Here is a 72,089-nt window from a genome sequence, read left to right on the forward strand (position 1 = left end):
GCGGATACCAAAACCATCGCACTATATAAGATGCAATAATAAATGTAAGAAAATGATACAAGTATCTATCTAAAGAGACAAGTAAGAATATTTTTCCTTTCAGAAAGAAGATAAGAACAAGAGGCTCACCACGGTGGTGTCGGTGATGAGATCAGCGCGGGTGATCGACGTCGGTGAAGACGGGGACGGGGCATGACGGACCGCTAAATCTAGACAAATCTCGAGGAAAATGGAGCTTGGAGGTCGAGCTTCGAGAGGAGAAAGTTTAAGTAGTGTGGCTCGGGCATTCCATCGAACACCTCATGTGCATAGGAGGTGAGCTAGAGCACCACAAACCCCTCCCCTCGCCGGCCAGAGAAAAACAGAGCACTAGAGTGCTCTGCTCGCGGACGAGGGTATATATAGGCACCTCATTGGTCCCGGTTTGTGGCATGAACCGGGACTAAAGGGCAGCCTTTGGTCCCGGTTCAGGCCACCAACCGGGACCAATGGTGGTGGGCCAGGAGCCAGGCCCATTGGTCCCGGTTCGTCCCACCAACCGGGACCAAAAGTTCCAGACGAACCGGGACCAATGGCCCACTTGGCCCGGCCGGCCCCCTGGGCTCACGAACCGGGACCAATGCCCACATTAGTCCCGGTTCTACACTGAACCGGGACTAATGGGCTGAGTCGGCCTGGACCATAGCCATGTTTTCTACTAGTGTTTGTGCGATACCGGATGTAGCCTTTTGTTGTGGCAGTGGTTGGTTCCAGCATCTGTCACCACTGGTTGAATCTTTTCGCCGCATCGGTTGTAGCTTTCTAGAACGCCGGTCACAACATCAGGGGTGTCCCCGTTGTGCTCTCAGCTCGACGTCCACCTCGAGCTCGTGTGCCATGGCCGCCCTGCCTGTGAGCTCGCAGGTGATGCCTCCCCTGTCATAGTAGCGCCGGTGCTTGGCCCCCGACGAGCGCGGCCATGGCTTACGAGATGCAGTTGAGAGAGGGGAAAATCGAGGGAAGGACACTAGCTCGGGGGCAGAGGAGGGGGTGGGTCAGCTTCGGGGATGCTCGCCGGAGAAGAAAGGGGGTGCTCGCTGGAGGAGATCGCAGGTTTGGACTTCCATGGCAGCCGGGGAGATGGGGAAAAAAGAACTAGAAAAGGGAAGGAGAAGGACGCGGGGATAGGGGAAAGGATAACGTGGTGGGCCCTTATGGTTTGATTCGGTGTAGCGCTGCATGCGTGGACGAGACCGGCCGAAGCGTTCGGCCGGCGCGCCGAATGCAAGCGTTTCCCTTATTACGTTTCTCAACTACAACTTTTTTTACACCATCCTTCTTCTCTTTTTTCGAGGGAACTACTCCTTCCGATACGTCATAACAGAGATGGGCCCACGATCTCCAATGTGCCACTTTGCACATTGTTTTTTGTCGCTCAATTTTTTCCATTTAGAATAACGCTAATTATTATTTTTTGGACAAAGTACAAAAACAGATGCCCACGTACACGCACATACACTCGTTCTTATGAAAACACACACACTACGTACCCCTATGAGCACCTCCATGATACCGAGTCGACACAACATATTGAGATTGACGATTTCACGCAGGCACCTTCGATGTCGATATAAACGTTCCCTCCCATTAAATGAACATCGTCGGAAAATCTGAAATAAATCTCTCACCTTGGTTGCTGAGAGATTTTGTACAATCATGGGACACCAAGGAACTAAGAATAATGGACTTGTTATAGGTGTGGTGGACATATAGAAAAACTACAGAACTAAAAGAGGAAGAAAAATCAATTATGAAATAAGTCGCGTACGAGTTATCGCTCTATATGATCATAGGACATGCATGCAATGCAGGTAAGATCTCTCGAACATAGTCACTACCGACGCATAAGCATAGCTTAGCTTCTCCTGATGCCAGTCCACCATCTGAACCAGTCATGTTCTGCTTCCTTTACCAGCTCCGGCGACGGCTTGATGTCCTAGTCGAGGCCCTTATCTACGCGACGGAGGTATTGGTGCTTGAACATGGCGGCGTTGCCGGCGAAGCACTTGCGCAGCGCCGCCGTGGCCTTAATGCATGCCTTAGCGTTGACAATGCGGTCAGCAGCGTCACCTCGCTCCTGCATGAACGCCTTGGGTGGACTGCGTTGGTACTCTCTCATCGCCGTGGCGAAGTCCTCGCCGCACCCGCCATCGACCACGTGATGCACAACGACCCTCTAGTCGCTCATGACGCTGGACGCCGCCACTGCCTGCGTTATGATGACATCCGCTGAATCTTTGGCTATTGCTTCGACTATTGTACGCCAGATCCCCATAGCGCTAGTGATGGTTGACGAGGAGATCGAGAGATCGACTAATGGGCCGTGTTGCTATATTATAGTTTGGCTTATGCATTGTCACTAATGATGCTTAAGCATAGCTTAGCTTCTCCTCGTGCCAGTCCACCACCTGAACCCATCACGGCCTTCTTCCTTTACCATCTCCGGCGATGGCTTGGTGTCCTGGTCGAGGCCCTTGTCCATGCGACGCAGGTACAGGTACTTGAACATGGCGGGGTTGTCGGCGAAGCACTTGCGCAGTGCCGCCGTGGCCTTGATGCAGTACTTGGCGTCCACAACACGGTTGGCAGTCTCTCATCGCTCATGCATGAACGCCTTGGGAGGACGGGGGTGGCACTCTCCCATCGCGGCCGTGAAGTCCTCGCCGCACCCGCCACTGATCATATGATGCACGATGACCCTATCTGGTCGCTCATGACAACGGATGTCGACACTGCCTGCGGTACAATGACATCTGCCGTTTTCGGTATGATGACATCCACTGAATCTTTTGCTATTGCTTTGACTATCGTACGCCAGATCCCCATGGCGGTAATAAGGGTTGACGAGGAGATCGATAGATCGGTCGATGGGCCTAGTTGTTGCTAAGTCCACTTTCATGATTTAGCACCTAAACACTTCCATGAATTGGTCAACTTCTTTTATGTAAGTGGTTTGCCTAGGTTCATGTGTTTGGCATTGGTTCTTCTTGAGGTCACCAAAGTCTCTCTCTCCTCCTTAATTACTACGCCATGTCATTTTTTTTTGCCTATGTAGCACGAAACTGCTCTATGAACGATGAATGCATCCACGACAGTGGCACGATGGGCAAAATACAGCCGTTGATATGCGCTCGATGATATGCATCAACGACTTCATAGGCGATGTCGTACATGAATCGTCCGCATGGCGTCGTGTGCATAGCAGCCTCCTATATGGCATACTTAGCATCTGTCCACTGTGGAGCACTAGGGAGTAGGGAGGGGTATAGTTATATGCATGCGAAAAGTAAAGCTCCGCCGTTTAAACGACCAAATCTGGAGTACTGGTCACGCATGCATGCATGCAAGAATAAGATCGCGCATCACTAGTCGTGCGTAGCAACGGGGAACCTTGTCTGACATAGTGGTATGTTTTTTTTTTGCGACAATATAGCGATATGTTTGCTGAGAGATTATGTACTATCATGGAAGCAGAAGGAGCTAAGGACAATTAATTAATTAGTTATAGATGTCGTGGACATGTAGAAAAGTACCAGAACTAAAAGAGAAAGAAAATTCAATCCTGAAATAAGTTGTGCTTACTATATACTAGTATTATAGTAACCGCTCTAATCTACTATCTATATAGTATCTGCGAACATTTATTTATGCATCTAAGATCTCAAATATGCACGGCATAGCTTAGCTTCTCCTCATGCCAGTCCACCACCTGAACCCGTCACGTTCTTCTTCCTTTACCAGCTCCGGCGACGGCTTGGTGTCCTGGTCGAGGCCCTTGTCGATGCGACGGAGGTACTGGTGCTTGAACATTGCGGCGTTGCCGGCGAAGCACTTGCGCAGCGTCGCCGTGGCCTTGATGCATGCCTTAGCGTCGACAATGCGGTCAGCAGCGTGGCCTCGCTCCTGCATGAACGCCTTGGGTGGATTGGGGTGGCACTCTTCCATCGCCGTGGTGAAGTCCTCGCCGCACCCGCCATTGATCACGTGATGCACGACGACCCTCTGGTCGCTCATGACGCTGGACGCCGCCACTGCCTGCGGTACGATGACATCCGCTGCCTTCGGTATGATGACATCCGCTGAATCTTTGGTTATCGCTTCGACTATCGTACGCCAGATCCCCATGGCGCTAGTAAGGGTTGACGAGGAGATCGATAGACCGATCGATGGGCCGTGTTGCTATAAATATAGTTTGGCTACTGTACCATGGATGGAGTACGCTTCTTGATTTTCCAAAATCTCAACCAGACGTATCAGCTTGGATCGCACATGCATGTGGTACGTACTAATAGTACGTGTCAATCTTCACACCGTACGTTACTTGCCTTTTCTTTCGGGTCAAGTATAAACTAAAAAAAACTTGCCTTTTTTTTTAGAATAACTTGCCTTTTCTTTTTGATCTACTCTTTTTTTTCAGAAAATTCTTTTTGATCTACTCGTATAACCTTCAGAGGTACTTGTCATATTCCCACAAAAAAAACGAGGTACATGTCGTAACAGGTATAGATTTATCAACTGATCTAATTGTTGGTAATCTTCTACTTATCTTCCCTATGAATCTAGCAGTGGGGCCCGGAAAAATCCAATTAAATGATGCCATGTCATCCTGTGCGTAGCCTGCGTATAAATCTACCGCAAGTGTAACATTGCTCCCCAAGTAATGTACATAAACTCCACGCAAAAAAAAAGTAATGTACATAAACTAGCGGGTTGACCCGCGCATTTGTGCGGCTAGATTTCCTATGTGTTTTAAATCTAAATTAGCATTGAGATGTTGCTATAGGATGTTATGTAGACTTGCAAAATTATATAAATGTTTTGAGAATGCACAGAATACACAAAAACTCATTGGTCAAAAACAATTGTAGCCAATATTTATATCATGAGGCAATATTAGTCATCTCGTTTAAATTTGTTTATCCCGTGTGATGAGTTGTTAGCAACGGATTTCATATCCAAGAACAGAAAACATATCATTGTAGTAAGCTCATGTCATTCCAATCTATATAATGTTGTCTGTCTTTAATCTTTTTTACAAAAAACAACCCAACAAAATGTAATATCTAACATAATATTGTGTGGGTGCACCTGCTAAATTTTGGCATATGTATGTATCCGATACAGATAGGCTGTAATGATGAAAAGTTGACAAATCTTGGCATGTTTTATCTACTTTTATCCTGGCATGTATCCTCTTGTATGTTTACTTTATTTTCCTCAAATTTGGATTAGCTGCTTTGATCACCTATATTGGAGACATAGTTCCACTATAAGAAATAAGTGTAAAGTTTGCAGAATGTATCTCTTCACTCCAGCAATTACTTTTTCCTTGCTTGTCATCGATATATATATCCAATCTATTTGTGTAATGCCGTGGTGTAGTATATATGGAGTAATGGACAACAACCCATCATATTATCGGTAGCTAAATTCAAATTAATTTCATGCTATAATCATCCAGCTTAGCTTGATAATTCTTGTTTGAAAAGACCATTGATTGTCAAGTACATGTGAAATTGGTAATCAAACTTGCTAACCGGGAGAAGAACGACAGCATACACTGAAGTACTGAATTTTCTAGCAGCAATCTCAAGCCCTATGCCAGAGAAATCTCTCTTTTGCGTCTCTTCGTTTGCACATACTTTGGCTGATGTGCTTGCTACTGAATGTCTTACCTGTCCGAGATGCTATGATGGATCCTGCCAGTGTGAAGGACACACTACCAAGTCGTGGAGCAGCGAGGCTGCCGGCTCCCATGCTCGTGGCAACATCGCCGCCTCGCAAGTGTGCAGCCCCGTGGCATGCGGAAGCCCTTCAGTAATTAGTATTTTTGTTAGATATACTCAGGTCTCAGGACTATTTTAACTGACTGTGCAACGCTCAGTTGGATTCAATGTTGACCTGAATATGTAAGTGTGTCCAACTGTTCAGAAAATGAAATGTTACAGTTATTCAAAAGAAGTACATGCCATATATGTTGGTCAATCAAAAACTTATTGAATTGGAAACTTACCACAGTTTGCTCATAATTGGGGAGTTCCTCCTTTTGTTCAAGATTTTCCTGTCGAGTTTCTCCTGTATGTGCTATAATGCTCATGTATTAGTAGCTCAAATGAACATCATCTTGTTTGAAACAGAATCAATTGTATTTGCAATACATGGTACACCAGGAGTTAATTGTACAACTCCACCAAATATTTTCTTTGGTACTGCAAATAAGATTAAACTTGATATATAAATCCAGTCGGAGTAGAGGTAGCTATGCCAATGTCGTGCTGCAAAATAAAATGACAAAAACTATTAATATAATAATCAAGGACCCAAAAGGTTTCGGGTTATGCATGTGCTGTCCAACTCCAAATTCTAGCTGTTGGGGAACGTAGTAATTTCAAAAAAATTCCTACGCACACGCAAGATCATGGTGATGCATAGCAACGAGGGGAGAGTGTGATCTACATACCCGGTAGATCGACAACGGAAGCGTTTGGTTGATGTAGTCGTACGTCTTCACGGCCCGACCGATCAAGCACCGATACTACGGCACCTCCGAGTTTTAGCACACTTCAGCTCGATGACAATCCCCGGACTCCGATCCAGCAAAGTGTCGGGGAAGAGTTCCGTCAGCACGACGGCGTGGTGACGATCTTGATGTACTACTACTGCAGGGCTTCGCCTAAGCACCGCTACAATATTATCGAGGTCTATAGTGGCTGGGGGCGCCGCACACGGCTAAGAGTAAGATCACGTGGATCAACTTGTGTGTCTCTGGGGTGCCCCTGCCTCCGTATATAAAGGACTAAAGGGGGGGGGGTGCGGCCGGCCTAGGAGAGGCGCGCCAGGAGAGTCCTACTCCCTCTGGGAGTAGGATTCCCCCCCCCCCCCCAATCCTAGTTGGAATAGGATTCGCGGAGGGGGGAAAAGAGAGAGAGGGGCCGACCCCCTCTCCTTGTCCTATTCGGACCAAGGGAGGGGAGGGGCGCGCGGCCCATGTTGGGCTGCCTCTTCTCTTTTCCACTGTGGCCCATACAGCTCCCGGGGGGTTCCGGTAACCTCCCGGTACTCCGGTAAAATCCCGATTTCACCCGGAACACTTCCGATATCCAAACATAGGCTTCCAATATATCAATCTTTATGTCTCGACCATTTTGAGACTCCTCGTCATGTCCGTAATCACATCCGGGACTCCGAACAACCTTCGGTACATCAAAATGCATAAACTCATAATATAACTGTCATCGTAACCTTAAGCGTGCGGACCCTACGGGTTCGAGAACAATGTAGACATGACCGAGACATGTCTCCGGTCAATAACCAACAGCGGGACCTGGATGCCCATATTGGCTCCTACATATTCTACGAAGATCTTTATCGGTCAGACCGCATAACAACATACGTTGTTCCCTTTGTCATCGGTATGTTACTTGCCCGAGATTCGATCGTCGGTATTCCAATACCTAGTTTAATCTCGTTACCGGCAAGTCTCTTTACTCGTTCTGCAATACATCATCCCGCAACTAACTCATTAGTTGCAATGCTTGCAAGGCTTAAGTGATGCGCATTACCGAGAGGGCCCAGAGATACCTCTCCGACAATCGGAGTGACAAATCCTAATCTCGAAATACGCCAACCCAACATGTACCTTTGGAGACACCTGTAGAGCTCCTTTATAATCACCCAGTTATGTTGTGACGTTTGGTAGCACACAAAGTGTTTCTCCGGCAAACAGGAGTTGCATAATCTCATAGTCATAGGAACATGTATAAGTCATGAAGAAAGCAATAGCAACATACTAAACGATCGGGTGCTAAGCTAATGGAATGGGTCATGTCAATCAGATCATTCACTTAATGATGTGATCCCGTTAATCAAATAACAACTCATTGTTCATGGTTAGGAAACATAACCATCTTTGATTAACGAGCTAGTCAAGTAGAGGCATACTAGTGATACTTTTGTTTGTCTATGTATTCACACATATATTATGTTTCCGGTTAATACAATTCTAGCATGAATAATAAACATTTATCATGATATAAGGAAATAAATAATAACTTTATTATTGCCTCTAGGGCATATTTCCTTCAGTCTCCCACTTGCACTAGAGCCAATAATCTAGATTACACAGTAATGATTCTAACACCCATGGAGCCTTGGTGCTGATCATGTTTTGCTCGTGGAAGAGGCTTAGTCAACGGGTCCGCAACATTCAGATCCGTATGTATCTTGCAAATCTCTATGTCTCCCACCTGGACTAGATCCCGGATGGAATTGAAGCGTCTCTTGATGTGCTTGGTTCTCTTGTGAAATCTGGATTCCTTTGCCAAGGCAATTGCACCAATATTGTCACAAAAGATTTTCATTGGACCCGATGCATTAGGTATGACACCTAGATCGAATATGAACTCCTTCATCCAGACTCCTTCATTTGCTGCTTCCGAAGCAGCTATGTACTCCGCTTCACATGTAGATCCCGCTACAATGCTTTGTTTAGAACTGCACCAACTGACAGCTCCACCGTTTAATGTAAACACGTATCCGGTTTGCGATTTAGAATCGTCTGGATCAGTGTCAAAGCTTGCATCAACGTAACCTTTTACGATGAGCTCTTTGTCACCTCCATATACGAGAAACATATCCTTAGTCCTTTTCAGGTACTTCAGGATGTTCTTGACCGCTGTCCAGTGATCCACTCCTGGATTACTTTGGTACCTCCCTGCTAGACTTATAGCAAGGCACACATCAGGTCTGGTACACAGCATTGCATACATGATAGAGCCTATGGCTGAAGCATAGGGAACATCTTTTATATTCTCTCTATCTTCTGCAGTGGTCGGGCATTGAGTCTTACTCAACTTCACACCTTGTAACACAGGCAAGAACCCTTTTCTTTGCTTGATCCATTTTGAACTTCTTCAAAACTTTGTCAAGGTATGTGCTTTGTGAAAGTCCAATTAAGCGTCTTGATCTATCTCTATAGATCTTAATGCCTAATATGTAAGAAGTTTCACCGAGGTCTTTCATTGAAAAACTCTTATTCAAGTATCCCTTTATGCTATCCAAAAATTCTATATCATTCCCAATTAGTAATATGTCATCTACATATAATATCAGAAATGCTATAGAACTCCCACTCACTTTCTTGTAAATATAGGCTTCTCCAAAAGTCTGTATAAAACCAAATGCTTTGATCACACTATCAAAACGTTTATTCCAACTCCGAGAGGCTTGCACCAGTCCATAAATGGATCGCTGGAGCTTTGCACACTTTGTTAGCTCCCTTTGGATCGACAAAACCTTCTGGTTGCATCATATACAACTCTTCTTCCAGAAATCCATTCAGGAATGCATTTTTGACATCCATCTGCCAAATTTCATAATCATAAAATGCGGCAATTGCTAACATGATTCGGACAGACTTAAGCATCGCTACGGGTGAGAAGGTCTCATCATAGTCAATCCCTTGAACTTGTCGAAAACCTTTTGCGACAAGTCGAGCTTTGTAGACAGTAATATTACCGTCAGCGTCAGTCTTCTTCTTGAAGATCCATTTATTCTCAATTGCTTGCCGATCATCGGGCAAGTCAACCAAAGTCCATACTTTGTTCTCATACATGGTATCCCATCTCAGATTTCATGGCTTCAAGCTACTTTGCGGAATCTGGGCTCACCATCGCTTCTTCATAGCTCGTAGGTTCATCATGATCTAGTATCATGACTTCCAGAACGGGATTACCGTACCACTCTGGCGCAGATCTTACTCTGGTTGATCTACGAGGTTCAGTAGTATCTTGTTCTGAAGTTTCATGATCATCATCATTAGCTTCCTCACTAACTGGTGTAGGTGTCACAGAAACAGTTTTCTGTGATGTACTACTTTCCAGTAAGGGAGCAGGTACAGTTACCTCGTCAAGTTCTACTTTCCTCCCACTCACTTTTTCGAGAGAAACTCCTTCTCTAGAAAGTTTCTGAATTTAGCAACAAAAGTCTTGCCTTCGGATCTGTGATAAAAGGTGTATCCAATAGTCTCCTTTGGATATCCTATGAAGACACATTTCTCCGATTTGAGTTCGAGCTTATCAGGTTGAAACTTTTTCACATAAGCATCACAGCCCCAAACTTTCAGAAACGACAACTTTGGTTTCTTGCCAAACCATAGTTCATAAGGCGTCGTCTCAACGGATTTTGATGGTGCCCTATTTAACGTGAATGCGGCCGTCTCTAGAGCGTATCCCCAAAACGATAGCGGTAAATCAGTAAGAGACATCATAGATCACACCATATCTAGTAAAGTACGATTACGACGTTCGGACACACCATTACGCTGTGGTGTTTTGGGTGGCGTGAGTTGCGAAACTATTCCACAATTTTTCAAATGTACACCAAACTCGTAACTCAAACATTCTCCTCCACGATCAGATCGTAGAAACTTTATTTTCTTGTTACGATGATTTTCAACTTCACTCTGAAATTCTTTGAACTTTTCAAACGTTTCAGACTTATGTTTCATTAAGTAGATATACCCATATCTGCTTAAGTCATCTGTGAAGGTGAGAAAATAACGATATCCGCTACGAGCCTCAATATTCGTCGGACCACATCCATCTGTATGTATGATTTCCAATAAATCTGTTGCTCTCTCCATAGTACCGGAGAACAGTGTTTTGGTCATCTTGCCTATGAGGCACGGTTCGCAAGTACCAAGTGATTCATAATCAAGTGGTTCCAAAAGTCCATCAGTATGGAGTTTCTTCATGCGCTTTACACCGATATGACCTAAACGGCAGTGCCATAAATATGTTGCACTATCATTATCAACTCTGCATCTTTTGGCTTCAACATTATGAATATGTGTGTTACTACTATCGAGATTCAACAAGAATAGACCACTCTTCAAGGGTGCATGACCATAAAAGATATTACTCATATAAATAGAATAAGGGTGCATGACCATAAAAGATATTACTCATATAAATAGAACAACCATTATTCTTAGATTTAAATGAATAACCGTCTCGCATCAAACAAGATCCAGATATAATGTTTATGCTTAACGCTGGCACCAAATAACAATTATTTAGGTCTAATATTAATCCCGAAGGTAGATGTAGAGGTAGCGTGCCGACTGCGATCACATCGACTTTGGAACCGTTCCACGCGCATCGTCACCTCGTCCTTAGCCAATCTTCGCTTAATCCGTAGTCCCTGTTTCGAGTTGCAAATATTAGCAACAGAACCAGTATCAAATACCCAGGTGCTACTGCGAGCATTAGTAAGGTACACATCAATAACATGTATATCACATATACCTTTGTTCACCTTGCCATCCTTTTTATCCGCCAAATACTTGGGGCAGTTCCGCTTCCAGTGACCAGTCTGCTTGCAGTAGAAGCACTCAGTTTCAGGCTTAGGTCCAGGTTTGGGTTTCTTCTCTTGAGTAGCAACTTGCTTGCTGTTCTTTTTGAAGTTTCCCTTCTTCTTCCCTTTGCCCTTTTTTCTTGAAACTAGTGGTCTTGTTGACCATCAACACTTGATGCTCCTTCTTGATTTCTACCTCCGCAGCTTTCAGCATTGCGAAGAGCTCGGGAATAGTCTTATTCATCCCTTGCATATTATAGTTCATAACGAAGCTCTTGTAGCTTGGTGGCAGTGATTGGAGAATTCTGTCAATGACGCAATCATCTGGAAGATAAACTCCCAATTGAATCAAGTGATTATTATACCCAGACATTTTGAGTATATGCTCACTAACAGAATTGTTCTCCTCCATCTTACAGCTATAGAACTTATTGGAGACTTCATATCTCTCAATCCGGGCATTTGCTTGAAATATTAACTTCAACTCATAGAACATCTCATATGCTCCATGACGTTCAAAACGTCGTTGAAGTCCCGATTCTAAGCCGTAAAGCATGGCACACTGAACTATTGAGTAGTCATCAGCTTTGCTCTGCCAGACGTTCATAACATCCGGCGTTGCTCCAGCAGCAGGCCTGGCACCCAGCGGTGCTTCCAGGACGTAATTCTTCTGTGCAGCAATGAGGATAATCCTCAAGTTACGGACTCAGTCCGTGTAATTGCTACCATCATCTTTCAACTTTGCTTTCTCAAGGAACGCATTAAAATTCAACGGAACAACAGCACGAGCCATCTATCACAATCAAGCATAAACAAGCAAGATACTTATCAGGTACTAAGTTTCATGATAAATTTAAGTTCAGTTAATTTACTTAAAGAACTCCCACTTAGATAGACATCCCTCTAATCCTCTAAGTGATTACGTGATCCAAATCAACTAAACCATGTCCGATCATCACGTGAGATGGAGTAGTTTCATTGGTGAACATCACTATGTTGATCATATCTACTATATGATTCACGCTCGACCTTTCGGTCTCTGTGTTCCGAGGCCATATCTGTATATGCTTGGCTCGTCAAGTATAACCTGAGTATTCCGCGTGTGCAACTGTTTTGCACCCGTTGTATTTGAACGTAGAGCCTATCACACCCGATCATCACGTGGTGTCTCAGCACGAAGAACTTTTGCAACGGTGCATACTCAGGGAGAACACTTCTTGATAATTAGTGAGAGATCATCTTATAATGCTACCGTCAATCAAAGCAAGATAAGATGCATAAAAGATAAACATCACATGCAATCAATATAAGTGATATGATATGGCCATCATCATCTTGTGCTTGTGATCTCCATCTCCGAAGCACCGTCGTGATCACCATCGTCACCGGCGTGACACCTTGATCTCCATCGTAGCATCGTTGTCGTCTCGCCAAGCTTGTGCTTCCACGACTATCGCTACCGCTTAGTGATAAAGTAAAGCATTACATCGCGATTGCATTGCATACAATAAAGCGACAACCATATGGCTCCTGCCAGTTGCCGATAACTCGGTTACAAAACATGATCATCTCATACAATAAAATTCAGCATCATCTCTTGACCATATCACATCACAACATGCCCTGCAAAAACAAGTTAGACGTCCTCTACTTTGTTGTTGCAAGTTTTACGTGGCTGCTACGGGCTTAAGCAAGAACTAATCTTACCTACGCATCAAAACCACAACGGTAGTTTCTCAAGTTGGTGCTGTTTTAACCTTCGCAAGGACCGGGCGTAGCCACACTTGGTTCAACTAAAGTTGGAGAAACTGTCATCCGCAAGCCACCTCTGTGCAAAGCACGTCGGGAGAACCGGTCTCGCGTAAGCGTATGCGTAATGTCGGTCTGGGCCGCTTCATCCAACAATACCGCCGAACCAAAGTATGACATGCTGGTAAGCAGTATGACTTATATCGCCCACAACTCACTTGTGTTCTACTCGTGCATATAACATCAACATATAAAACCTAGGCTCGGATGCCACTGTTGGGGAACGTAGTAATTTCAAAAAATTTCCTACGCACACGCAAGATCATGGTGATGCATAGCAACGAGGGGAGAGTGTGATCTACATACCCGGTAGATCGACAACGGAAGCGTTTGGTTGATGTAGTCGTACGTCTTCACGGCCCGACCGATCAAGCACCGAAACTACGGCACCTCCGAGTTTTAGCACACGTTCAGCTCGATGACGATCCCCGGACTCCGATCCAGCAAAGTGTCGGGGAAGAGTTCCGTCAGCACGACGGCGTGGTGACGATCTTGATGTACTACTACTGCAGGGCTTCGCCTAAGCACCGCTACAATATTATCGAGGTCTATAGTGGCTGGGGGCGCCGCACACGGCTAAGAGTAAGATCACGTGGATCAACTTGTGTGTCTCTAGGGTGCCCCTGCCTCCGTATATAAAGGACTAAAGGGGGGGGTGCGGCCGGCCTAGGAGAGGCGCGCCAGGAGAGTCCTACTCCCTCTGGGAGTAGGATTCCCCCCCCCCCCCCAATCCTAGTTGGAATAGGATTCGCGGAGGGGGGAAAAGAGAGAGAGGGGCCGGCCCCCTCTCCTTGTCCTATTCGGACCAAGGGAGGGGAGGGGCGCGCGGCCCATGTTGGGCTGCCTCTTCTCTTTTCCACTAAGGACCACTATGGCCCATATAGCTCCCGGGGGGTTCCGGTAACCTCCCGGTACTCCGGTAAAATGCCGATTTCACCCGGAACACTTCCGATATCCAAACGTAGGCTTCCAATATATCAATCTTTATGTCTCGACCATTTCGAGACTCCTCGTCATGTCCGTGATCACATCCGGGACTCCGAACAACCTTCGGTACATCAAAATGCATAAACTCATAATATAACTGTCATCGTAACCTTAAGCGTGCGGACCCTACGGGTTCGAGAACAATGTAGACATGACCGAGACATGTCTCCGGTCAATAACCAACAGCGGGACCTGGATGCCCATATTGGCGTACAGAGGTGGTGGCATGCTTCCCCTCGATATGAGATTATGTGGGAACGCCACCCGGCGCTGGCAGAGGTGGTGGCGAATGGATGGAGGAAAAGCAAACCGGCCGGCAATCTGGCGGCGGTGCGGGACGCCCTACATGAAATGATGAATGACCTTAGGGCGTGGAGTAAGAAGAATTTTGGCCACGTTGTCACAGAATTGGAGAAGTTGAGATCCGAGCTGGCTGATCTACAGCTAAGAGATGCGGATCGCTCGTTGATTCGCTAGAAGATGGCCCAACTCGATGAGCTATTATATAGGGAAGAGATGATGTGGTTACAGAGATCGCGCATTACGTGGCTGAAGGAGGGAGAACGAAACATGGCATATTTGCATAGGCGAGCTGTATGGCGGGCGCGGAGGAACTACATACAGAGACTTCGGCGGTCTGATGGCTCATGGTGCTCCTCTCCATCGGACATGGAACGCATGGCTACTTCCTACTTCAAGGAAGTGTACACCAAGGACCCGACTCTCAACCCCGATGTCGTTCTCTAGGCTATTGTCCCTAAGGTAACTGACCAGATGAACGCCATGTTATGTGCATCATTTACCGAGGAGGAAGTGTCGAATGCACTGTTTCAAATTGGCCCGCTTAAAGCTCCGGGCACGGATGGCTTCCCGACAAGGTTTTATCAATGGAATTGGGCAACTCTAAAATCTGAAATCACTGCTGCCGTGTTGGAGTTCTTTGTCTCTGGCTCCATGCCAGAGGGGGTTAATGATACGGCGATCGTCCTCATCCCGAAAGTTCCTCATCCCAAGGAGCTTAAGGATTTCAGGCCGATCAGCCTCTGCAATGTTATTTACAAGTTGGTGTATAAATGTTTGGTTAACCGTCTCCGGCCTTGTCTGTCGGAGTTGATCTCTGAAAATCAAAGTGATTTTATTCCGGGCCGGCTCATCTCGGATAATTCTATTATTGCCTTTGAGTGCATCCACCACATACAATCATTGAAAAATACCAGTCGGGCGGCCTGTGCATACAAGCTCGATCTCTCAAAGGCGTACGATCGGGTCGACTGGGATTTTCTGGAGAAGGCGCTGAGTAGATGGGGCTTCTCGGAACAGTGGATAGCTTGGATAATGTCTTGTGTTAAATCTGTCCGTTACTCGGTTAAACTGAATGGGAAACTTCTGGAGGTTTTTTCACCATCACGAGGCCTTTGTCAAGGTGACCCATTGTCTCCGTTTTTGTTTCCCTTTGTCGCTGACGCGTTATCTTCTCTCCTATCTAAATCAGTGAATGAAGGCAGTTTGAACGGGGTGACCATTTGTCGGGGTGCACCAGAGATCTCTCATCTCCTCTTTGCGGATGATACCTTGCTATTTTTTGAAGCTTCAGGCCAGCAGGCGGATGTTGTTAAAGGTTTGTTGAACACTTATTCCTCGGCGACGGGTCAACTTATAAATCCCGAGAAGTGTTCCATCCTGTTTTCTGACAACTGCGGTGGGTCAGTCGTGGATGAGATCAAGAGTACATTGGAGGTAACGCAGCAGGTGTTTGAACCAAAATACCTTGGACTCCCGGTCCCTGAAGGAAGAGTTCACAAGGGGCAATTTGAGACACTGCAAGATAGATTGAGGAAAATTCTTGTTGATTGGAGTGAACAATATGTTTCAGTTGGAAATAAAGAGATTCTTATCAAGGATGTGGCTCAGGCGATTCCTACCTATGTAATGAGTGTGTTCAAACTGCCGGCTTCAGTGTGTGATGATCTAACCAAGATGATGCGGCAATATTGGTGGGGGTGGAAAATGGCAAAAGGAAGATGGTCTGGTTAAGTTGGGAGAGAATGATGTTACCCAAAGCAATGGGGGGCATGGGATTCCGAGACATGAGGGCGTTTAATCAAGCTCTGCTTGCCAAGCAGGCTTGGCGCCTCTTAGATAGCCCAGATAGCCTTTGTGCGAGATTATTGAAGGCCAAATACTACCCTAGGGGAAACCTGCTTGACATTGTTTTCTCGTCTAACAGTTCGGCGGTCTGGAAGGGTATTGTTCATGGTCTTGATTTGGTGAAAAAGGGCATTATATGGCGCGTGTGCAACGGCGAAATGATAAAAACCTGGAGAGATGCTTGGATCCCTCGTGGTCACAATTTCAGACCGATTACTCCTAAAAGGAATTGTCGGTTCAATCGGGTAGCTGATTTTCTGAATGAACATGGAGCATGGGATGTGGAACGGCTCAGGGAGCATTTTTGGGACATGGATGTCAGGGAGATTGTGAAGATACGCACATCTCCAAGGAACGGGCAGGATTTCATCGCTTGGGCCCCGGAGAGGTCTGGACAGTTCTCTGTGCGTAGTGCTTATCATCTTGCAATGGAAGTCCAACACTCCATGAGGCTCAGCTCGTCAAGCAGTAATGCTTCGGGTCGGAGGCCGATTTGGCAGCGGATTTGGAGCTCTAAAGTGCCTCTAAAAATGAGAATTATGGCCTGGAAGGTGGTCTCTGGAGCTTTAGCTACAAATGAATGCAAGAAGTATCGTCACATATCTACGAGAGATAGCTGTCGGGTGTGTGGCTGAGAAAAGGAGACTAGCTTTCATGCTCTAGTGTCATGTGAACATGCGCAGGGGATATGGGCTCAGATGAGAACTGTGTGGCGTCTACCGAGCCAGGAGCTCCTTCATGATACTGGGAAGGAATGGCTTTTAAACGTCCTGGCAAATTGCGATGATCACATGCGGGATTGCACGATCATGTTGTTATGGAGGATTTGGTCGCTACGATCGGACCTTACACACAGAAAGGATGTTCCGTCCGTAACGGCAACGTCGGATTACCTTCAAAGTTATATGAATTCTTTGACCCTGTGTGGGCCTTTCTCCACGGATGAAATTCTCAAAGGGAAGATGCCTGCGGTCCGAGTTGCAAACGCCGAAGCATCCGCACCGCCAATACCCCTTCACTGGCCGCGGCCGCCCACGGGCTGGGCAGCGCTTTCGGTGGATGGTGCCTTCATGCAAGAGGACGGGTCGGCGGCAGCAGGTATGATACTTCGGAATCATGAGGGTGGTGTGATCTTTGCGGCATATAGATGCATCTTCAACTGTAACGACGCGCTGGAAGCGGAACTACATGCAATAATGCAGGGTATGGCCTTGGCCCTGCAGCATTCATCCTTGCCAATTGTGGTTCAGTCAGACTCATCTACGGCACTAGCTGCAATGACCCCGGGGACGGTTTGTCCAGGTCTGTTTATGGGCACTTGGTACTAGAGATCAAGCGTCATCTTCAGGATCGAGAGTTTGTTCCATCAAAAATAAAGCGTGATCAAAATAGGGTAGCACATCGGTTGGCATTGTATAGTCGTACGGAGTCCACTACTGCCGTATGGCTGGGAAGGAGCCCACCTTGTATTGAGGAGTTGGTGCCTCTCGATTGTAACCCTCTGATTATGGAATAAAACTCTCTTTCTGTCGCAAAAAAAAAAACCTGCTGATTGTGCAGAAACTAAACATCGTTGATGATTCTCGCTACGTACCTTACCCAGGAAGCGTACCAATCATCGTCACATGAAGCCACACAAGGTGAACTCCAGGTCAGTTCTAGATGACCCTATGACTGATGAACCTGTGATCGACTCTGGAGTTGCAGCACGACATCACCACCATCTCCTGGTTCCAGCATTCGCATCAGCACTATGCTGTTCTGATCATCAGGACTATGTGCTTGAGCTTGCAGCACATCCTTGTTCCAGTGTCTCCTTCCCAGCCCGGCCCCTTTCACAACATCAGGCGTAAACTGACCTAGGTAGGCAATATCTCAAAACTAGGCGTAATCAGATTGTAGATATTCAAGAGCTTGTGATCAACGACGAACAAAAGTAGGTTCCTAGTATCGGGCATCACTCCGTACATTGCTCATACCTCTCCCATGAAGGCCCATACCGTCATTAAGGCTCACTCGGTACATTATACCTGAAGAAGCCAGTAGCATTGAGCCTTTTCTGAAGAGAGAAGTGCATATTTCAACCCCCAACTTTTGCCCTAGTCTAATATACAACCCTCAACTTCAAAAGCGTCTAATCTACAACCCCCAACTCTCAAAACCATCTAAGATTCAACCCTGAGACCGGTTTTGACCCTGTTGACCGGTTTTGAACCTGTTGACCGCCCAGTCAGCGTGCCACATCAGCGACACTGTTCACAAATTCATTTTCTGAAACTTTCCCCCCCAAAAAACTGAGAAATTCAATTTCTAGGGGAAAAATCCTGCATGAATAGTAAATTCAAAAAAAAATAAAAAGTACCATTTTTAGAAGGAAAAATAATTTTTCGTCTCGTGAACAGTAACTCAGGAAAAGTTTGAAAAAAATATAAAAAGTATCAGCACAAATTTTCGAAAATTCCCAGTTTTCACACATGTGAACAGTACTAGTGGACAAAAAAATTTCAAATGTACTGTTCATGCGGGGGATAACGAAATCCCGAAATTACTATTCACGTGGCGAAAACGGAATTCTTCAAACTTTTTTCAAAATGATTTTTTTCACCGCATATGCAGTGAATTCGGGAATATTTCATTTTTCGCCACGTGAACAGTACTGTTCGCGTGAGAATTTTCCAGAAAATGAAATTTTCTGATTTTTTGGCAGAAAATGAATTCATGAACAGTGTTATGAACAGTGTCGCTCATGTGACACGCTGACTGGCTGGTCAATGGGTTCAAAACCGGTCAACAAGGTCAAAACCGGTCTCAGGGTTGAATCTTAGACGGTTTTGAATCATGACCAAAGTTGTTCAACGAAACCTTTAATCTATGTCCATTAAGTCTAACCTGAACCGCGGGCAAACGCAAGCGGTTTATCTTCCTCTGCATATACTCTCTCCGTCCGGAAATACTTGTCGGAGGAATGGATGTATCTAGACATATCTTAGTTCTAGATACATTCATTTTTATCCATTTCTTCGACAAGTATTTTCGGACGGAGAGAGTACTATCCATCGTGGGTCAATATTTCCATTGCGTCCACCAGTCATCGAGCTGTCAAGCATCCATCTTCGTCATGCATGTACATTGTTTGTTTGCTCTTTCCGGATTCCACCGCCGCCTCTATGCCTGATGAAGAAAAATAAGAAGTAGAAGGCTTTGAACAATCATGATTGCAACTATGCATTGGAAGATAGCAGAAGGAAGGGCTTCACTATACAGCAGAAACAGGACACCTTTTGCCCGCAGGTTGAAAACTATGCTATGTAGATACGTAGTCCGTTTGGTAAACTTATTATGTTATCAAAACAGACCATCCACATAAGATTGAATATTTCAATCTGATAACACAATAAAAGGCAGGATATTCAGATTTTGTGATGATGGCGGCAGGGTTTCTTTTTCTTGGTCGGCAGCAGCAGCTCTGCAATGGTTTCAGTTCAGTTGAGAGCGTCTCGACAAACACAAAATCCAACCCTGCATACATAGCAATGTGTATACAAAGCTGTAGAATCTGAAGTGCAGCACTCACAGCGCTCAAAAACCGACGGTAAATGCAAGGCAGAACAAACAAACCACTCTGGATCCACACGGCGTTAGGTCGACAAGCTCTTACACCTCCCGTGCCAGGTACTCCTGGCAGATCATTTCAGTCTTTCATCGTAATTGATGCAGATGGGGAAAAAATACTTCAAATGCTAATCCCTGTCAAGGTTAATTTCTTTTAGAGAGGAGACAAAAATCTGTGGTTGGTTTTTATTATACACGTCCACACAAAAAACTTGTTAATTGAGTTGATTTAATACTCTAGTCTCTACTTAAATGCAATATTAATCCTCCCCAGAGGTATTTGCTTATCGATGTACATTTTCTCATTAGAGTTTGAAACATCAATCTTGACTTTTCTCATACAGCAGTAAATCATGCGTAAGGGCCTTTTTGGTCGCATGATTCAACAAACACTGGAACATGAAAAAGCAGAAATACAATATACTATAATGCTCCAAAACATACTATAATCGTTGACATCTCAAATCCTACAGCAAGCGGAAACACAATATACTATAATTGTTGTTCTTTGGTTGCACCACGTAAAAAACACAAAAAATACTATGGAGATTGAGTGGATGTCACTCCAAAGAATTTATCGAGGTTATACCTCTTGCTAAATATCCGGTCGAACTAATATTGTAGGAAAGCACAAAAATTCAGATAATAAAACCTAATGCAATCCTGTAGAACACTGGTCACATCATACAACAACTACAAGCCAATTCTGCCCACAAAAGGCACATAAATTTGTAGCCTATTGGTGAAACAAAACAAACAGCTGCAACCGCAGCTGCAGGGTCATGAAAAATACATTATACAATGCGGACTGCAGATAAAGCAGCCTCTTCTGCCAAATTGTGCATCTAGTGCGAAGCATCATAAATACAGTCAGATACGCTTCATCTTGTGCACAATATTCTGCTGCATGGCATCGACAAAACTGAAGAAAGCAACCCGCCAGATCTTGCAGAAAAATAATGCTCCAAACCATACCCAGAAACCAAAGACAATTCCAGCAATCACCGAGTAGTACAGCCACAGTGTTTCGAGTTCATGGTGATGTTCCTCTGCTCCATCCATTGGTGTTGTACTACTCGAATTATTTGTGCATGGTCTTAAGGGGGGACCACAGAGTCCAAGATTATTGCCATAGATTGATGGGTCATCGAGTGTTTGAAGCTGACTGCCTGTAGGTATCTCTCCAGACAGAAGGTTATTGGAGAGATTGAGGTTGCTGAGGGACATCAGGTTTGAAACACTAGGCGGAATATGACCTGATAGTTTGTTCCAGGAGAGGTCAAGGGACTCTAATAGCTTTAGATTGCCAATATCCTTGGGGATACTACCAGACAGATTATTTCTTGAAATATTTAGTAACCGCATGCCTCTGAGACTTGTGAGCTCTGAAGGGATCTCACCAGATAGAGAATTACCAGAGAGATCAATACCAGTCACAAATGCATGCCTTCCCTTGAAGGTGCACTCCCGTCCCTTCCAAATTATGTCCATGCTTCCATTGTAAACATAAAAATATCTGTGGGAAGTAAGTGCTATGTCAATTTTTACAACTGGTTGTGTCACAAATGTCTGTCTCATCAGGGAGATGTTGACCAAACTTTCTAGTATGGAACCTACAAAATTGTTTTCAGCAAGATCTAGCAGTTGGAGATGGGGGAGTTGTGATAACTGCTGCCAAGGAATACTCCCGTAGAACTTGTTTGAGCGGAGGCTGAGAATCCTCAACGAAGGATTGCTTTCCCCTATCCACGGAGGAATTACACCAGAAATCTTATTGTCCCGGAGATCCAAAACAACAAGGCTTTTGAACTTCTTCAACACCATTGGAAAGCAACCTGTGAATTTATTACTTGACAAGTGCAGTGACCTTAGTGAAGAGTTGAAGAAAGTTGAGGTTGGAACTTCCCCAGCTAAAGCATTGCCCGACAAATCCAAGAACTGTAAATCTTTCAAGTTCCAGATGCAACCAGGAAGATCTCCAAACAACTCATTGTTTGATAGATCCAAGAGCACCAGGAGTGTTAATTGACAAAAGGGAGACCATGATTCTCCTGAGAAGCTGCTATTGTCTGTACTGTTAGCCACCTTGACAATTGGCAACTGCCTGTTGTCATGATTAGGAATGATACCCGTAAACTTGTTGCCCGACATGTCGAGAGCAATGAGATTTACCAGCAAGGAGATGGTTTCAGGAAGCTCACCCTCGAGATGGTTGGAGTTGACCTCAAGGAATATCAAAGATATTGCATTACCAATATTTGTTGGCACAATTCCAGTAAGGTGATTTTTGGACAAGGACAATGCTTGCAAGTTCCGCATGCTCCCTATCTCCGCCGGGATGCTTCCAGTTAACAAGTTGCTGGATACATCAAAACCCTTGAGCTCCTTGCACTTGCTGATATGCGATGGGATGCTTCCAGTTAACATGTTTCCGGATACATCAAATATCTGGAGCTGCTTGCACTTGCTGATATGCGATGGGATGCTTCCAATTAACAAGTTTCTGGATACCATAAATAACTCGAGCTTGGTACAGTTTGTAAACATCTCTCTCGGGATGGTACCATTTATATTATTTTCAACCAAGTAAAATGTCAACAATGTTTGTATCCTGGCAAAACATGGTGGCACACTTCCATATAACTGATTCTGTCCCAGGGTCATGTACTTAAGACTAGTGAGGTTCCCTAGCTCTGGTGGGAGAGTAGAAACCAGACTAGCGTTTCTGAAGTTGAGCTCCTGTAGGAACTGAAGTTTCCCGAGTGAGGCTCGGATCGACCCACCAAGTGGGTTGTTGCCCACTATAAGATCTCGCAACCCAGATATCATCCCCAGCTCCTCTGGAATTCCTCCCGTGAGATTATTTGCAGAGAGCTGCAGTGCCTTGAGATTTTGGAGCCTTGAGAATGAGCGAGGTATTAAGCCAACAAGATTGTTGCTGCTCAAGTCCAGAAAGGTGAGCGTGAGCAACTTGGATATGTTTGCCGGGATGGCTCCAGCAAGGCTGTTGTTGTTGAGTTTGATCTTGGTGAGGTTCAAGAATGCTGCCGAATACAAGTAATCGAGCGTACCTTTGAGTTCAGTGTTGGGAAGGCTGAGCTCTGTAACATGCCCGGCAGTGTCACATGAGATGCCAAACCAAGAGCAGGTGGAATTCATAGTCGACCATGAGGACAGCGAGTTGGCGCCAACCAAACTGGACTTCCATCGGAGAAGTGCTTCTGCTTCCAGGTTGGTGGCCTTGGCTGCGCATACTAGCAAGAGAAGTGAGATATGGAAGAGTTCCTTCAGGGGCGCCATTGAAGTGTTGGGTAAGAAAAGTGGCAAGCTGGAGAGCATTTCCTTGGTTTACAAGTAGCTAGAGTTCACATAGATAAAAGAGATTGGTGTAGAAAACGCGAATAATATCTTGGTATCTTAATTCTCAACCTCAGAGGAAAGTGAATACTAGTCAGTAGTGTACTCATGACTGATGACCATGTGTGTGGCTGTTGCTGTCCGTTAACACAAGTGCAAGTGTACACCACCCAAACCAGCCGCACGTCTCTTTAGGAATCAGATAGACAGTCCATGCCTAGAGTTGAAAAGTCTGGACCACATTAATGTTCGCCCATGTGGTAAGATATTTTATTTTTGGAAATGCGGTCCTTAGAGCCCAATTCATTAAAAAAGGTCGAAGAGAGGTGTCCAGTTAATTAACGGAAAACCGGGCGAAAACCGTCAACATGCCCGCAAAAACAAGGCACACAGGGCGACCTGGCAACCTACACAAGAACGCACACACGCCGTCGAAGAGAAAACCACGAACAAGCGTCGAGGCTGGCATGTGGTAAGATATTGTCTGGTTATGCAAATACTTCCTCCATCCGAAATTAGTTGTTGCTTAAACGGATGTATCTAAACTAAAATACGTCTAGATAGATTCGTTTGAGCGACAACTAATTTCAAATGGAGGTAGTAGTTAATTACTCCATCTAGGTCTCCTTTGTATTTTGAGTCAATATTTAATTATAAATTTAACTATGTAACAAATATAGTTTCATTGTAAACTACCTTTAAATACAAATCCAATAAAATACTTTTTGTAACCTTTATAAACTTATCACTAGCACAGGAAACATACGGTACCTACAGGTTACAAGGGGCGAGAGGTGGGGTGCAAATAGACATACATGTGACATACTGAACTACGGTATGGGTGGCATATGCATGCTAGCGATAGAATCATGATTCGTGAGTTGTATCATGGTTTTCTGATTGTCTTTTTTGTTCTATGGCACATTTTGTAGTGAGCAACGAGTAAGCTAATAGTTGAGATATGTAACACTCACACACTGCTTCTATTCATCCATCGGGGTATATTTATACAGTTTACAGGAGAGGAAGCAGAGGAACGTGGGAGAGTACAACGGCCTTAGCCGGCTATCGCTACCATGCAGGAGAGGATAAACATGAAGTACGTGGGCTGTTGGAGACGCGCACGACGCGGGCTGCATGGCTAGCCACCTGACGAGAGGGACGTGGGCACGTTCCAACACCCTCCCGCAGTCGAAACGTGGGGTTCGTCGACGTTGAGACTGGACCGAAAGTCGAGGAAGACGCCCATTGGCAGCCCCTTGGTGAAGATGTCGGCGAACTGCGAGCTCGTCGGTACGTGGAGAACACGGATCTCACCCAGTGCCACACGCTCGCGCACGAAGTGAAGGTCGATCTCGATGTGCTTCGTGCGTTGGTGTTGCACCGGGTTGCTCGACATGTACACAGCACTTATGTTGTCGCAGTAGACGACCGTGGCACGGGACGGCGGTTGGTGGAGCTCGCCAAGTAGTTGGCGTAGCCACACCGACTCGGCGACGGCGTTGGCGACCGCCCGGTACTCGGCCTCGGCGCTCGAACGAGAAACGGTGCTCTGCCGTTTAGATGACCACGTGAGGAGGTTGGAGCCGAGGAAGACACAATCGCCCGAGGTGGACTTGCACGTGTCGGGGCAGCCGGCCCAGTCGGCGTCGGAGTAAGCCACGAGCTCGGTGTCGGCGTCGCGATGGATCTGAAGGCCAAGGTGAGTCGTGCCACGCAGATACCGAAGGATGCGCTTCATGAGCTGGAAGTGGCAGTCGCGGGGGGCATGCATGAACATACAACACTGTTGAACGGCATAAGAGAGATCGGGCCGCGTCAACGTGATGTACTGCAGCGCCCCGGCCAGGCTGCGGTAGAGCGACAGGTCGTGGAAGAGCGGGCCAGTGTCGGTGGAGAGCTTGGCCAGCGTGTCGACCGGAGTGGAGATGGGCTTGCAGTTGAGCATGCCGGCACGGTCGAGGATCTCTAGGGCGTACTGTTCCTGGGAAAGGAACAAGCCACGCGCAGTGGTGGTGACGTTGATGCTGAGGAAGTGGTGGAGCGCGCCGAGGTCGGTCATGGAGAACTCGCGGTGAAGAGCCTGGATGACGGAGTCGAGCACCGCGCCCGAGCTGGCGGTGAGGATGATGTCGTCGACGTAGAGGAGCAGGTAGGCGAGGTGAGCACCACGTCGAAGGACGAAGAGCGATGAGTCCGCCCGCGACGCGACGAAGCCAAGGCTCCGCAGGTACGTCGTGAACCTGGTGAACCACGCCCGAGGCGCCTGCTTGAGACCGTAGAAAGAACGGTTTAGCCGGCACACATGCGAGGGCGAGGTGGCGTCGACGAAGCCGGAAGGCTTGTGGCTGTAGACCGTCTACGCAAGATGGCCGTGGAGGAAGGCGTTCTTGATGTCCAGCTGATGTATGGGCCACGACTTGCCGGCGGTGAGGCTCAGGACAGTCCGGACGGTGGCTGGTTTGACCACCGGACTGAAGGTCTCGCCGTAGTCGACGCCGGCCTGTTGCGTGAAGCCGCGAAGCACCCACCGCGCCTTGTACCGGGCGAGAGTGCCGTCCGGATGAAACTCGTGCCGGAAAATCCACTTGGGCGATCAAGGCATGACATTGTTTGCTCTGTCGTTTTTGTCTGTGGTGCAGAACAGTTTCAAGCGGCATTAGCGGTGCGAGTTACTACACCGGCACTTTCAAGTTTCAACACGGTGAACCGCTCACCTGACGGCAGCTACGTCGCTGTCTCCAGCCGCGGCAACTTCTTCTTGACATGGGAGCCTGGGCAGGTTCGATGATATTATGCTACTACTTAGCAGTATCGATTCGGGTGAAATATCTGGCCGGGGTTTTGTTCTGAAGTGTCTATGTACACCTGCAATTGCAGCTATATTGGCAACCGCACAACAGGGCTGTGGCACGGCGGATATAGAACATGGGATGGAGAGCAGATGGTGGTCTCTGGCTCCTCGTGCGCGGCGGTGGGCTCTTCCTCAGTAAAGGAACAGGGGTGAGTGCTAGTTCTTATTCGATTCGATCAGTTTAGTTAGCAAAATGGGCAAACACAGCATAATGCAGTTCCTTTAAGCGCTCATTAACATATTCTAACTAGGATCCATTTCCAGATAGTTGAGGACTTCGAGGAAGCGTTGGTGCAAAGCCGGGGGTTTGGGATTCTGGACGTGGGCTACCGCTCAAAGGTAACACTAACTGAAACGAACTGTACTATGTTTACATGATACTACTAAGTAACCTTGAACAACAACTAGCTGATCTGTGGTTCTGTTTTAAAGGATGAGGCATGGGCTGCCGGTGGTAGCGGTGTCCTGCTGAAAACAACCAAGGGCGGCAAGACCTGGGTGCACGACAGGGCCGCAGATAACATCCCCGGCAACCTATACTCCGTAAAGTAAGCACTCGGATCGCCTGAATTCCGCAGGAGATATCATTATCTTACTTGTTCAGGGTCTGAGTCTGTTTCACGTCTGAAACTCTGCCAACATTTTACAATGGTTGTGATGGATGTTGCAGGTTCATTGGAGACAACCAAGGTTTTGTGCTCGGAAATGACGGTGTCTTGCTCCGATATGTTGGCTGAAGCGGCGGAAAAAACCACGGCTATCTGAAACCCTTTTTGTATGTAAGAATGATCCATATATAGACACACACGTGAAAGGCTGCTGATTGTCCCGACGTTCTGTCTTCCGCAAGAGAGTGTAAATCTTATCTGTCTATTACTGTTGTTTGACCGATGATTGTTTCCAGCATTCAAAGGCATACAGTACAGTACGACGTGAGCACATACATTTATGTATGTATCTGATCCTGATATGCGATGGATTTTGTGAGGTGCAAAAGAACTGCATACATCAAGGCTGCCAGTACGTACTTCCCTGCTGCAAAACATGAAAACAGGTTGTGGTCAGGATATATATATCTCCTGTCAACATGTGGCAATATCCAGGTGCTTTCTCCAGGTTGCAGTCGTCGCTTGCAGAGCTACTAAGGCCTGAGTTCTCAGAGAGGACATGACATGGATTGCAGTACTGAAATGTGCTCGTACAGCAATGGCGGCGGGGTCTCCATGTGGTCGAGCTCCAAGTGGACCACAAACCACGAGTCCTTCACCCGTTCGTTGAATACTCTGCTCTGCAGACGCACAGACCATTTGTTGAACTGAGCTTATTATGTCTGAAATATTCAGTACCGAGGCAGCACGAGTTCTCTTGATTGTTTTTCTTTTTCATCCTGCTACAGGTGAAAATGTAGGAAGTTCTAATTTTGCTACAGTTTTGCGACGGTAGCATCGAAAAACTGTTGGCATTTCTATTTTCTTCGTACAATAGCGGCTCTGCAATGGCTTCAGTTCATTTCAGTTCAGAGTGACAGCAATATGTATGGAAGGTTACAGAGGATCTGCACCGCAGCAGTTCCTAAGATCAACCATGGTTCACAAGACTATGGAGCTTTCTTGCCTGTTCTACTCTGAAACAACGGACTCTGACTTCACGCGCTGTTATGCCGACAACCCTTACACCTCCCCTGCCAATTTGATCGGCTGCTTCCATACACGGGCGGTTCCTGACCATTGCTAACAAGTGGTTCCTGACCATCTTCCATACACTGGCAGATCTCAGGAGCCATGAACAACAAAACTCGCAAGTTGGAGCTGGCGAAGGCCTCCACCTCCACGTACTCTGCCCTGCCATCTATATAAAACTAACGAAACAAAAAAAAAGTGAACAAAACATACATGCTCACAATTTGGTATGGTTGTGTATAATTTTTTTAGTGAATTCTGTTTTCTTTCTCTAATTTGTCACATGATAAGTTCAACTTTTCCCCCCAACAAGTTTCTAACAACTTGTCATGATTTTTCCTTACTGTATAGAACATTTTCCATCAAATTTTAGTTGTGCATGTTTACTCATACAATATCATGGACATTTATCATCCATATGTTTGTGTCTGTATTGTTACATGGCAAATTTATTTTATATAGCATGGAAAATTTATTGAGCATACCATGGAAAATTGTTTTAATGCAGTATGGAAATTTACATTTACCTATAGGTGGATTAATTTTCATCATGTCACGGAAGTTTATCTCAGTTTTTATACTTATCCATTTATACGAAATCTTGAACACGGTCAATTTTTCTGTTATATATAGGTAGATTTTAATCATGATCATGGCAACCTTACTTTTCTGTCATTTTTATCCCAATATCGATGTTTATGTATTTCCCCCCTTTTCACGATTGTTTTTGAGATGGAAATTTTATGGGTATGGAAACATTTATGTTTCTCTCTCCTGTTAAATTTATGGTTTTTCTGTCTTTTCTGCACAAAATATTTGATTTTTGCTGACGCTTTGTTTTTCAAAAAAGCAACTGATTGGGCATAGCCCTTTTTCTGGGCTAGCTTGCATTGCTCTAGAATCCGCGCGTAGCGAACGTCAGAGGGAAATTAATTTATTCGCTCGGTTGACCCTTCTCGAGGAACGGTTCGTTCACGCAAGTGACCTGTCTGAACACCTGAAAACTTGTGATATCAATTTCGATGTCCAACAAAAACCCGCCTTCAGTATCCTCGAAACTTCTTGCTTCTTCATTTTAATTGCACCTAAGAATGTTTTTCACGCATAAGTGTGGGACGAACCATGTTTGCTATTACTTTAGAACACAAATCATTTGGATTGGGGTGGGGGCCAGCCCCCCCCCCCCCCCCCAAGCCCTTCATGGTCTTTCTCTTTACTTGAGAGAGGGCATTGACATATAGAATGTGCTAGATTGAACAACCATCAAAATTATTGTAGTTCCTTGATATTTACTCTACTATATTTACTCGTGCCGTTCCTCCCGGCACCGAGGACAAACACAAGAAGAACAAGCATTGTGTGGTAAATCTTCACAAGTTCAGTGATTGGAGAAAATTGCAGAGAACTCTGACAAGTTCGGCGGCGAGGCGGTTGACTAGGAGGGCGTGCGCGTGGACCTCTCTGCTTCGACCTCGGGCTTGCAACTAATCTTGCTAATTTAAATCTAGAACCAGCACATTAATTAGTACATGTTCCAATCAAACAGAGTTACAGATCAACCAAAACAGAGGCACAACTTGTTGTTTCTTGTACTATGCAATTAATCTGCATCTAATTTCCTGCTGCATCCACTGCATGCTCAACTTGAAGCTAGGTAGGAAACTCATGCTCAAGTTGAACATGTATTGATACTCATGTGAAGATCAACGAGGGGGTGGTCTGGCGTGCCTCCTTTGTTTATGGGGAGCCCAGGAGAGAAGATAGACCTCAGTTTTGGGAGCTTCTCAGACGTCTTCAACCAATGTGGCTATGTTGTGGGGACTTCAATGAGGTCTTGGCTTAGGATGAACATTGTGGTCCTCAAGACCGGTCAGAGGCTCAGATAACTGCTTTTAGGGATTGCCTGATGGACTGTAGCTTGACTGATGTGGGCTACTCCGGTCCGAAGTTTACGTGGTGCAACAAACAAGACCCGGATTGTCATGTTAAATGTCGCTTGGATAGGGCTGCGGCCAATGGAGCTTTTACTGGTATGTTCGATGGGTGCGGGGTGGAGAATCTCATTGCCACTTCTTTGGATCACTACCCCATGCTGGTTCTGTTGGGAGGCAGGACCCAACAGGCACGACGATCTCCGGTCCAGCAAGGGTTCCGTTATGAGGAGATGTGGCTACTGGCTGATGATTACAGAGAAACTCTTGAGCGGGTGTGGGTTGAGGACTTGAGGGGAGGGATGGCTGTCCTTCACTTCAGTCAACATGGTCTAACCTGAAGCATGTTGATGGCTCTTTGCGATCCTGGAGCAAGGAGGCCTTCGGCTGTATTCGGAAGCAGATTGGGCGCTTGGAGCGCTGTATTGCTACCATCAGGGCTTCGCCTCCCTCTCCATCCTTGATGGCGGAGGAACGCTCAATTGAGGGTCCGCTGATAACATCCCCGGGAACCTCTACTCCGTAAAGTAAGCACTTGGCTCAACTGAATTCTGCAGTTTTAGTCTATTTATCGTCTGTCTGAAACTATGCCAGCCAAATAACACAATGGATGTTGAAGGTTCATTGGCGACAACCAAGGGTTCGTGCTCGGGAACGACGGCGTCTTGCTCTGATACGTAGGCTGACGCGGCGGGAGTCGCCGCGGCAATCTAAACCCTTTTTGTACGTAATGATCCATATATACACGATATGTGTGAAAGGCGGCTGAGTATACATCTTCTGCAAAAGAGTGTACATCTTCTCTGTCGGTGGCTTGACTGATGATTGTTTCCAACATTCAAAGACACTAGTACATGAGCACGTACATTTATGTATGTATCTGATGCTGATATGCCATGAATTTTGTAAAGTGCAAACGACGTGTAGACATTGTGAATTCATTAGATTCTGACAAGTCTAGACAGCAGCAGTCGTCGCTCGCAATGAGCAGCTTGCAGAGCTACTACGGCCTGAGTTCTCAAAGAGGAGACGACATGGATTGCAGTACTGAGATGTCCTTGTACAGCAAGGGAAGCTCCCAAGGTATTGGCAGCGAAATGCTCCCAGTTTCTTCTTCTCCCAAAGTTTTTTGCCAAGGCCTATTTCCAGTATGCGTTTGAATATGGACACGAGCAGCCTGGATACCAGCGCGAAGAACACTGGCTCGTTTCTGAACGGGTTGAAATCCGTAGTGCCGAAATCGCCAAGGCCGCCGAGCTTTGCCGATGCAGAGAATGGCGGGGTCTCCATGTGGTCGAGCTCCAAATGGACCTTCATCCACGAGTCCTTCACCCGTCCATTGCTCGCAGGATGAAAGCTGCTCTCGATTGAGCCTATGTACCGGCCAATAGGACCGCTCTGCTGCTGCAAACTCCATCTGTCATGCCATTCATGTGAGCTGAGTTGAGGGAAATGAGAGAGGAGGCTTGGTTGGACATGATCTTCTGCCACCTCAATCCTTGTTCCTCATAGTGACGGTCACATGACGGGATCACGGAGTCGTCAGACGACATTGCAGTTGCACCCCCCCCCTCTTCTCTGTTTTTTCTGATGTGGCATCTGCTGCTAATTCACCATTCATCATGTATAATTGTATATCACAATATATGCGTGTTAGAATATACGTGTTGTAATCTCAACCTCCTTCCTTCTCTTGTATTCTACTCAAACTCCTCTTGTATAACCTTGTACGCCAAGCCAAGGGCTGCGGCCACATATCAATATAAACACCACGCGGCTCCCTCAATGGAGTAGGAACGCTTGATATCTTTCATGGTAATCAGAGCCACCTCTTTTTATACATCTAGCCACAAACCAAAACCCTAGAAACCACATATCATCGTCTCCATGGCTTCCTCCGCCGGCGTCTCCCTCAACCTCGGATCGCCGCCGTCTGAGAAGCTCGCAAGAGGTAATTTTATCCTCTGGAAGACGCAGGTCCTCCCAGCCCTGCGAGGCGCGCAGGTGACGGGGCTCCTGGACAACACCGACGCCGCTCCGCCCAGGATGGTGGAGATCACGAAGGCAGACAAGACCACGGCCCTAGAGCCGAACCACCTATACGGACCCTGGATCGCCAAAGACCAGCAGGTTCTATCATACCTTCTCAATTCCATGTCTCCAGAAATTCTTGCACAAGTCGTTGGGAAAGATTCCACCTTTGAGCTCTGGACGACGGTGAAAAATCTCTTCGCCTCACAATCTCAGTCTCGGATTACTAATCTAAGAACTGCCATCACCAATACCAAGAAGGGCACCATGTCAAGCTCGGCGTATATGGCGAAGATGAAAAGTCCTGGGGGTGAACTACCTGCTGTCGGTTGTCCCGTATCTGATCCGGAGATGGTGGACTATATCTTGGCCGGACTGGACCGTGACTACGACTCCGTGGTGGCGGCGATCGGCGCTGTGAAAAACACCATCACAGCCGATGATCTATTTGCTCAGATCTCTGCCCTTGATCAAAGGATGGAGATGCTAGGCGACTCATCTTCAGGCGGGTTCCACTCATCCGCCAATGCGGTCTACAGAGGCCGTGGCCAGTCCCGCGGCAGATCTCGCGGGCGCGGAGGAAGGGCGTGTGGCCGTGGTGATAGTGGTGACCGCGGTGATCGTCAGTCCTCTTGCTCCAATGGAGGCGGCGGATTCAGAGGCCGCCCTCGACAGCAACAGCAACAGCAGGTTCATGAGCAACAACATGACTATCCAGAGTGTCAGATATGCTACAGACACCATCCAGGAGGTGCACGAGTTTGCTGGTGGCGTTATGAAGAAAACGAACAAGAAGAAAAGGAGGCGCATGCAGTCTCCTATGGCGTGGACACCAACTGGTATGCCGATAGTGCAACAACAAACCACATCACAGGTGAACTTGACAAGTTGACGATGCGGGAGAAGTACAATGGAGGCGACCAAATTCGCACGGCAAGCGGTTCTGGTATGGATATCACACACATTGGCAGTTCATTTGTTGAAAACCCTGTGAAAAATTTACACTTGACCAATGTCTTGCATGTCCCTCAAACATCTAAAAATCTTGTTTCCGTTCATCGATTCACTCTTGATAACAATGTTCTTATTGAATTTTCTCCTTATTTTTTCTTGGTTAAGGACTTGAGAACAAGGAGAGTCATTCTTAGAGGACGGTGCGCGGGAGGCCTCTACCCACTCATATCATCATCATCATCTTCATGGTCCAATAAACAAGCAAATATTGTCACCAAGATATCTACATCAAGATGGCATAGTCGTTTGGGTCATCCATCTTCAGTCATAGTTAGATATGTTCTTAGCAAAAATAAACTCTCTTATGAGCCTAGTGTTGAGTCAGTTTGTGATCCGTGTCAACAAGCAAAAAGTCATCAGTTACCTTACCTAATTTATACTAGTGTGTCTACTGCCCCTTTACAACTTATCATTTTAGATGTATGGGGGCCAGCTCCTACTTCAGTTGGTAGATTTTCCTATTATGTAAGTTTTATTGATGGCTATAGTAAATTTACTTGGATTTACCTATTGAAAAAACGATCTGATGTATTCCAAGTTTTTCTCAATTTCCAAAATCTTGTTGAACGCAAACTGAACTCTAAAATCATTGCTATGCAAAGTGACTGGGGTGGTGAGTATGAAAAATTAAATTCTTTCTTTCAAAAGCTTGGCATATCACACCATGTCTCTTGTCCTCATGCTCACCAACAAAACGGATCTGCTGAAAGAAAGCACCGTCAAAGAATTACGGTGAAGCCTGTATTTACAACAAAGTGAGTGGGAGCACTACAACATTTCTGATAAGTATGTGTGAATGACATATTGTTGATTGGAAATAATGTAGAATTATTCCGCAAAGCATAAAGGAGTATTTGAAAGGAGTTTTTCAAAGAAAGACCTCGGTGAAGCTGCTTACATATTGAACATCAAGATCTATAGAGATAGATCAAGACGCTTGATAAGTTTTTTCAATGAGTACAAACCTTGACGAGATTTTGAAGTAGTCAAAATGGAACAGTCAAAGAAAGAGTTCTTGCCTGTGTAACATGGTGTGAAATTGAGTAAGACTCAAAGCCCGACGATGGCAGAAGATAGAAAAAGAGTGAAAGTCATTCCCTATGCCTCAGCCATAGGTTCTATAAAGTATGTCATGCTGTGTACCAGATCTATTGCATACCCTACACTGATTTTGGCAAGGGAGTACAATAGTGATCTAGGAGTAGATCACTAGACAGCGGTCAAAATTATCCTTAGTGGAATAAGGATATGTTTCTCGATTATGGAGGTGTCAAAAGGTTCGTCGTAAAGAGTTACGTCGATGCAAGCTTTGACACCGATCTGGATGACTCTAAGTCTCGATCTAGATACATATTGAAAGTGGGAGCAATTAGCTAGAGTAGCTCCGTGCAGAGCATTGTAGACATAGAAAATTGCAAAATACATAACGGATCTGAATGTGAAAGACCCGTTGACTAAGATTCTCTCACAAGCAAAACATGATCACACCTTAGTACTCTTTGGGTGTTAATCACATAGCGATGTGAACTAGATTACTGAATCTAGTAAACCCTTTGGGTGTTGGTCACATGGCGATGTGAACTATGGGCGTTAATCACATGATGATGTGAACTATCAATGTTAACCACATGATGATGTGATCTAGATTATTGACTCTAGTGCAACTGGGAGATTGAAAGAAATATGCCCTAGAGGCAATAATAAAGTTATTATTTTTTTCCTTCTTTCATGATAAATGTTTATTATTCATGCTAGAATTGTATTAACCGGAAACATAATACATGTGTGAATACATAGACAAACAGAGTGTCACTAGTATGTCTCTATTTGACTAGCTCGTTAATCAAAGATGGTTATGTTTCCTAACCATGGACAAAGAGTTGTTATTTGATTAACGGGATCACATCACTAGGAGAATGATGTGATTGACATGACCCATTCCGTTAGCTTAGCACACGATCGTTTAGTATGTTGCTATTGCTTTCTTCATGACTTATACATGTTCCTATGACTATGAGATTATGCAACTCCCGTTTACCGGAGGAACACTTTGTGTGCTACCAAACGTCACAACGTAACTGAGTGATTATAAAGGTGCTCTACAGGTGTCTCCGAAGGTACTTGTTGGGTTGGCGTATTTCGAGATTAAGATTTGTCACTCCGATTGTCGGAGAGGTATCTCTGGGCCCTCTCGGTAATGCACATCACTTAAGCCTTGCAAGCATTGCAACTAATGAGTTATTTGCGGGATGATGTATTACGAAACGAGTAAAGAGACTTGCCGGTAACGAGATTGAACTAGCTATTGAGATACCGACGATCGAATCTCGGGCAAGTAACATACCGATGACAAAGGGAACAACATATGTTCTTATGCGGTCTGACCGATAAAGATCTTCGTAGAGTATGTGGGAGCCAATATGAGCATTCAGGTTCCGCTATTGGTTATTTACAGGAGATGTGTCTCGGTCATGTCTACATAGTTCTCGAACCCGTAGGGTCTGCACGCTTAACGTTTCGATGACAGTTATATTATGAGTTTATATGTTTTGATATACCGAAGGAGTTCGGAATCCCGGATGAGATCGGAGACATGACGAGGAGTCTCGAAATGGTCGAGACGTAAAGATCGATATATTGGACGACTATATTCGGACATCGGAAAGGTTCCGAGTGATTCGGGTATTTATCGGAGTACCGAAGAGTTATGGGAATTCGCCGGAGAGTATATGGGCCTTATTGGGCTATACGGGAATAGAGGAGAGAGGCCAAAAGGAAGAGGCGCGCGCCCCCCTCTAGTCCGAATTGGACAAGGGGTGCAGCCCCCTTTTCCTTCTTCCTCTCCCCCTCTTTCCTTCTCTCTTACTCCAACAAGGAAAGCCCCCTTTTCCTTCTTCCTCTCCCCCTCTTTCCTTCTCTCCTACTCCAACAAGGAAAGGAGGAGTCCTACTCCCGGTGGGAGTAGGACTCCCCCCTTGGTGCGCCCTCCTCCTAGGCCGGCCGCCACCCCCCTTGCTCCTTTATATACGGGGGCAGGGGGCACCCCATAGACACAACAATTGATAAAGTTGATCTTTTAGCCGTGTGCGGTGCCCCCCTCCACCATAGTCCACCTCGATAATACTGTAGCGGTGCTTAGGCGAAGCCCTGCATCGGTAGAACATCAACATCGTCACCACACCGTCGTGCTGATGAAACTCTCCCTCAACACTCGGCTGGATCGGAGTTCGAGGGACGTCATCGGGCTGAACATGTGCTGAACTCGGAGGTGCCGTGTGTTCGGTACTTGATCGATCGGATCGTGAAGACGTACGACTACATCAACCGCGCGCGTTGTGCTAACAGTTCTGCTTTCGGTCTACGAGGGTACGTGGACAACACTCTCCCCTCTCGTTGCTATGCATCACCATGATCTTGCGTGTGCGTAGGATTTTTTTTGAAATTACTATGTTCCCCAACTGTGAGGGCGTTGACATATACAATGAACTAGATTGAACTACCATACAAATTACCACGGCACCTCAATATTTAGTCTACTATATTCATCGATGCATATACCTATATTTAATTATGTAGGTTCTAGAGCTTCGTCCACATATCGGTGAGAGGGACCTATTTGACGTGGCCGGTGCCCATGGCAAGTCATGCTGCAACATGACGCCATGCATCAGCCATCCAGACAACATCCAACACACAACCGTGACCTCAAAGCAAAGAGAGATCCACACTTGACGAATTAGGGATCCAACATAAAACAACACATCCAACGCACAATTATTATGGACAAATTTGGTGATTATTTGTAATTGGAGGGGGGGGGGGGGCATGGTGTTGGCATATAGAATATTAAGATACTAAGGTTGTGGAGTCACTAGGGCCACCTGTAAGGATGTGTGTCGTTGGTTGACATTTATCTTTCTTTTTATTAATTTTTGTTACAATTTTCCTCTATTTTCTATTTTAACATTTTTACCTTAATTAAAGAATATTTATTAAAATTTGTGATGATTGAAAAATACTAATGTTTTTTAAATTCATGAAAAAATTTAAAAATCATGAATATTTTAAAGTTTAATTTCTATTGAATTTGCAAATATTTCTAAATCCATGATTATTTTTAAAATTCCCAAACATTTTAAAAATTCATGCTTTCTAATTAGCAACATTTATAAAAATTGAAGATTCTTATAAATCCATGAACATCTTTTGATATAACAAACTTTTTTGAAAGGAACTAGCTGGCTTTTTATAAGATCAGAGTCGAGCGAGTGGAAATTGTTAAGCGAGCGAGTGTAGAAGGGAGCTGACTGAGGTGAGTGGGAGCTTCGTGGGCAGGCCCATGTGAACGTTATGGTTGAAATTCCATGACTTCAGCTTGGAATAGGATCTCCCAAGGCGTTCACACAACGACCCCCAGCTGACACCAAGGCTGAAATTTGTAAGGACACCACACCACGTACCAAACAACTCCACTCTGCTCTCAGAACAAATACCTTCTCTAGCAGTACCCCATATAAACCCCCCCAAAAAAACCAAAACATAATTGAAACCCCAGCCAATACAGATAAAACGAAAACAAAACAACCGACTGCAGTAATCTGCTAAAGGAAAAATATCCCACAAATGAAGAACGGCGTGGCAAAGCGGGCGTTAGCTCCTAGTAGAGAATGAACTAGATTGAACAACTATCAAAATTATTGTTGTTCCTTTATATTTGCTCTCCTATATTTGACTTGAATATACAGGCTTAGGCTCACCGTGACTGCCGTTAACCATCCCTCTATTGTTCCGGTGGTACACACAGTAGACAGCAATCACATTTAGGCTTACGTATATGCAAGTTGAGCCCCTAGTATACAAGCTGCTGTGTGTACTGCTTCCGAAATGGCCGAACGTGACTTGAATATACAGGCTTAGGCCTGGCCCAGCGGGAAAGCAAGGAAAAGTAGCACCTGAAACTCAGTGATGGTGCCTAGGGTTCTCTACTATATATATTAATTATGGTTGGATGATGTGACTCTCATAAATTTGTCATATCTATTGTAAAATAAAGTGTTCTAAAATTAAAGGTTAGGTAGGAGATTGACAGATAAAATCAAATAAGTAGGATAAGCGGGACCCCTATTCTGAAGTGAAACAGTTGCTGGTCCATCGATGGGCAGCAGTGCAGCGCACTACAAGATCGCAGCCTTACGTGGCCTTAATCAACCTGCTGATTGTCAGTTAGTTTCCCCTCGCGCAAGGCTAGGGTTTCTCTCCTCTCGGGCGACGCCGCCGCCCCTGAGTACCTTACCCCGATCGATCTCCCTCCCTGTGAGCGGTTCTCTCGATCGGCCAAACCTCGCTCCTCCCTGCCCCTCGGTAGCGATGGAGCCTCCCGCAGACGCCCTGTCAGGCACCAGCGCTGGCGGCGGCGGCTCTCACGGAACGCCGGACCTTGGAGATTTCATGGAACAACTCAACCTGGAAGATGAAGACTTCGATGATCTGGTGATAGATGAGGCTGATCCGGAGATCAATGAGAGCGTGAGATGGCTCGCGCTGGCTAGGGTTCATACAGAGAAAACCTTCAGCCAAGCGGCCTTCTACAAGGATATGCGGGCGGCTTGGAACCCCGCGCAGCCGGTAAGGTTTCGCCCGGTTGGGCCGAAACTCTTCGTTGTACAAGCATCTTGCTTGGGAGACTGGGAACGTATGCTGGATCAAGGGCCCTGGCTATTCAGGAATCTACTCGTGTTGATGGTTCCATATGATGGTTTCACAAAGGCAGAGGAGGTTCCCATGATGTTTATGCCAATCTGGCTAAAATTCACAAGATCCTGGAGGGTTTCTGCAGGAAGAACATTGTGGAAAATTTGCTGAAAAACTCTGGCGAGATCCTGGAGATGAGACTGAACGGGAGCACCCGTGGTGACTACATTAGGGTTAGGGTTCGGCATGATGTTCGCCGGCCTCTCACCAAGTTTGTCAGTATTGTCAGGGGGAAAGAACGCCAAGTCTACTTGGTGCGTTACGAGAAACTGGCACGCTTCTGCAGTGTATGTGGGCTCATCGGTCATGATTGCAAAGAGTGCGGATCAGGGGTGCATGAGGAGAAGGACAAGAAGTATGGGTCTTGGCTCTATGCTGATGGACTAAATAAACAGCCGTCCAATGATGGTTATGGCCGGGGAAGGAGTCAGAAGCAACAGCCGTCTCAATCTCATCAGCAGAAGTCGCCGGGAAAGACAGTGGTCGACCCGGACATGCTAGATACGGCTACAAGCCCTGCCAAGGATGGACGCATATCCAAGCAAGGAGATCCAGCAGCTCGCAAAAGGCTCTCCATGGAGGATGTTGGACCGGATGCCAATGCGTTGGTAGGGCCGAGAGGTGTGCTAGCACTTACCCAGGGGAATGGTGAGGATGGTGCACAGGCCTCGCCTACCAGTAGTGCTAGCAGTAAGAGGGCTCGTATGGAGTCAAGAGGTATGTCGGGTGATAGATCGGCGGCCTCCTTCGAGGAGGACCGCCAGATGCAATGAATATCCTAGCTTGGAACTGCCGGGGGGGGGGGGGCACCGCCGGACAGTTCGTGAGGTGTTGGCCCTCTCTAAAGCCAATTCCCCGGGGCTTGTGTTTCTGTCGGAGACAAGACAGGCCTCTTCAAAGATGGAGAAATTGAGGTGGAGATTGCAGATGAAGGGTTTTGTTGGTGTGTCGAGTGACGGCCTTAGTGGAGGCCTGGCACTCTTTTGGGATGAGAAGTTGCAGGTTACGGTGCTGGATTCTTGTGCACGGTACATTGACGTGCGGATTGTAGATGTGGCAAATGATAAAAGTTGGAGAACGACGTTTGTCTATGGTGAACCCCGAGTTGAAAACCGTCATCTCATGTGGAGTTCTCTATCCCAGCTTCGTGCGGTTTCGTCGGAGCCGTGGTTAGTATGTGGAGACTTTAATGAGGCAATGTGGCAGCATGAGCATATGTCTAGAGCCCAGCGCTCTGAAAATCAAATGGGGTTATTCCGGGACTGTTTGTTGGCATGCGAATTATGGGACCTCGGTTTTTCGGGGTATCCATTTACATATGATAATGGGCAGTTTGGAGAGAGGAACGTGCGATTTCGCCTGGATCGTGCCTGTGCGGATGAGGGGTGGAGGGAGCTCTTCCCGGCCGCGCAAGTTGTTCACCTTGCTTCGTCATGTTCTGACCACTGTCCGATCTTGGTTCGACTGGTTCTTGAGGATTCGAGGAGGACTTCTGCTTCCCCTCGATATGAGATTATGTGGGAACGCCACCCGGCGCTGGCAGAGGTGGTGGCGAATGGATGGAGGAAAAGCAAACCGGCCGGCAATCTGGCGGCGGTGCGGGACGCCCTACATGAAATGATGAATGACCTTAGGGCGTGGAGTAAGAAGAATTTTGGCCACGTTGTCACAGAATTGGAGAAGTTGAGATCCGAGCTGGCTGATCTACAGCTAAGAGATGCGGATCGCTCGTTGATTCGCTAGAAGATGGCCCAACTCGATGAGCTATTATATAGGGAAGAGATGATGTGGTTACAGAGATCGCGCATTACGTGGCTGAAGGAGGGAGAACGAAACATGGCATATTTGCATAGGCGAGCTGTATGGCGGGCGCGGAGGAACTACATACAGAGACTTCGGCGGTCTGATGGCTCATGGTGCTCCTCTCCATCGGACATGGAACGCATGGCTACTTCCTACTTCAAGGAAGTGTACACCAAGGACCCGACTCTCAACCCCGATGTCGTTCTCTAGGCTATTGTCCCTAAGGTAACTGACCAGATGAACGCCATGTTATGTGCATCATTTACCGAGGAGGAAGTGTCGAATGCACTGTTTCAAATTGGCCCGCTTAAAGCTCCGGGCACGGATGGCTTCCCGACAAGGTTTTATCAACGGAATTGGGCAACTCTAAAATCTGAAATCACTGCTGCCGTGTTGGAGTTCTTTGTCTCTGGCTCCATGCCAGAGGGGGTTAATGATACGGCGATCGTCCTCATCCCGAAAGTTCCTCATCCCAAGGAGCTTAAGGATTTCAGGCCGATCAGCCTCTGCAATGTTATTTACAAGTTGGTGTATAAATGTTTGGTTAACCGTCTCCGGCCTTGTCTGTCGGAGTTGATCTCTGAAAATCAAAGTGATTTTATTCCGGGCCGGCTCATCTCGGATAATTCTATTATTGCCTTTGAGTGCATCCACCACATACAATCATTGAAAAATACCAGTCGGGCGGCCTGTGCATACAAGCTCGATCTCTCAAAGGCGTACGATCGGGTCGACTGGGATTTTCTGGAGAAGGCGCTGAGTAGATGGGGCTTCTCGGAACAGTGGATAGCTTGGATAATGTCTTGTGTTAAATCTGTCCGTTACTCGGTTAAACTGAATGGGAAACTTCTGGAGGTTTTTTCACCATCACGAGGCCTTTGTCAAGGTGACCCATTGTCTCCGTTTTTGTTTCCCTTTGTCGCTGACGCGTTATCTTCTCTCCTATCTAAATCAGTGAATGAAGGCAGTTTGAACGGGGTGAGCATTTGTCGGGGTGCACCAGAGATCTCTCATCTCCTCTTTGCGGATGATACCTTGCTATTTTTTGAAGCTTCAGGCCAGCAGGCGGATGTTGTTAAAGGTTTGTTGAACACTTATTCCTCGGCGACGGGTCAACTTATAAATCCCGAGAAGTGCTCCATCCTGTTTTCTGACAACTGCGGTGGGTCAGTCGTGGATGAGATCAAGAGTACATTGGAGGTAACGCAGCAGGTGTTTGAACCAAAATACCTTGGACTCCCGGTCCCTGAAGGAAGAGTTCACAAGGGGCAATTTGAGACACTGCAAGATAGATTGAGGAAAATTCTTGTTGATTGGAGTGAACAATATGTTTCAGTTGGAAATAAAGAGATTCTTATCAAGGCTGTGGCTCAGGCGATTCCTACCTATGTAATGAGTGTGTTCAAACTGCCGGCTTCAGTGTGTGATGATCTAACCAAGATGATGCGGCAATATTGGTGGGGGTGGAAAATGGCAAAAGGAAGATGGTCTGGTTAAGTTGGGAGAGAATGATGTTACCCAAAGCAATGGGGGGCATGGGATTCCGAGACATGAGGGCATTTAATCAAGCTCTGCTTGCCAAGCAGGCTTGGCGCCTCTTAGATAGCCCAGATAGCCTTTGTGCGAAATTATTGAAGGCCAAATACTACCCTAGGGGAAACCTGCTTGACATTGTTTTCTCGTCTAACAGTTCGGCGGTCTGGAAGGGTATTGTTCATGGTCTTGATTTGGTGAAAAAGGGCATTATATGGCGCGTGTGCAACGGCGAAATGATAAAAACCTGGAGAGATGCTTGGATCCCTCGTGGTCACAATTTCAGACCGATTACTCCTAAAAGGAATTGTCGGTTCAATCGGGTAGCTGATTTTCTGAATGAACATGGAGCATGGGATGTGGAACGGCTCAGGGAGCATTTTTGGGACATGGATGTCAGGGAGATTGTGAAGATACGCACATCTCCAAGGAACGGGCAGGATTTCATCGCTTGGGCCCCGGAGAGGTCTGGACAGTTCTCTGTGCGTAGTGCTTATCATCTTGCAATGGAAGTCCAACACTCCATGAGGCTCAGCTCGTCAAGCAGTAATGCTTCGGGTCGGAGGCCGATTTGGCAGCGGATTTGGAGCTCTAAAGTGCCTCTAAAAATGAGAATTATGGCCTGGAAGGTGGTCTCTGGAGCTTTAGCTACAAATGAATGCAAGAAGTATCGTCACATATCTACGAGAGATAGCTGTCGGGTGTGTGGCTGAGAAAAGGAGACTAGCTTTCATGCTCTAGTGTCATGTGAACATGCGCAGGGGATATGGGCTCAGATGAGAACTGTGTGGCGTCTACCGAGCCAGGAGCTCCTTCATGATACTGGGAAGGAATGGCTTTTAAACGTCCTGGCAAATTGCGATGATCACATGCGGGATTGCACGATCATGTTGTTATGGAGGATTCGGTCGCTACGATCGGACCTTACACACAGAAAGGATGTTCCGTCCGTAACGGCAACGTCGGATTACCTTCAAAGTTATATGAATTCTTTGACCCTGTGTGGGCCTTTCTCCACGGATGAAATTCTCAAAGGGAAGATGCCTGCGGTCCGAGTTGCAAACGCCGAAGCATCCGCACCGCCAATACCCCTTCACTGGCCGCGGCCGCCCACGGGCTGGGCAGCGCTTTCGGTGGATGGTGCCTTCATGCAAGAGGACGGGTCGGCGGCAGCAGGTATGATACTTCGGAATCATGAGGGTGGTGTGATCTTCGCGGCATATAGATGCATCTTCAACTGTAACGACGCGCTGGAAGCGGAACTACATGCAATAATGCAGGGTATGGCCTTGGCCCTGCAGCATTCATCCTTGCCAATTGTGGTTCAGTCAGACTCATCTACGGCACTAGCTGCAATGACCCCGGGGACGGTTTGTCCAGGTCTGTTTATGGGCACTTGGTACTAGAGATCAAGCGTCATCTTCAGGATCGAGAGTTTGTTCCATCAAAAATAAAGCGTGATCAAAATAGGGTAGCACATCGGTTGGCATTGTATAGTCGTACGGAGTCCACTACTGCCGTATGGCTGGGAAGGAGCCCACCTTGTATTGAGGAGTTGGTGCCTCTCGATTGTAACCCTCTGATTATGGAATAAAACTCTCTTTCTGTCGCAAAAAAAACCTGCTGATTGTGGAGAAACTAAACATCGTTGATGATTCTCGCTACGTACCTTACCCAGGAAGCGTACCAATCATCGTCACATGAAGCCACACAAGGTGAACTCCAGGTCAGTTCTAGATGACCCTATGACTGATGAACCTGTGATCGACTCTGGAGTTGCAGCACGACATCACCACCATCTCCTGGTTCCAGCATTCGCATCAGCACTATGCTGTTCTGATCATCAGGACTATGTGCTTGAGCTTGCAGCACATCCTTGTTCCAGTGTCTCCTTCCCAGCCCGGCCCCTTTCACAACATCAGGCGTAAACTGACCTAGGTAGGCAATATCTCAAAACTAGGCGTAATCAGATTGTAGATATTCAAGAGCTTGTGATCAACGACGAACAAAAGTAGGTTCCTAGTATCGGGCATCACTCCGTACATTGCTCATACCTCTCCCATGAAGGCCCATACCGTCATTAAGGCTCACTCGGTACATTATACCTGAAGAAGCCAGTAGCATTGAGCCTTTTCTGAAGAGAGAAGTGCATATTTCAACCCCCAACTTTTGCCCTAGTCTAATATACAACCCTCAACTTCAAAAGCGTCTAATCTACAACCCCCAACTCTCAAAACCATCTAAGATTCAACCCTGAGACCGGTTTTGACCCTGTTGACCGGTTTTGAACCTGTTGACCGCCCAGTCAGCGTGCCACATCAGCGACACTGTTCACAAATTCATTTTCTGAAACTTTCCCCCCCAAAAAACTGAGAAATTCAATTTCTAGGGGAAAAATCCTGCATGAATAGTAAATTCAAAAAAAAATAAAAAGTACCATTTTTAGAAGGAAAAATAATTTTTCGTCTCGTGAACAGTAACTCAGGAAAAGTTTGAAAAAAATATAAAAAGTATCAGCACAAATTTTCGAAAATTCCCAGTTTTCACACATGTGAACAGTACTAGTGGACAAAAAAATTTCAAATGTACTGTTCATGCGGGGGATAACGAAATCCCGAAATTACTGTTCACGTGGCGAAAACGGAATTCTTCAAACTTTTTTCAAAATGATTTTTTTCACCGCATATGCAGTGAATTCGGGAATATTTCATTTTTCGCCACGTGAACAGTACTGTTCGCGTGAGAATTTTCCAGAAAATGAAATTTTCTGATTTTTTGGCAGAAAATGAATTCATGAACAGTGTTATGAACAGTGTCGCTCATGTGACACGCTGACTGGCTGGTCAATGGGTTCAAAACCGGTCAACAAGGTCAAAACCGGTCTCAGGGTTGAATCTTAGACGGTTTTGAATCATGACCAAAGTTGTTCAACGAAACCTTTAATCTATGTCCATTAAGTCTAACCTGAACCGCGGGCAAACGCAAGCGGTTTATCTTCCTCTGCATATACTCTCTCCGTCCGGAAATACTTGTCGGAGGAATGGATGTATCTAGACATATCTTAGTTCTAGATACATTCATTTTTATCCATTTCTTCGACAAGTATTTTCGGACGGAGAGAGTACTATCCATCGTGGGTCAATATTTCCATTGCGTCCACCAGTCATCGAGCTGTCAAGCATCCATCTTCGTCATGCATGTACATTGTTTGTTTGCTCTTTCCGGATTCCACCGCCGCCTCTATGCCTGATGAAGAAAAATAAGAAGTAGAAGGCTTTGAACAATCATGATTGCAACTATGCATTGGAAGATAGCAGAAGGAAGGGCTTCACTATACAGCAGAAACAGGACACCTTTTGCCCGCAGGTTGAAAACTATGCTATGTAGATACGTAGTCCGTTTGGTAAACTTATTATGTTATCAAAACAGACCATCCACATAAGATTGAATATTTCAATCTGATAACACAATAAAAGGCAGGATATTCAGATTTTGTGATGATGGCGGCAGGGTTTCTTTTTCTTGGTCGGCAGCAGCAGCTCTGCAATGGTTTCAGTTCAGTTGAGAGCGTCTCGACAAACACAAAATCCAACCCTGCATACATAGCAATGTGTATACAAAGCTGTAGAATCTGAAGTGCAGCACTCACAGCGCTCAAAAACCGACGGTAAATGCAAGGCAGAACAAACAAACCACTCTGGATCCACACGGCGTTAGGTCGACAAGCTCTTACACCTCCCGTGCCAGGTACTCCTGGCAGATCATTTCAGTCTTTCATCGTAATTGATGCAGATGGGGAAAAAATACTTCAAATGCTAATCCCTGTCAAGGTTAATTTCTTTTAGAGAGGAGACAAAAATCTGTGGTTGGTTTTTATTATACACGTCCACACAAAAAACTTGTTAATTGAGTTGATTTAATACTCTAGTCTCTACTTAAATGCAATATTAATCCTCCCCAGAGGTATTTGCTTATCGATGTACATTTTCTCATTAGAGTTTGAAACATCAATCTTGACTTTTCTCATACAGCAGTAAATCATGCGTAAGGGCCTTTTTGGTCGCATGATTCAACAAACACTGGAACATGAAAAAGCAGAAATACAATATACTATAATGCTCCAAAACATACTATAATCGTTGACATCTCAAATCCTACAGCAAGCGGAAACACAATATACTATAATTGTTGTTCTTTGGTTGCACCACGTAAAAAACACAAAAAATACTATGGAGATTGAGTGGATGTCACTCCAAAGAATTTATCGAGGTTATACCTCTTGCTAAATATCCGGTCGAACTAATATTGTAGGAAAGCACAAAAATTCAGATAATAAAACCTAATGCAATCCTGTAGAACACTGGTCACATCATACAACAACTACAAGCCAATTCTGCCCACAAAAGGCACATAAATTTGTAGCTTATTGGTGAAACAAAACAAACAGCTGCAACCGCAGCTGCAGGGTCATGAAAAATACATTATACAATGCGGACTGCAGATAAAGCAGCCTCTTCTGCCAAATTGTGCATCTAGTGCGAAGCATCATAAATACAGTCAGATACGCTTCATCTTGTGCACAATATTCTGCTGCATGGCATCGACAGAACTGAAGAAAGCAACCCGCCAGATCTTGCAGAAAAATAATGCTCCAAACCATACCCAGAAACCAAAGACAATTCCAGCAATCACCGAGTAGTACAGCCACAGTGTTTCGAGTTCATGGTGATGTTCCTCTGCTCCATCCATTGGTGTTGTACTACTCGAATTATTTGTGCATGGTCTTAAGGGGGGACCACAGAGTCCAAGATTATTGCCATAGATTGATGGGTCATCGAGTGTTTGAAGCTGACTGCCTGTAGGTATCTCTCCAGACAGAAGGTTATTGGAGAGATTGAGGTTGCTGAGGGACATCAGGTTTGAAACACTAGGCGGAATATGACCTGATAGTTTGTTCCAGGAGAGGTCAAGGGACTCTAATAGCTTTAGATTGCCAATATCCTTGGGGATACTACCAGACAGATTATTTCTTGAAATATTTAGTAACCGCATGCCTCTGAGACTTGTGAGCTCTGAAGGGATCTCACCAGATAGAGAATTACCAGAGAGATCAATACCAGTCACAAATGCATGCCTTCCCTTGAAGGTGCACTCCCGTCCCTTCCAAATTATGTCCATGCTTCCATTGTAAACATAAAAATATCTGTGGGAAGTAAGTGCTATGTCAATTTTTACAACTGGTTGTGTCACAAATGTCTGTCTCATCAGGGAGATGTTGACCAAACTTTCTAGTATGGAACCTACAAAATTGTTTTCAGCAAGATCTAGCAGTTGGAGATGGGGGAGTTGTGATAACTGCTGCCAAGGAATACTCCCGTAGAACTTGTTTGAGCGGAGGCTGAGAATCCTCAACGAAGGATTGCTTTCCCCTATCCACGGAGGAATTACACCAGAAATCTTATTGTCCCGGAGATCCAAAACAACAAGGCTTTTGAACTTCTTCAACACCATTGGAAAGCAACCTGTGAATTTATTACTTGACAAGTGCAGTGACCTTAGTGAAGAGTTGAAGAAAGTTGAGGTTGGAACTTCCCCAGCTAAAGCATTGCCCGACAAATCCAAGAACTGTAAATCTTTCAAGTTCCAGATGCAACCAGGAAGATCTCCAAACAACTCATTGTTTGATAGATCCAAGAGCACCAGGAGTGTTAATTGACAAAAGGGAGACCATGATTCTCCTGAGAAGCTGCTATTGTCTGTACTGTTAGCCACCTTGACAATTGGCAACTGCCTGTTGTCATGATTAGGAATGATACCCGTAAACTTGTTGCCCGACATGTCGAGAGCAATGAGATTTACCAGCAAGGAGATGGTTTCAGGAAGCTCACCCTCGAGATGGTTGGAGTTGACCTCAAGGAATATCAAAGATATTGCATTACCAATATTTGTTGGCACAATTCCAGTAAGGTGATTTTTGGACAAGGACAATGCTTGCAAGTTCCGCATGCTCCCTATCTCCGCCGGGATGCTTCCAGTTAACAAGTTGCTGGATACATCAAAACTCTTGAGCTCCTTGCACTTGCTGATATGCGATGGGATGCTTCCAGTTAACATGTTTCCGGATACATCAAATATCTGGAGCTGCTTGCACTTGCTGATATGCGATGGGATGCTTCCAATTAACAAGTTTCTGGATACCATAAATAACTCGAGCTTGGTACAGTTTGTAAACATCTCTCTCGGGATGGTACCATTTATATTATTTTCAACCAAGTAAAATGTCAACAATGTTTGTATCCTGGCAAAACATGGTGGCACACTTCCATATAACTGATTCTGTCCCAGGGTCATGTACTTAAGACTAGTGAGGTTCCCTAGCTCTGGTGGGAGAGTAGAAACCAGACTAGCGTTTCTGAAGTTGAGCTCCTGTAGGAACTGAAGTTTCCCGAGTGAGGCTCGGATCGACCCACCAAGTGGGTTGTTGCCCACTATAAGATCTCGCAACCCAGATATCATCCCCAGCTCCTCTGGAATTCCTCCCGTGAGATTATTTGCAGAGAGCTGCAGTGCCTTGAGATTTTGGAGCCTTGAGAATGAGCGAGGTATTAAGCCAACAAGATTGTTGCTGCTCAAGTCCAGAAAGGTGAGCGTGAGCAACTTGGATATGTTTGCCGGGATGGCTCCAGCAAGGCTGTTGTTGTTGAGTTTGATCTTGGTGAGGTTCAAGAATGCTGCCGAATACAAGTAATCGAGCGTACCTTTGAGTTCAGTGTTGGGAAGGCTGAGCTCTGTAACATGCCCGGCAGTGTCACATGAGATGCCAAACCAAGAGCAGGTGGAATTCATAGTCGACCATGAGGACAGCGAGTTGGCGCCAACCAAACTGGACTTCCATCGGAGAAGTGCTTCTGCTTCCAGGTTGGTGGCCTTGGCTGCGCATACTAGCAAGAGAAGTGAGATATGGAAGAGTTCCTTCAGGGGCGCCATTGAAGTGTTGGGTAAGAAAAGTGGCAAGCTGGAGAGCATTTCCTTGGTTTACAAGTAGCTAGAGTTCACATAGATAAAAGAGATTGGTGTAGAAAACGCGAATAATATCTTGGTATCTTAATTCTCAACCTCAGAGGAAAGTGAATACTAGTCAGTAGTGTACTCATGACTGATGACCATGTGTGTGGCTGTTGCTGTCCGTTAACACAAGTGCAAGTGTACACCACCCAAACCAGCCGCACGTCTCTTTAGGAATCAGATAGACAGTCCATGCCTAGAGTTGAAAAGTCTGGACCACATTAATGTTCGCCCATGTGGTAAGATATTTTATTTTTGGAAATGCGGTCCTTAGAGCCCAATTCATTAAAAAAGGTCGAAGAGAGGTGTCCAGTTAATTAACGGAAAACCGGGCGAAAACCGTCAACATGCCCGCAAAAACAAGGCACACAGGGCGACCTGGCAACCTACACAAGAACGCACACACGCCGTCGAAGAGAAAACCACGAACAAGCGTCGAGGCTGGCATGTGGTAAGATATTGTCTGGTTATGCAAATACTTCCTCCATCCGAAATTAGTTGTTGCTTAAACGGATGTATCTAAACTAAAATACGTCTAGATAGATTCGTTTGAGCGACAACTAATTTCAAATGGAGGTAGTAGTTAATTACTCCATCTAGGTCTCCTTTGTATTTTGAGTCAATATTTAATTATAAATTTAACTATGTAACAAATATAGTTTCATTGTAAACTACCTTTAAATACAAATCCAATAAAATACTTTTTGTAACCTTTATAAACTTATCACTAGCACAGGAAACATACGGTACCTACAGGTTACAAGGGGCGAGAGGTGGGGTGCAAATAGACATACATGTGACATACTGAACTACGGTATGGGTGGCATATGCATGCTAGCGATAGAATCATGATTCGTGAGTTGTATCATGGTTTTCTGATTGTCTTTTTTGTTCTATGGCACATTTTGTAATGAGCAACGAGTAAGCTAATAGTTGAGATATGTAACACTCACACACTGCTTCTATTCATCCATCGGGGTATATTTATACAGTTTACAGGAGAGGAAGCAGAGGAACGTGGGAGAGTACAACGGCCTTAGCCGGCTATCGCTACCATGCAGGAGAGGATAAACATGAAGTACGTGGGCTGTTGGAGACGCGCACGACGCGGGCTGCATGGCTAGCCACCTGACGAGAGGGACGTGGGCACGTTCCAACACCCTCCCGCAGTCGAAACGTGGGGTTCGTCGACGTTGAGACTGGACCGAAAGTCGAGGAAGACGCCCGTTGGCAGCCCCTTGGTGAAGATGTCGGCGAACTGCGAGCTCGTCGGTACGTGGAGAACACGGATCTCACCCAGTGCCACACGCTCGCGCACGAAGTGAAGGTCGATCTCGATGTGCTTCGTGCGTTGGTGTTGCACCGGGTTGCTCGACATGTACACAGCACTTATGTTGTCGCAGTAGACGACCGTGGCACGGGATGGCGGTTGGTGGAGCTCGCCAAGTAGTTGGCGTAGCCACACCGACTCGGCGACGGCGTTGGCGACCGCCCGGTACTCGGCCTCGGCGCTCGAACGAGAAACGGTGCTCTGCCGTTTAGATGACCACGTGAGGAGGTTGGAGCCGAGGAAGACACAATCGCCCGAGGTGGACTTGCACGTGTCGGGGCAGCCGGCCCAGTCGGCGTCGGAGTAAGCCACGAGCTCGGTGTCGGCGTCGCGATGGATCTGAAGGCCAAGGTGAGTCGTGCCACGCAGATACCGAAGGATGCGCTTCATGAGCTGGAAGTGGCAGTCGCGGGGGGCATGCATGAACATACAACACTGTTGAACGGCATAAGAGAGATCGGGCCGCGTCAACGTGATGTACTGCAGCGCCCCGGCCAGGCTGCGGTAGAGCGACAGGTCGTGGAAGAGCGGGCCAGTGTCGGTGGAGAGCTTGGCCAGCGTGTCGACCGGAGTGGAGATGGGCTTGCAGTTGAGCATGCCGGCACGGTCGAGGATCTCCAGGGCGTACTGTTCCTGGGAAAGGAACAAGCCACGCGCAGTGGTGGTGACGTTGATGCTGAGGAAGTGGTGGAGCGCGCCGAGGTCGGTCATGGAGAACTCGCGGTGAAGAGCCTGGATGACGGAGTCGAGCACCGCGCCCGAGCTGGCGGTGAGGATGCTGTCGTCGACGTAGAGGAGCAGGTAGGCGAGGTGAGCACCACGTCGAAGGACGAAGAGCGATGAGTCCGCCCGCGACGCGACGAAGCCAAGGCTCCGCAGGTACGTCGTGAACCTGGTGAACCACGCCCGAGGCGCCTGCTTGAGACCGTAGAAAGAACGGTTTAGCCGGCACACATGCGAGGGCGAGGTGGCGTCGACGAAGCCGGAAGGCTTGTGGCTGTAGACCGTCTACGCAAGATGGCCGTGGAGGAAGGCGTTCTTGATGTCCAGCTGATGTATGGGCCACGACTTGCCGGCGGCGAGGCTCAGGACAATCCGGACGGTGGCTGGTTTGACCACCGGACTGAAGGTCTCGCCGTAGTCGACGCCGGCCTGTTGCGTGAAGCCGCGAAGCACCCACCGCGCCTTGTACCGGGCGAGAGTGCCGTCCGGATGAAACTCGTGCCGGAAAATCCACTTGGGCGATCAAGGCATGACATTGTTTGCTCTGTCGTTTTTGTCTGTGGTGCAGAACAGTTTCAAGCGGCATTAGCGGTGCGAGTTACTACACCGGCACTTTCAAGTTTCAACACGGTGAACCGCTCACCTGACGGCAGCTACGTCGCTGTCTCCAGCCGCGGCAACTTCTTCTTGACATGGGAGCCTGGGCAGGTTCGATGATATTATGCTACTACTTAGCAGTATCGATTCGGGTGAAATATCTGGCCGGGGTTTTGTTCTGAAGTGTCTATGTACACCTGCAATTGCAGCTATATTGGCAACCGCACAACAGGGCTGTGGCACGGCGGATATAGAACATGGGATGGAGAGCAGATGGTGGTCTCTGGCTCCTCGTGCGCGGCGGTGGGCTCTTCCTCAGTAAAGGAACAGGGGTGAGTGCTAGTTCTTATTCGATTCGATCAGTTTAGTTAGCAAAATGGGCAAACACAGCATAATGCAGTTCCTTTAAGCGCTCATTAACATATTCTAACTAGGATCCATTTCCAGATAGTTGAGGACTTCGAGGAAGCGTTGGTGCAAAGCCGGGGGTTTGGGATTCTGGACGTGGGCTACCGCTCAAAGGTAACACTAACTGAAACGAACTGTACTATGTTTACATGATACTACTAAGTAACCTTGAACAACAACTAGCTGATCTGTGGTTCTGTTTTAAAGGATGAGGCATGGGCTGCCGGTGGTAGCGGTGTCCTGCTGAAAACAACCAAGGGCGGCAAGACCTGGGTGCACGACAGGGCCGCAGATAACATCCCCGGCAACCTATACTCCGTAAAGTAAGCACTCGGATCGCCTGAATTCCGCAGGAGATATCATTATCTTACTTGTTCAGGGTCTGAGTCTGTTTCACGTCTGAAACTCTGCCAACATTTTACAATGGTTGTGATGGATGTTGCAGGTTCATTGGAGACAACCAAGGTTTTGTGCTCGGAAATGACGGTGTCTTGCTCCGATATGTTGGCTGAAGCGGCGGAAAAAACCACGGCTATCTGAAACCCTTTTTGTATGTAAGAATGATCCATATATAGACACACACGTGAAAGGCTGCTGATTGTCCCGACGTTCTGTCTTCCGCAAGAGAGTGTAAATCTTATCTGTCTATTACTGTTGTTTGACCGATGATTGTTTCCAGCATTCAAAGGCATACAGTACAGTACGACGTGAGCACATACATTTATGTATGTATCTGATCCTGATATGCGATGGATTTTGTGAGGTGCAAAAGAACTGCATACATCAAGGCTGCCAGTACGTACTTCCCTGCTGCAAAACATGAAACCAGGTTGTGGTCAGGATATATATATCTCCTGTCAACATGTGGCAATATCCAGGTGCTTTCTCCAGGTTGCAGTCGTCGCTTGCAGAGCTACTAAGGCCTGAGTTCTCAGAGAGAAAATGACATGGATTGCAGTACTGAAATGTGCTCGTACAGCAATGGCGGCGGGGTCTCCATGTGGTCGAGCTCCAAGTGGACCACAAACCACGAGTCCTTCACCCGTTCGTTGAATACTCTGCTCTGCAGACGCACAGACCATTTGTTGAACTGAGCTTATTATGTCTGAAATATTCAGTACCGAGGCAGCACGAGTTCTCTTGATTGTTTTTCTTTTTCATCCTGCTACAGGTGAAAATGTAGGAAGTTCTAATTTTGCTACAGTTTTGCGACGGTAGCATCGAAAAACTGTTGGCATTTCTATTTTCTTCGTACAATAGCGGCTCTGCAATGGCTTCAGTTCATTTCAGTTCAGAGTGACAGCAATATGTATGCAAGGTTACAGAGGATCTGCACCGCAGCAGTTCCTAAGATCAACCATGGTTCACAAGACTATGGAGCTTTCTTGCCTGTTCTACTCTGAAACAACGGACTCTGACTTCACGCGCTGTTATGCCGACAACCCTTACACCTCCCCTGCCAATTTGATCGGCTGCTTCCATACACGGGCGGTTCCTGACCATTGCTAACAAGTGGTTCCTGACCATCTTCCATACACTGGCAGATCTCAGGAGCCATGAACAACAAAACTCGCAAGTTGGAGCTGGCGAAGGCCTCCACCTCCACGTACTCTGCCCTGCCATCTATATAAAACTAACGAAACAAAAAAAAAGTGAACAAAACATACATGCTCACAATTTGGTATGGTTGTGTATAATTTTTTTAGTGAATTCTGTTTTCTTTCTCTAATTTGTCACATGATAAGTTCAACTTTTCCCCCCAACAAGTTTCTAACAACTTGTCATGATTTTTCCTTACTGTATAGAACATTTTCCATCAAATTTTAGTTGTGCATGTTTACTCATACAATATCATGGACATTTATCATCCATATGTTTGTGTCTGTATTGTTACATGGCAAATTTATTTTATATAGCATGGAAAATTTATTGAGCATACCATGGAAAATTGTTTTAATGCAGTATGGAAATTTACATTTACCTATAGGTGGATTAATTTTCATCATGTCACGGAAGTTTATCTCAGTTTTTATACTTATCCATTTATACGAAATCTTGAACACGGTCAATTTTTCTGTTATATATAGGTAGATTTTAATCATGATCATGGCAACCTTACTTTTCTGTCATTTTTATCCCAATATCGATGTTTATGTATTTCCCCCCTTTTCACGATTGTTTTTGAGATGGAAATTTTATGGGTATGGAAACATTTATGTTTCTCTCTCCTGTTAAATTTATGGTTTTTCTGTCTTTTCTGCACAAAATATTTGATTTTTGCTGACGCTTTGTTTTTCAAAAAAGCAACTGATTGGGCATAGCCCTTTTTCTGGGCTAGCTTGCATTGCTCTAGAATCCGCGCGTAGCGAACGTCAGAGGGAAATTAATTTATTCGCTCGGTTGACCCTTCTCGAGGAACGGTTCGTTCACGCAAGTGACCTGTCTGAACACCTGAAAACTTGTGATATCAATTTCGATGTCCAACAAAAACCCGCCTTCAGTATCCTCGAAACTTCTTGCTTCTTCATTTTAATTGCACCTAAGAATGTTTTTCACGCATAAGTGTGGGACGAACCATGTTTGCTATTACTTTAGAACACAAATCATTTGGATTGGGGTGGGGGCCAGCCCCCCCCCCCCCCCCAAGCCCTTCATGGTCTTTCTCTTTACTTGAGAGAGGGCATTGACATATAGAATGTGCTAGATTGAACAACCATCAAAATTATTGTAGTTCCTTGATATTTACTCTACTATATTTACTCGTGCCGTTCCTCCCGGCACCGAGGACAAACACAAGAAGAACAAGCATTGTGTGGTAAATCTTCACAAGTTCAGTGATTGGAGAAAATTGCAGAGAACTCTGACAAGTTCGGCGGCGAGGCGGTTGACTAGGAGGGCGTGCGCGTGGACCTCTCTGCTTCGACCTCGGGCTTGCAACTAATCTTGCTAATTTAAATCTAGAACCAGCACATTAATTAGTACATGTTCCAATCAAACAGAGTTACAGATCAACCAAAACAGAGGCACAACTTGTTGTTTCTTGTACTATGCAATTAATCTGCATCTAATTTCCTGCTGCATCCACTGCATGCTCAACTTGAAGCTAGGTAGGAAACTCATGCTCAAGTTGAACATGTATTGATACTCATGTGAAGATCAACGAGGGGGTGGTCTGGCGTGCCTCCTTTGTTTATGGGGAGCCCAGGAGAGAAGATAGACCTCAGTTTTGGGAGCTTCTCAGACGTCTTCAACCAATGTGGCTATGTTGTGGGGACTTCAATGAGGTCTTGGCTTAGGATGAACATTGTGGTCCTCAAGACCGGTCAGAGGCTCAGATAACTGCTTTTAGGGATTGCCTGATGGACTGTAGCTTGACTGATGTGGGCTACTCCGGTCCGAAGTTTACGTGGTGCAACAAACAAGACCCGGATTGTCATGTTAAATGTCGCTTGGATAGGGCTGCGGCCAATGGAGCTTTTACTGGTATGTTCGATGGGTGCGGGGTGGAGAATCTCATTGCCACTTCTTTGGATCACTACCCCATGCTGGTTCTGTTGGGAGGCAGGACCCAACAGGCACGACGATCTCCGGTCCAGCAAGGGTTCCGTTATGAGGAGATGTGGCTACTGGCTGATGATTACAGAGAAACTCTTGAGCGGGTGTGGGTTGAGGACTTGAGGGGAGGGATGGCTGTCCTTCACTTCAGTCAACATGGTCTAACCTGAAGCATGTTGATGGCTCTTTGCGATCCTGGAGCAAGGAGGCCTTCGGCTGTATTCGGAAGCAGATTGGGCGCTTGGAGCGCTGTATTGCTACCATCAGGGCTTCGCCTCCCTCTCCATCCTTGATGGCGGAGGAACGCTCAATTGAGGGTCCGCTGATAACATCCCCGGGAACCTCTACTCCGTAAAGTAAGCACTTGGCTCAACTGAATTCTGCAGTTTTAGTCTATTTATCGTCTGTCTGAAACTATGCCAGCCAAATAACACAATGGATGTTGAAGGTTCATTGGCGACAACCAAGGGTTCGTGCTCGGGAACGACGGCGTCTTGCTCTGATACGTAGGCTGACGCGGCGGGAGTCGCCGCGGCAATCTAAACCCTTTTTGTACGTAATGATCCATATATACACGATATGTGTGAAAGGCGGCTGAGTATACATCTTCTGCAAAAGAGTGTACATCTTCTCTGTCGGTGGCTTGACTGATGATTGTTTCCAACATTCAAAGACACTAGTACATGAGCACGTACATTTATGTATGTATCTGATGCTGATATGCCATGAATTTTGTAAAGTGCAAACGACGTGTAGACATTGTGAATTCATTAGATTCTGACAAGTCTAGACAGCAGCAGTCGTCGCTCGCAATGAGCAGCTTGCAGAGCTACTACGGCCTGAGTTCTCAAAGAGGAGACGACATGGATTGCAGTACTGAGATGTCCTTGTACAGCAAGGGAAGCTCCCAAGGTATTGGCAGCGAAATGCTCCCAGTTTCTTCTTCTCCCAAAGTTTTTTGCCGAGGCCTATTTCCAGTATGCGTTTGAATATGGACACGAGCAGCCTGGATACCAGCGCGAAGAACACTGGCTCGTTTCTGAACGGGTTGAAATCCGTAGTGCCGAAATCGCCAAGGCCGCCGAGCTTTGCCGATGCAGAGAATGGCGGGGTCTCCATGTGGTCGAGCTCCAAATGGACCTTCATCCACGAGTCCTTCACCCGTCCATTGCTCGCAGGATGAAAGCTGCTCTCGATTGAGCCTATGTACCGGCCAATAGGACCGCTCTGCTGCTGCAAACTCCATCTGTCATGCCATTCATGTGAGCTGAGTTGAGGGAAATGAGAGAGGAGGCTTGGTTGGACATGATCTTCTGCCACCTCAATCCTTGTTCCTCATAGTGACGGTCACATGACGGGATCACGGAGTCGTCAGACGACATTGCAGTTGCACCCCCCCCCTCTTCTCTGTTTTTTCTGATGTGGCATCTGCTGCTAATTCACCATTCATCATGTATAATTGTATATCACAATATATGCGTGTTAGAATATACGTGTTGTAATCTCAACCTCCTTCCTTCTCTTGTATTCTACTCAAACTCCTCTTGTATAACCTTGTACGCCAAGCCAAGGGCTGCGGCCACATATCAATATAAACACCACGCGGCTCCCTCAATGGAGTAGGAACGCTTGATATCTTTCATGGTAATCAGAGCCACCTCTTTTTATACATCTAGCCACAAACCAAAACCCTAGAAACCACATATCATCGTCTCCATGGCTTCCTCCGCCGGCGTCTCCCTCAACCTCGGATCGCCGCCGTCTGAGAAGCTCGCAAGAGGTAATTTTATCCTCTGGAAGACGCAGGTCCTCCCAGCCCTGCGAGGCGCGCAGGTGACGGGGCTCCTGGACAACACCGACGCCGCTCCGCCCAGGATGGTGGAGATCACGAAGGCAGACAAGACCACGGCCCTAGAGCCGAACCACCTATACGGACCCTGGATCGCCAAAGACCAGCAGGTTCTATCATACCTTCTCAATTCCATGTCTCCAGAAATTCTTGCACAAGTCGTTGGGAAAGATTCCACCTTTGAGCTCTGGACAACGGTGAAAAATCTCTTCGCCTCACAATCTCAGTCTCGGATTACTAATCTAAGAACTGCCATCACCAATACCAAGAAGGGCACCATGTCAAGCTCGGCGTATATGGCGAAGATGAAAAGTCTTGGGGGTGAACTACCTGCTGTCGGTTGTCCCGTATCTGATCCGGAGATGGTGGACTATATCTTGGCCGGACTGGACCGTGACTACGACTCCGTGGTGGCGGCGATCGGCGCTGTGAAAAACACCATCACAGCCGACGATCTATTTGCTCAGATCTCTGCCCTTGATCAAAGGATGGAGATGCTAGGCGACTCATCTTCAGGCGGGTTCCACTCATCCGCCAATGCGGTCTACAGAGGCCGTGGCCAGTCCCGCGGCAGATCTCGCGGGCGCGGAGGAAGGGCGTGTGGCCGTGGTGATAGTGGTGACCGCGGTGATCGTCAGTCCTCTTGCTCCAATGGAGGCGGCGGATTCAGAGGCCGCCCTCGACAGCAACAGCAACAGCAGGTTCATGAGCAACAACATGACTATCCAGAGTGTCAGATATGCTACAGACACCATCCAGGAGGTGCACGAGTTTGCTGGTGGCGTTATGAAGAAAACGAACAAGAAGAAAAGGAGGCGCATGCAGTCTCCTATGGCGTGGACACCAACTGGTATGCCGATAGTGCAACAACAAACCACATCATAGGTGAACTTGACAAGTTGACGATGCGGGAGAAGTACAATGGAGGCGACCAAATTCGCACGGCAAGCGGTTCTGGTATGGATATCACACACATTGGCAGTTCATTTGTTGAAAACCCTGTGAAAAATTTACACTTGACCAATGTCTTGCATGTCCCTCAAACATCTAAAAATCTTGTTTCCGTTCATCGATTCACTCTTGATAACAATGTTCTTATTGAATTTTCTCCTTATTTTTTCTTGGTTAAGGACTTGAGAACAAGGAGAGTCATTCTTAGAGGACGGTGCGCGGGAGGCCTCTACCCACTCATATCATCATCATCATCTTCATGGTCCAATAAACAAGCAAATATTGTCACCAAGATATCTACATCAAGATGGCATAGTCGTTTGGGTCATCCATCTTCAGTCATAGTTAGATATGTTCTTAGCAAAAATAAACTCTCTTATGAGCCTAGTGTTGAGTCAGTTTGTGATCCGTGTCAACAAGCAAAAAGTCATCAGTTACCTTACCTAATTTATACTAGTGTGTCTACTGCCCCTTTACAACTTATCATTTTAGATGTATGGGGGCCAGCTCCTACTTCAGTTGGTAGATTTTCCTATTATGTAAGTTTTATTGATGGCTATAGTAAATTTACTTGGATTTACCTATTGAAAAAACGATCTGATGTATTCCAAGTTTTTCTCAATTTCCAAAATCTTGTTGAACGCAAACTGAACTCTAAAATCATTGCTATGCAAAGTGACTGGGGTGGTGAGTATGAAAAATTAAATTCTTTCTTTCAAAAGCTTGGCATATCACACCATGTCTCTTGTCCTCATGCTCACCAACAAAACGGATCTGCTGAAAGAAAGCACCGTCAAAGAATTACGGTGAAGCCTGTATTTACAAGAAAGTGAGTGGGAGCACTACAACATTTCTGGTAAGTATGTGTGAATGACATATTGTTGATCGGAAATAATGTAGAATTATTCCGCAAAGCATAAAGGAGTATTTGAAAGGAGTTTTTCAAAGAAAGACCTCGGTGAAGCTGCTTACATATTGAACATCAAGATCTATAGAGATAGATCAAGACGCTTGATAAGTTTTTTCAATGAGTACAAACCTTGACGAGATTTTGAAGTAGTTCAAAATGGAACAGTCAAAGAAAGAGTTCTTGCCTGTGTAACAAGGTGTGAAATTGAGTAAGACTCAAAGCCCGACGATGGCAGAAGATAGAAAAAGAGTGAAAGTCATTCCCTATGCCTCAGCCATAGGTTCTATAAAGTATGTCATGCTGTGTACCAGATCTATTGCATACCCTACACTGATTTTGGCAAGGGAGTACAATAGTGATCTAGGAGTAGATCACTAGACAGCGGTCAAAATTATCCTTAGTGGAATAAGGATATGTTTCTCGATTATGGAGGTGTCAAAAGGTTCGTCGTAAAGAGTTACGTCGATGCAAGCTTTGACACCGATCTGGATGACTCTAAGTCTCGATCTAGATACATATTGAAAGTGGGAGCAATTAGCTAGAGTAGCTCCGTGCAGAGCATTGTAGACATAGAAAATTGCAAAATACATAACGGATCTGAATGTGAAAGACCCGTTGACTAAGATTCTCTCACAAGCAAAACATGATCACACCTTAGTACTCTTTGGGTGTTAATCACATAGCGATGTGAACTAGATTACTGAATCTAGTAAACCCTTTGGGTGTTGGTCACATGGCGATGTGAACTATGGGCGTTAATCACATGATGATGTGAACTATCAATGTTAACCACATGATGATGTGATCTAGATTATTGACTCTAGTGCAACTGGGAGATTGAAAGAAATATGCCCTAGAGGCAATAATAAAGTTATTATTTTTTTCCCTCTTTCATGATAAATGTTTATTATTCATGCTAGAATTGTATTAACCGGAAACATAATACATGTGTGAATACATAGACAAACAGAGTGTCACTAGTATGTCTCTATTTGACTAGCTCGTTAATCAAAGATGGTTATGTTTCCTAACCATGGACAAAGAGTTGTTATTTGATTAACGGGATCACATCACTAGGAGAATGATGTGATTGACATGACCCATTCCGTTAGCTTAGCACACGATCGTTTAGTATGTTGCTATTGCTTTCTTCATGACTTATACATGTTCCTATGACTATGAGATTATGCAACTCCCGTTTACCGGAGGAACACTTTGTGTGCTACCAAACGTCACAACGTAACTGAGTGATTATAAAGGTGCTCTACAGGTGTCTCCGAAGGTACTTGTTGGGTTGGCGTATTTCGAGATTAAGATTTGTCACTCCGATTGTCGGAGAGGTATCTCTGGGCCCTCTCAGTAATGCACATCACTTAAGCCTTGCAAGCATTGCAACTAATGAGTTATTTGCGGGATGATGTATTACGGAACGAGTAAAGAGACTTGCCGGTAACGAGATTGAACTAGGTATTGAGATACCGACGATCGAATCTCGGGCAAGTAACATACCGATGACAAAGGGAACAACATATGTTCTTATGCGGTCTGACCGATAAAGATCTTCGTAGAGTATGTGGGAGCCAATATGAGCATTCAGGTTCCGCTATTGGTTATTTACAGGAGATGTGTCTCGGTCATGTCTACATAGTTCTCGAACCCGTAGGGTCTGCACGCTTAACGTTTCGATGACAGTTATATTATGAGTTTATATGTTTTGATATACCGAAGGAGTTCGGAATCCCGGATGAGATCGGAGACATGACGAGGAGTCTCGAAATGGTCGAGACGTAAAGATCGATATATTGGACGACTATATTCGGACATCGGAAAGGTTCCGAGTGATTCGGGTATTTATCGAAGTACCGAAGAGTTATGGGAATTCGCCGGAGAGTATATGGGCCTTATTGGGCTATACGGGAATAGAGGAGAGAGGCCAAAAGGAAGAGGCGCGCGCCCCCCTCTAGTCCGAATTGGACAAGGGGTGCAGCCCCCTTTTCCTTCTTCCTCTCCCCCTCTTTCCTTCTCTCTTACTCCAACAAGGAAAGCCCCCTTTTCCTTCTTCCTCTCCCCCTCTTTCCTTCTCTCCTACTCCAACAAGGAAAGGAGGAGTCCTACTCCCGGTGGGAGTAGGACTCCCCCCTTGGTGCGCCCTCCTCCTAGGCCGGCCGCCACCCCCCTTGCTCCTTTATATACGGGGGCAGGGGGCACCCCATAGACACAACAATTGATAAAGTTGATCTTTTAGCCGTGTGCGGTGCCCCCCTCCACCATAGTCCACCTCGATAATACTGTAGCGGTGCTTAGGCGAAGCCCTGCATCGGTAGAACATCAACATCGTCACCACACCGTCGTGCTGACGAAACTCTCCCTCAACACTCGGCTGGATCGGAGTTCGAGGGACGTCATCGGGCTGAACATGTGCTGAACTCGGAGGTGCCGTGTGTTCGGTACTTGATCGATCGGATCGTGAAGACGTACGACTACATCAACCGCGCGCGTTGTGCTAACAGTTCTGCTTTCGGTCTACGAGGGTACGTGGACAACACTCTCCCCTCTCGTTGCTATGCATCACCATGATCTTGCGTGTGCGTAGGATTTTTTTTGAAATTACTATGTTCCCCAACTGTGAGGGCGTTGACATATACAATGAACTAGATTGAACTACCATACAAATTACCACGGCACCTCAATATTTAGTCTACTATATTCATCGATGCATATACCTATATTTAATTATGTAGGTTCTAGAGCTTCGTCCACATATCGGTGAGAGGGACCTATTTGACGTGGCCGGTGCCCATGGCAAGTCATGCTGCAACATGACGCCATGCATCAGCCATCCAGACAACATCCAACACACAACCGTGACCTCAAAGCAAAGAGAGATCCACACTTGACGAATTAGGGATCCAACATAAAACAACACATCCAACGCACAATTATTATGGACAAATTTGGTGATTATTTGTAATTGGAGGGGGGGGGGGGGGGGGCATGGTGTTGGCATATAGAATATTAAGATACTAAGGTTGTGGAGTCACTAGGGCCACCTGTAAGGATGTGTGTCGTTGGTTGACATTTATCTTTCTTTTTATTAATTTTTGTTACAATTTTCCTCTATTTTCTATTTTAACATTTTTACCTTAATTAAAGAATATTTATTAAAATTTGTGATGATTGAAAAATACTAATGTTTTTTAAATTCATGAAAAAATTTAAAAATCATGAATATTTTAAAGTTTAATTTCTATTGAATTTGCAAATATTTCTAAATCCATGATTATTTTTAAAATTCCCAAACATTTTAAAAATTCATGCTTTCTAATTAGCAACATTTATAAAAATTGAAGATTCTTATAAATCCATGAACATCTTTTGATATAACAAACTTTTTTGAAAGGAACTAGCTGGCCTTTTATAAGATCAGAGTCGAGCGAGTGGAAATTGTTAAGCGAGCGAGTGTAGAAGGGAGCTGACTGAGGTGAGTGGGAGCTTCGTGGGCAGGCCCATGTGAACGTTATGGTTGAAATTCCATGACTTCAGCTTGGAATAGGATCTCCCAAGGCGTTCACACAACGACCCCCAGCTGACACCAAGGCTGAAATTTGTAAGGACACCACACCACGTACCAAACAACTCCACTCTGCTCTCAGAACAAATACCTTCTCTAGCAGTACCCCATATAAACCCCCCCAAAAAAACCAAAACATAATTGAAACCCCAGCCAATACAGATAAAACGAAAACAAAACAACCGACTGCAGTAATCTGCTAAAGGAAAAAAGATCCCACAAATGAAGAACGGCGTGGCAAAGCGGGCGTTAGCTCCTAGTAGAGAATGAACTAGATTGAACAACTATCAAAATTATTGTTGTTCCTTTATATTTGCTCTCCTATATTTGACTTGAATATACAGGCTTAGGCTCACCGTGACTGCCATTAACCATCCCTCTATTGTTCCGGTGGTACACACAGTAGACAGCAATCACATTTAGGCTTACGTATATGCAAGTTGAGCCCCTAGTATACAAGCTGCTGTGTGTACTGCTTCCGAAATGGCCGAACGTGACTTGAATATACAGGCTTAGGCCTGGCCCAGCGGGAAAGCAAGGAAAAGTAGCACCTGAAACTCAGTGATGGTGCCTAGGGTTCTCTACTATATATATTAATTATGGTTGGATGATGTGACTCTCATAAATTTGTCATATCTATTGTAAAATAAAGTGTTCTAAAATTAAAGGTTAGGTAGGAGATTGACAGATAAAATCAAATAAGTAGGATAAGCGGGACCCCTATTCTGAAGTGAAACAGTTGCTGGTCCATCGATGGGCAGCAGTGCAGCGCACTACAAGATCGCAGCCTTACGTGGCCTTAATCAACCTGCTGATTGTCAGTTAGTTTCCCCTCGCGCAAGGCTAGGGTTTCTCTCCTCTCGGGCGACGCCGCCGCCCCTGAGTACCTTACCCCGATCGATCTCCCTCCCTGTGAGCGGTTCTCTCGATCGGCCAAACCTCGCTCCTCCCTGCCCCTCGGTAGCGATGGAGCCTCCCGCAGACGCCCTGTCAGGCACCAGCGCTGGCGGCGGCGGCTCTCACGGAACGCCGGACCTTGGAGATTTCATGGAACAACTCAACCTGGAAGATGAAGACTTCGATGATCTGGTGATAGATGAGGCTGATCCGGAGATCAATGAGAGCGTGAGATGGCTCGCGCTGGCTAGGGTTCATACAGAGAAAACCTTCAGCCAAGCGGCCTTCTACAAGGATATGCGGGCGGCTTGGAACCCCGCGCAGCCGGTAAGGTTTTGCCCGGTTGGGCCGAAACTCTTCGTTGTACAAGCATCTTGCTTGGGAGACTGGGAACGTATGCTGGATCAAGGGCCCTGGCTATTCAGGAATCTACTCGTGTTGATGGTTCCATATGATGGTTTCACAAAGGCAGAGGAGGTTCCCATGATGTTTATGCCAATCTGGCTAAAATTCACAAGATCCTGGAGGGTTTCTACAGGAAGAACATTGTGGAAAATTTGCTGAAAAACTCTGGCGAGATCCTGGAGATGAGACTGAACGGGAGCACCCGTGGTGACTACATTAGGGTTAGGGTTCGGCATGATGTTCGCCGGCCTCTCACCAAGTTTGTCAGTATTGTCAGGGGGAAAGAACGCCAAGTCTACTTGGTGCGTTACGAGAAACTGGCACGCTTCTGCAGTGTATGTGGGCTCATCGGTCATGATTGCAAAGAGTGCGGATCAGGGGTGCATGAGGAGAAGGACAAGAAGTATGGGTCTTGGCTCTATGCTGATGGACTAAATAAACAGCCGTCCAATGATGGTTATGGCCGGGGAAGGAGTCAGAAGCAACAGCCGTCTCAATCTCATCAGCAGAAGTCGCCGGGAAAGACAGTGGTCGACCCGGACATGCTAGATACGGCTACAAGCCCTGCCAAGGATGGACGCATATCCAAGCAAGGAGATCCAGCAGCTCGCAAAAGGCTCTCCATGGAGGATGTTGGACCGGATGCCAATGCGTTGGTAGGGCCGAGAGGTGTGCTAGCACTTACCCAGGGGAATGGTGAGGATGGTGCACAGGCCTCGCCTACCAGTAGTGCTAGCAGTAAGAGGGCTCGTATGGAGTCAAGAGGTATGTCGGGTGATAGATCGGCGGCCTCCTTCGAGGAGGACCGCCAGATGCAATGAATATCCTAGCTTGGAACTGCCGGGGGGGGGGGGGGGCACCGCCGGACAGTTCGTGAGGTGTTGGCCCTCTCTAAAGCCAATTCCCCGGGGCTTGTGTTTCTGTCGGAGACAAGACAGGCCTCTTCAAAGATGGAGAAATTGAGGTGGAGATTGCAGATGAAGGGTTTTGTTGGTGTGTCGAGTGACGGCCTCAGTGGAGGCCTGGCACTCTTTTGGGATGAGAAGTTGCAGGTTACGGTGCTGGATTCTTGTGCACGGTACATTGACGTGCGGATTGTAGATGTGGCAAATGATAAAAGTTGGAGAACGACGTTTGTCTATGGTGAACCCCGAGTTGAAAACCGTCATCTCATGTGGAGTTCTCTATCCCAGCTTCGTGCGGTTTCGTCGGAGCCGTGGTTAGTATGTGGAGACTTTAATGAGGCAATGTGGCAGCATGAGCATATGTCTAGAGCCCAGCGCTCTGAAAATCAAATGGGGTTATTCCGGGACTGTTTGTTGGCATGCGAATTATGGGACCTCGGTTTTTCGGGGTATCCATTTACATATGATAATGGGCAGTTTGGAGAGAGGAACGTGCGATTTCGCCTGGATCGTGCCTGTGCGGATGAGGGGTGGAGGGAGCTCTTCCCGGCCGCGCAAGTTGTTCACCTTGCTTCGTCATGTTCTGACCACTGTCCGATCTTGGTTCGACTGGTTCTTGAGGATTCGAGGAGGACTTCTGCTTCCCCTCGATATGAGATTATGTGGGAACGCCACCCGGCGCTGGCAGAGGTGGTGGCGAATGGATGGAGGAAAAGCAAACCGGCCGGCAATCTGGCGGCGGTGCGGGACGCCCTACATGAAATGATGAATGACCTTAGGGCGTGGAGTAAGAAGAATTTTGGCCACGTTGTCACAGAATTGGAGAAGTTGAGATCCGAGCTGGCTGATCTACAGCTAAGAGATGCGGATCGCTCGTTGATTCGCTAGAAGATGGCCCAACTCGATGAGCTATTATATAGGGAAGAGATGATGTGGTTACAGAGATCACGCATTACGTGGCTGAAGGAGGGAGAACGAAACATGGCATATTTGCATAGGCGAGCTGTATGGCGGGCGCGGAGGAACTACATACAGAGACTTCGGCGGTCTGATGGCTCATGGTGCTCCTCTCCATCGGACATGGAACGCATGGCTACTTCCTACTTCAAGGAAGTGTACACCAAGGACCCGACTCTCAACCCCGATGTCGTTCTCTAGGCTATTGTCCCTAAGGTAACTGACCAGATGAACGCCATGTTATGTGCATCATTTACCGAGGAGGAAGTGTCGAATGCACTGTTTCAAATTGGCCCGCTTAAAGCTCCGGGCACGGATGGCTTCCCGACAAGGTTTTATCAACGGAATTGGGCAACTCTAAAATCTGAAATCACTGCTGCCGTGTTGGAGTTCTTTGTCTCTGGCTCCATGCCAGAGGGGGTTAATGATACGGCGATCGTCCTCATCCCGAAAGTTCCTCATCCCAAGGAGCTTAAGGATTTCAGGCAGATCAGCCTCTGCAATGTTATTTACAAGTTGGTGTATAAAGTTTGGTTAACCGTCTCCGGCCTTGTCTGTCGGAGTTGATCTCTGAAAATCAAAGTGATTTTATTCCGGGCCGGCTCATCTCGGATAATTCTATTATTGCCTTTGAGTGCATCCACCACATACAATCATTGAAAAATACCAGTCGGGCGGCCTGTGCATACAAGCTCGATCTCTCAAAGGCGTACGATCGGGTCGACTGGGATTTTCTGGAGAAGGCGCTGAGTAGATGGGGCTTCTCGGAACAGTGGATAGCTTGGATAATGTCTTGTGTTAAATCTGTCCGTTACTCGGTTAAACTGAATGGGAAACTTCTGGAGGTTTTTTCACCATCACGAGGCCTTTGTCAAGGTGACCCATTGTCTCCGTTTTTGTTTCCCTTTGTCGCTGACGCGTTATCTTCTCTCCTATCTAAATCAGTGAATGAAGGCAGTTTGAACGGGGTGAGCATTTGTCGGGGTGCACCAGAGATCTCTCATCTCCTCTTTGCGGATGATACCTTGCTATTTTTTGAAGCTTCAGGCCAGCAGGCGGATGTTGTTAAAGGTTTGTTGAACACTTATTCCTCGGCGACGGGTCAACTTATAAATCCCGAGAAGTGTTCCATCCTGTTTTCTGACAACTGCGGTGGGTCAGTCGTGGATGAGATCAAGAGTACATTGGAGGTAACGCAGCAGGTGTTTGAACCAAAATACCTTGGACTCCCGGTCCCTGAAGGAAGAGTTCACAAGGGGCAATTTGAGACACTGCAAGATAGATTGAGGAAAATTCTTGTTGATTGGAGTGAACAATATGTTTCAGTTGGAAATAAAGAGATTCTTATCAAGGCTGTGGCTCAGGCGATTCCTACCTATGTAATGAGTGTGTTCAAACTGCCGGCTTCAGTGTGTGATGATCTAACCAAGATGATGCGGCAATATTGGTGGGGGTGGAAAATGGCAAAAGGAAGATGGCCTGGTTAAGTTGGGAGAGAATGATGTTACCCAAAGCAATGGGGGGCATGGGATTCCGAGACATGAGGGCGTTTAATCAAGCTCTGCTTGCCAAGCAGGCTTGGCGCCTCTTAGATAGCCCAGATAGCCTTTGTGCGAGATTATTGAAGGCCAAATACTACCCTAGGGGAAACCTGCTTGACATTGTTTTCTCGTCTAACAGTTCGGCGGTCTGGAAGGGTATTGTTCATGGTCTTGATTTGGTGAAAAAGGGCATTATATGGCGCGTGTGCAACGGCGAAATGATAAAAACCTGGAGAGATGCTTGGATCCCTCGTGGTCACAATTTCAGACCGATTACTCCTAAAAGGAATTGTCGGTTCAATCGGGTAGCTAATTTTCTGAATGAACATGGAGCATGGGATGTGGAACGGCTCAGGGAGCATTTTTGGGACATGGATGTCAGGGAGATTGTGAAGATACGCACATCTCCAAGGAACGGGCAGGATTTCATCGCTTGGGCCCCGGAGAGGTCTGGACAGTTCTCTGTGCGTAGTGCTTATCATCTTGCAATGGAAGTCCAACACTCCATGAGGCTCAGCTCGTCAAGCAGTAATGCTTCGGGTCGGAGGCCGATTTGGCAGCGGATTTGGAGCTCTAAAGTGCCTCTGAAAATGAGAATTATGGCCTGGAAGGTGGTCTCTGGAGCTTTAGCTACAAATGAATGCAAGAAGTATCGTCACATATCTACGAGAGATAGCTGTCGGGTGTGTGGCTGAGAAAAGGAGACTAGCTTTCATGCTCTAGTGTCATGTGAACATGCGCAGGGGATATGGGCTCAGATGAGAACTGTGTGGCGTCTACCGAGCCAGGAGCTCCTTCATGATACTGGGAAGGAATGGCTTTTAAACGTCCTGGCAAATTGCGATGATCACATGCGGGATTGCACGATCATGTTGTTATGGAGGATTTGGTCGCTACGATCGGACCTTACACACAGAAAGGATGTTCCGTCCGTAACGGCAACGTCGGATTACCTTCAAAGTTATATGAATTCTTTGACCCTGTGTGGGCCTTTCTCCACGGATGAAATTCTCAAAGGGAAGATGCCTGCGGTCCGAGTTGCAAACGCCGAAGCATCCGCACCGCCAATACCCCTTCACTGGCCGCGGCCGCCCACGGGCTGGGCAGCGCTTTCGGTGGATGGTGCCTTCATGCAAGAGGACGGGTCGGCGGCAGCAGGTATGATACTTCGGAATCATGAGGGTGGTGTGATCTTCGCGGCATATAGATGCATCTTCAACTGTAACGACGCGCTGGAAGCGGAACTACATGCAATAATGCAGGGTATGGCCTTGGCCCTGCAGCATTCATCCTTGCCAATTGTGGTTCAGTCAGACTCATCTACGGCACTAGCTGCAATGACCCCGGGGACGGTTTGTCCAGGTCTGTTTATGGGCACTTGGTGCTAGAGATCAAGCGTCATCTTCAGGATCGAGAGTTTGTTCCATCAAAAATAAAGCGTGATCAAAATAGGGTAGCACATCGGTTGGCATTGTATAGTCGTACGGAGTCCACTACTGCCGTATGGCTGGGAAGGAGCCCACCTTGTATTGAGGAGTTGGTGCCTCTCGATTGTAACCCTCTGATTATGGAATAAAACTCTCTTTCTGTCGCAAAAAAAAACCTGCTGATTGTGCAGAAACTAAACATCGTTGATGATTCTCGCTACGTACCTTACCCAGGAAGCGTACCAATCATCGTCACATGAAGCCACACAAGGTGAACTCCAGGTCAGTTCTAGATGACCCTATGACTGATGAACCTGTGATCGACTCTGGAGTTGCAGCACGACATCACCACCATCTCCTGGTTCCAGCATTCGCATCAGCACTATGCTGTTCTGATCATCAGGACTATGTGCTTGAGCTTGCAGCACATCCTTGTTCCAGTGTCTCCTTCCCAGCCCGGCCCCTTTCACAACATCAGGCGTAAACTGACCTAGGTAGGCAATATCTCAAAACTAGGCGTAATCAGATTGTAGATATTCAAGAGCTTGTGATCAACGACGAACAAAAGTAGGTTCCTAGTATCGGGCATCACTCCGTACATTGCTCATACCTCTCCCATGAAGGCCCATACCGTCATTAAGGCTCACTCGGTACATTATACCTGAAGAAGCCAGTAGCATTGAGCCTTTTCTGAAGAGAGAAGTGCATATTTCAACCCCCAACTTTTGCCCTAGTCTAATATACAACCCTCAACTTCAAAAGCGTCTAATCTACAACCCCCAACTCTCAAAACCATCTAAGATTCAACCCTGAGACCGGTTTTGACCCTGTTGACCGGTTTTGAACCTGTTGACCGCCTAGTCAGCGTGCCACATCAGCGACACTGTTCACAAATTCATTTTCTGAAACTTTCCCCCCCAAAAAACTGAGAAATTCAATTTCTAGGGGAAAAATCCTGCATGAATAGTAAATTCAAAAAAAAATAAAAAGTACCATTTTTAGAAGGAAAAATAATTTTTCGTCTCGTGAACAGTAACTCAGGAAAAGTTTGAAAAAAATATAAAAAGTATCAGCACAAATTTTCGAAAATTCCCAGTTTTCACACATGTGAACAGTACTAGTGGACAAAAAAATTTCAAATGTACTGTTCATGCGGGGGATAACGAAATCCCGAAATTACTGTTCACGTGGCGAAAACGGAATTCTTCAAACTTTTTTCAAAATGATTTTTTTCACCGCATATGCAGTGAATTCGGGAATATTTCATTTTTCGCCACGTGAACAGTACTGTTCGCGTGAGAATTTTCCAGAAAATGAAATTTTCTGATTTTTTGGCAGAAAATGAATTCATGAACAGTGTTATGAACAGTGTCGCTCATGTGACACGCTGACTGGCTGGTCAATGGGTTCAAAACCGGTCAACAAGGTCAAAACCGGTCTCAGGGTTGAATCTTAGACGGTTTTGAATCATGACCAAAGTTGTTCAACGAAACCTTTAATCTATGTCCATTAAGTCTAACCTGAACCGCGGGCAAACGCAAGCGGTTTATCTTCCTCTGCATATACTCTCTCCGTCCGGAAATACTTGTCGGAGGAATGGATGTATCTAGACATATCTTAGTTCTAGATACATTCATTTTTATCCATTTCTTCGACAAGTATTTTCGGACGGAGAGAGTACTATCCATCGTGGGTCAATATTTCCATTGCGTCCACCAGTCATCGAGCTGTCAAGCATCCATCTTCGTCATGCATGTACATTGTTTGTTTGCTCTTTCCGGATTCCACCGCCGCCTCTATGCCTGATGAAGAAAAATAAGAAGTAGAAGGCTTTGAACAATCATGATTGCAACTATGCATTGGAAGATAGCAGAAGGAAGGGCTTCACTATACAGCAGAAACAGGACACCTTTTGCTCGCAGGTTGAAAACTATGCTATGTAGATACGTAGTCCGTTTGGTAAACTTATTATGTTATCAAAACAGACCATCCACATAAGATTGAATATTTCAATCTGATAACACAATAAAAGGCAGGATATTCAGATTTTGTGATGATGGCGGCAGGGTTTCTTTTTCTTGGTCGGCAGCAGCAGCTCTGCAATGGTTTCAGTTCAGTTGAGAGCGTCTCGACAAACACAAAATCCAACCCTGCATACATAGCAATGTGTATACAAAGCTGTAGAATCTGAAGTGCAGCACTCACAGCGCTCAAAAACCGACGGTAAATGCAAGGCAGAACAAACAAACCACTCTGGATCCACACGGCGTTAGGTCGACAAGCTCTTACACCTCCCGTGCCAGGTACTCCTGGCAGATCATTTCAGTCTTTCATCGTAATTGATGCAGATGGGGAAAAAATACTTCAAATGCTAATCCCTGTCAAGGTTAATTTCTTTTAGAGAGGAGACAAAAATCTGTGGTTGGTTTTTATTATACACGTCCACACAAAAAACTTGTTAATTGAGTTGATTTAATACTCTAGTCTCTACTTAAATGCAATATTAATCCTCCCCAGAGGTATTTGCTTATCGATGTACATTTTCTCATTAGAGTTTGAAACATCAATCTTGACTTTTCTCATACAGCAGTAAATCATGCGTAAGGGCCTTTTTGGTCGCATGATTCAACAAACACTGGAACATGAAAAAGCAGAAATACAATATACTATAATGCTCCAAAACATACTATAATCGTTGACATCTCAAATCCTACAGCAAGCGGAAACACAATATACTATAATTGTTGTTCTTTGGTTGCACCACGTAAAAAACACAAAAAATACTATGGAGATTGAGTGGATGTCACTCCAAAGAATTTATCGAGGTTATACCTCTTGCTAAATATCCGGTCGAACTAATATTGTAGGAAAGCACAAAAATTCAGATAATAAAACCTAATGCAATCCTGTAGAACACTGGTCACATCATACAACAACTACAAGCCAATTCTGCCCACAAAAGGCACATAAATTTGTAGCTTATTGGTGAAACAAAACAAACAGCTGCAACCGCAGCTGCAGGGTCATGAAAAATACATTATACAATGCGGACTGCAGATAAAGCAGCCTCTTCTGCCAAATTGTGCATCTAGTGC

At 46.1% G+C, this 72,089-nt stretch overlaps 5 protein-coding genes and 3 pseudogenes across 5 annotated transcripts; 4 read left to right on the top strand and 4 right to left on the bottom strand.

Annotated features, from left to right (window-relative positions):
- Nucleotides 1-3,569: 3,569 nt before the first annotated feature.
- LOC147962692 (uncharacterized) lies at nt 3,570-4,406 on the bottom strand. The gene has a single exon (XM_087538045.1). The coding sequence runs from the start codon at nt 4,162-4,164 to the stop codon at nt 3,721-3,723; it is 444 nt and encodes a 147-aa protein (XP_087394171.1). The 5' UTR covers nt 4,165-4,406; the 3' UTR covers nt 3,570-3,720.
- Nucleotides 4,407-20,820: 16,414 nt separating this feature from the next.
- On the bottom strand, nt 20,821-23,288 carry LOC147962693 (receptor-like protein EIX2; annotated as a pseudogene).
- Nucleotides 23,289-32,285: 8,997 nt separating this feature from the next.
- On the top strand, nt 32,286-32,950 carry LOC147962694 (uncharacterized). Its single transcript, XM_087535173.1, has 2 exons — nt 32,286-32,748; nt 32,922-32,950. The coding sequence occupies exons 1-2, from the start codon at nt 32,286-32,288 to the stop codon at nt 32,948-32,950; spliced, it is 492 nt and encodes a 163-aa protein (XP_087391299.1).
- A 6,517-nt stretch (nt 32,951-39,467) lies between these two features.
- LOC147962695 (uncharacterized) lies at nt 39,468-40,310 on the top strand. The gene has a single exon (XM_087534273.1). It carries the CDS (start codon nt 39,468-39,470, stop codon nt 40,308-40,310), a length of 843 nt encoding a protein of 280 aa, XP_087390399.1.
- Nucleotides 40,311-46,332: 6,022 nt separating this feature from the next.
- Nucleotides 46,333-48,928, bottom strand: LOC147962696 (receptor-like protein EIX2; annotated as a pseudogene).
- Nucleotides 48,929-57,826: 8,898 nt separating this feature from the next.
- Nucleotides 57,827-58,589, top strand: LOC147962697 (uncharacterized). Its single transcript, XM_087535288.1, has 2 exons — nt 57,827-58,387; nt 58,561-58,589. The coding sequence occupies exons 1-2, from the start codon at nt 57,919-57,921 to the stop codon at nt 58,587-58,589; spliced, it is 498 nt and encodes a 165-aa protein (XP_087391414.1). The 5' UTR covers nt 57,827-57,918.
- A 6,525-nt stretch (nt 58,590-65,114) lies between these two features.
- On the top strand, nt 65,115-65,957 carry LOC147962698 (uncharacterized). Its single transcript, XM_087534274.1, has one exon. It carries the CDS (start codon nt 65,115-65,117, stop codon nt 65,955-65,957), a length of 843 nt encoding a protein of 280 aa, XP_087390400.1.
- A 6,022-nt stretch (nt 65,958-71,979) lies between these two features.
- Nucleotides 71,980-72,089, bottom strand: part of LOC147962699 (receptor-like protein EIX2) — a 2,596-nt pseudogene continuing 2,486 nt past the window's right edge.

The sequence above is a fragment of the Triticum urartu genome, chromosome 7A (genome assembly GCF_056163025.1).
Source record: "Triticum urartu cultivar PI428250 chromosome 7A, HENAU_Tu73, whole genome shotgun sequence".
Classification (NCBI taxonomy): Eukaryota; Viridiplantae; Streptophyta; class Magnoliopsida; order Poales; family Poaceae; genus Triticum; species Triticum urartu.

Coding starts and splice junctions, on each gene's coding strand:
- LOC147962692 (XM_087538045.1), bottom strand. CDS start 4,164: ATGGGGATCTGGCGTACGATAGTCGAAGCGATAACCAAAGATTCAGCG.
- LOC147962698 (XM_087534274.1), top strand. CDS start 65,115: ATGGAGAAATTGAGGTGGAGATTGCAGATGAAGGGTTTTGTTGGTGTG.
- LOC147962697 (XM_087535288.1), top strand. CDS start 57,919: ATGGAGATGCTAGGCGACTCATCTTCAGGCGGGTTCCACTCATCCGCC. Junction 58,388..58,560: donor TCGCACGGCAAGCGGTTCTG/GTATGGATATCA, acceptor TTCTTGGTTAAG/GACTTGAGAACAAGGAGAGT.
- LOC147962694 (XM_087535173.1), top strand. CDS start 32,286: ATGCTAGGCGACTCATCTTCAGGCGGGTTCCACTCATCCGCCAATGCG. Junction 32,749..32,921: donor TCGCACGGCAAGCGGTTCTG/GTATGGATATCA, acceptor TTCTTGGTTAAG/GACTTGAGAACAAGGAGAGT.
- LOC147962695 (XM_087534273.1), top strand. CDS start 39,468: ATGGAGAAATTGAGGTGGAGATTGCAGATGAAGGGTTTTGTTGGTGTG.